The 51,308-nt window shown below is 40.7% G+C and overlaps 1 protein-coding gene across 1 annotated transcript; it reads right to left on the bottom strand.

The window, feature by feature from the left end:
- Positions 1-5,496: 5,496 nt before the first annotated feature.
- MTAP (methylthioadenosine phosphorylase) lies at positions 5,497-38,453 on the bottom strand. The gene is made up of 8 exons (XM_069880577.1): positions 38,404-38,453; positions 32,643-32,729; positions 25,753-25,811; positions 23,216-23,383; positions 16,738-16,840; positions 13,271-13,510; positions 12,612-12,734; positions 5,497-6,474 (listed from the first exon to the last, which is right to left on the bottom strand). Exons 1-8 carry the CDS (start codon positions 38,422-38,424, stop codon positions 6,436-6,438), a joined length of 840 nt encoding a protein of 279 aa, XP_069736678.1. The 5' UTR covers positions 38,425-38,453; the 3' UTR covers positions 5,497-6,435.
- Positions 38,454-51,308: the final 12,855 nt, after the last annotated feature.

Below are 51,308 nucleotides of genomic sequence, written 5' to 3'. Positions count from 1 at the left end.
TCTTCCCTATGTTTCCCCCAATCCTGCAAATGATTGAGATTGTCTTTAGCCGTCCTTTTTGTTGCTAATGTATTTATAGAAACATTTTTTGTTGTCCTTTACTGCAGTGTTGAGATGAAGTTCTAGTTGGGCTTTGGCTGTGCAGCCCCATGTTGCTGAAGCCACTTTTGACCTTCTCATGACCTGCTTTAACTTGGTGCTATGGTGCAAACTCTTCCATTTTGGGGAAGGAATTACACCTGTGTGGTTTTTGTTTTTTTTTTTTCTGGTTCTGTGAACTGATGAAACTTTTTTGAGGAGTTTGACATACATTGGAGCAGGAAAAATAAGCAGCAGGGAGGGGTAGGAGAGATGTGGAATAGCAGTGTTGTCAGTATACAAAATGCACTGTAGGGAGCTGAAAAATCCCACCAGTACCCTTGAACATATTTAGATGGGAATCTTTTGATCTGGGCCTGATACTCAGACAGAAATCATATTTCCAAGCATGCCTAGTTATGCATAGCCTTGCAACACAAAGTGCCTGAGCCAATTTGTAGTAAAGGTGGTGGAGAATTTGACAGTTGTCTAAACAAACAATTGCAAACTTTTGGGAAAAAAGTGATTAAAAATTTCAGTTCTCTTGCACTGTCCTGCTTTATTCAGTACTGCAATGACAGTGGGGAGAGGAAGCAGTGGTTAAAACAGTTAAGCCAGTTTCCATCTTAGAGGGCTGATCCTGCCCAGTGCTGAGCACCTCCGGAATAATTTCTTTCCTTACTGATACTCAGCTGGTTTCGATAAACAAAATACTCCCTTACTGGTTACAGTTCTGGGAACCCCAACTGCTCTTGGGCCTGGTTTGAATAGTAATACAAAAACTAGATTCTGATGTCACATGCCACCTGTGCTGAAGCTGAGAGGTGCTTTGGATGTTGTTAGTGTGAAACAGCATGAAGTGCCAGCTAAGTGAAAACGAGAGATGAATCTCACATTAGCAAGATAGATCATTGTCAGGCTGCACAGAATGGTTCAGAGGAAACAGAAAAGGGAGCAAAAGGGTAAATCTAATGGCCTGGCTCAAGGTCTAGTTTGCACCATATCTGAAGCTGCAACAGTGCAGCACATTACACTGTCAACACATACACTGGAGGATATTGCAAACAAAATAAACAGGTATGTCCTCCAAGAGAAAAGGATGTTACAAGCCCGGGATATCTGGGTGAAACAAAATGCAATATCCAACAAATCAGTTAGAAGCAACGCCGGACATCATAGCAACTCCACAGTCAGAGAGAGCAAATGCTCATGATGGAAATAAGTATGGGGTGCTGGCTTGGAATGTAGACAAGGGCTGTTTGAGTCAGAAAGTGACTGAGTCCGGATCCAGAAGCCTCTTCAGTCAAAGCGGAAGAAGGTCTGTTGCCTGTGACTTGTATGCCAAAATGAAATGTGACTCCTAACAAATGCCACTGGAGGGACAGTCAGACAAAAGCTCCTGTGAGTGGGTGTAAGCCTTCCTCTTGCATTTGCTATTTGCATGTTGAACTTGCACTGCAGTAACACTTCTGCTTGTGGTCTGTGCAGATCTGGACTTTTCATGCACTACCAAGTTCTGGCATTTTCTTTGGAGCTCAGTGGAAAACTTCACAAGGAGTCAGCTGGCTACCAATTCTGTATTTCCCAGTCCTTGGATAATGCTGGCATGCCTCCTGCTTTGTGCACTGGTGCTGTTCAAAATCACTGACATTCATTCAGTCTCCCCTTTATATATAGGGGGGAGAAAAATAGGCTTTCAGGCTTTGTTTCTAATTACCCACTGTTTCCTAGCTGAATTTCTCTATTTCACCAAGGTAAGTCCCACACAGCAGCCTGAGAGACTGACTTGTTCTTCAGCAGCTCCTGCCAGCTCTAGGGCTCTTTCCCTCAAAGCCTTGAAAGCACTCAGGCTACCCAAATCAACACATTAGTTTAGGACAATTGCACTGGAGAATAAGAAGTAGGCCTGAAAAACCTAAGTTTAAATTTCATTAGTTAATAATTCACTAGGCATTCGCAGGAGACATGAAACTTACTCATAGAAAAGCTGCTTTGTTTGCTTCAGTGCTCACTATTTCAGCGCCTGTGTAGAAGTAGTCACTGTTTAAATGTAACTTTTAAATGTAACAGTAGTCACTGTTTCAAGCTAAAGGGTTTGGGAAACATACACATAGAAACCAGTCTGGTCCTGAGAGGTCCTGCTGAAAGTTTTGTTAATTTTAGAAGAAACAATTCTTTGTATAAGAGATGCTAGTGTTAAATTGTAGCAGAAGCCTATAACAAGTTATGCTTAACATACAGTTTCTGTAAGAGGAACAATGATATCAGTCAACCTTGAGAGGCATTAACTTGGAGCCTGAGATGTTTGAGAACCAGGCAACAGCAACAATTTACCATCCTTATCATCCTATATTTTGGTAAGCTGTTACCAGGCCAAGATGTGATTTTCAAAGAACCTCAATCTAGTATTTGTTAAGGCTGATTCTGAAGTTGTGATCCAGAAGCAGCATTAATACTACGCACCAGAAGAAGGCACTCCAGATACATCACAGCAAACAAACTGAATATGGGCTGTAAAAAATAAAACTGTCATAGAGACAGTCAATAAGAAGAGAGGCAATTTCCATCAGTGAAGTCCTCTGTGTCACTGTATCCCTCTTCTCACACTGGAGCCATTTTGAGTCTGAGAACAGCTACTGCTCTCTGCTAAAATGTTTACTTGGTTTTAGTTAACACAGTGCATGACATTTGCATCTTCTTGTCCTATACCATACCTGCAGTATTTCCTACAATAAATTAAATACCTTTCTTAGGACTTTTAGGAAGACAATTAAAACCAGTATTTGGCCTTTCTTACAAAATTAAACATAACCTATGATCTCTTTCCAGTTACTATCTTCATTGTGTAGACAGCTGGATAAATATCTCCCAATATATTTGGAAGAGTATAAAATGTATATCGAACTTTGTGAAAACACACTACGCAGTATCACCGTGTCACTGACCATACAGTAATTCTGCATGGGACACCTTCAGATACCAAGCCTATGTTGACAGAGCAAACTGGTATCACAGAGTGGTTTGGGTTAGAAGGAACCTTCAAAGCTCATTCTAGCCCAATACCCCTGCAGTGGGCAGGGACATCTTTCACTGGAACAGGTTGACCAAAGTCTCACCTAACCTGACTTTGAACCCTTCCAAATGATGGGCAACCCGTCCCATTGCCTCACCACCCTCATTGAAAAAAAAATAATTTTAAGTCCAACCTAAATCCATGCTCTTTCGGTTTAAAACAATTGCCCCTTGTCCTATCACAACAGGCCATGCTAAAAAGTCAGTCCCCATCTTTCTTAAAAGCCTCCTTAAGCACCGGAAAGCTGGTATAAGGTCTCCGTGGACCCTTCTCTTCTCCAGGCTGAATGAGCCAACCTCACTCAGCCTGTCCTCATATGGCAGATGTTCCAGCCCTGTGATCATCTTCATGGCCCTCCTCTGGACTTGCTCTAACAGATCCATGTCCTTCCTGTCCTGAAGACTCCAGAGCTGAACACAGTACTCCAGGTTGGGAGTCACCAGAGCAGAGGAGCAAAATTGCCTCCCTTGACCTGCTAGCCAGACTTCTTTTGTTGTAGGCTGTACTTCTTTTGAGGTAGCTGGTTTTACTTGGCTGCAGGTGCACACTGCCTGGTCACATCCAGCTTCTCATCCACCAGTCCCCCAAATCCTTCTCTGCAGGGCTGCTCTCAATCTCTTCATTCCCCAGTTTGCCCCAGGTGCAGGACTTGGCAATTGGCCTTGTTGAACCTCACGAGGTTCACATGAATCATAGAATAACCAGGTTGGAAGAGACCCACGGGATCATCGAGTCCAACCATTCCTATCAAACACTAAACCATGCCCCTTAGCACCTCGTCCACCCGTGCCTTAAACACCTCCAGGGAAGGGGACTCAACCACCTCCCTGGGCAGCCTGTTCCAGTGCCCAGTGACCCTTTCTGTGAAGAATTTTTTCCTAATGTCCAGCCTAAACCTCCCCTGGTGGAGCTTGAGGCCGTTCCCTCTTGTCCTGTCCCCTGTCACTTGGGAGAAGAGGCCAGCACCCTCCTCTCTACAACCTCTCTTCAGGTAGTTGTAGAGAGCAATGAGGTCTCCCCTCAGCCTCCTCTTCTCCAGGCTAAACAACCCCAGCTCTCTCAGCCGCTCCTCATGAGGCCTGTTCTCCAGCCCCCTCACCAGCTTTGTTGCTCTTTTCTGGACTCGCTCCAGAGCCTCAACATCCTTCTTGTGGTGAGGGGCCCAGGGCCCAGTCCTCAAGACTATCCAAGTCCCTTTGGACGACAATCTGTTCCTTTAGCAAATCAACTGCACCACTCAGCTTGACATCATCAAGGGAGGCAACTGCACTATTTTATGTTGTTGATGAAGACACTGCATGGTACTGGTCCTAGTACAGATCTTTGAAGGGCACCACTTTTTACTGGTTTCCAGTTGGATATTAAGCTGTTGACTGTAACTGTTTTAATGCTGCCATCCCTATACTATACTAACCTAGCACTATCTTCAAGTCCTGCACATGAAGATGAATTTATAACAGAAATGTACCAGAAGAAATACTGCCTATGGACCTGCTCCGTGCCATACTGTCCTGTGACACTGTAAGTACTCAGTATACAAAACAAGAACATTAACACAGCTATCTTTATATGTCACTATGGAATGTAAAAAAACACAAACAAAACAACAACAAACCTAGGGGGACTGAAAATAGAAACCCAGAAACAAGTTTCTCCTGAATAACCAAATATGAACCTTATGGCTCCAGTTCCTTTCACTCAATCTCTCTAGGAGACAAAGATAACAGCAATGAAAACTATTTTTAAGGCAAGCCATCTTATCTGGCAAGATATTAAAGCAGTAAAAGGTATGTTAGATCTGTAGCCTTCTTCCCGCCAAACTTCAAGCTCTGGCTCCTGCAATCCACGTCCTTTAGAAAAATGCCAGGGAATACAGAAAGTTTTTAAGTTAATTTTAGTCGTATCTGAAAAGCACATGAACTGCTTTTGCTAGGGAGAATATGTCCAAATCTGAAGGCTTTCACAGCAGGAGACCATGTCGAACAAAAGAAGACTAGCAAGCTAAAAAGCTTACATACCTACTTTTAATTTTTTCCTTTGGATTACATTTTTTTTTTCAACATTACTGTGATAATTCATACCTTTCATGGTTCTGATCTTTCCCTCACTTGCTTGGACTGCATTCTGATCCACTTCTGTCTCAGCAATCCTTGTTATTTCAGGGACTTAGAACTTTAGGTCGTAAGCAGCACAGTATTTTTCCAAGAGCAGTCTTCCCAAAAGTGTCGTTTACAAGGTATCACCACCAACCTGTCCCATGAATGGCTAAAGCCACTGTCCGACAACCAGAATTCAATTACTAACAACTAGAAGTAAATACTCCCCTCCCACTCCAGTTTCCACACAGTATGGAGAAGCATAGGTTTAATTTGCTTTATTTTCCAGACAAGCAGCAGTAGATTATTTTATTGAAGTTAAATTGTATTTAAAAATGAAATGTAAACATTCAAAGCACTTGAGCACATTCATAACTTAAACCAGAAACTAAACTCAGAGTTGTTCAGATCACTAAAGCAGCAAAAGGCCAGTACAGTGTTCAGGACACTGGCAGTAAAGTACTTTTCTGTACCATTCTGTAAGTCACGTAAGTATATCTTCAGGCACAAATTTGATTTAGGTATTACCTCCATTTTTTTTAAATGAGAGTATTAATTGGTTTTACACCTATGCTGTGGAAGACTCACTACAATTACCGAACCATGTCATCAAGCACACAAACAAAACACACCGTTTTTAAAAAAATAACTGAGATAATAAAAAAAAGATAAGGTAGAAAAATAGTATAGTATTATTTTGAAATTGTCCGTCAGGTTTTCTGATATGTTTCTGCAGTGAATTGTAACCATTTGCCTTGTTGAAGGAAAAGATGGAAGGCAGAAACAGCAAAGCAAACAGTGTTATCTGTGAATCTGCTTTCTTAGATCTAATTTTGCAAAAATGCAGTGGAGTGTTACACAGCCTTTCATTTCTTCCACCAACTAAAAGGTATCACTGAGCAGAGGACAACAACTTGCTACTGACTTTTCTCTTCAGTCACAGTCTGAGCCAGCTTGATAGTAAAGGTATTCCAAGTTTAAAACATACTCAAAATCTAACTTAAGCCATTTTATACATGATTAAGCACGATAAAGATTATAAAAGCTGCCTTATACATTATCATCAGTCAAGCGTTACTCCACTCCCGTATGTTTGCAACAATTTTTGAAGACATTATAACCTCTGGAAGTTCGAAGGTGATCCACTCTTCCTTGTAAGCACCCAAACTTCAAGGTCCATCCAGGTTGTTACTGCTTTGGCAGGATGACCGAACACTGCACTGTTGTCTGAAATACAAAGTCAAAGTAGTTGAATGCTTCCTCTGCCAACGCAGAGCAGAATTAGTTTTTAATGTAAAGGCAGACTACATAGCTTCCATGTGGATTACAGAACAGATGTAATTCTGTCCATATGAACAGTATCTCCAACTTCCTCCAACACGACCAAAGTCAAAAGCATTACAGGGAGGTCACACGTTAAAACCCTTCTACAACTAGTCATTACTTTTTATTTTGGTACCAGGGGGCTACAGGGGTGCCTTCTGTGAGAAACTGCTAGAAGCTTCCCCTGTGTCCAAAAAAGCCAATGCCAGCTGACTTCAAAAGGGTCTCACTACTGGCCAAGGCACAGCCCATCACTGATGCTGATAGTGCCTCTGGGATAACATGTTTAAGAAGGGGGAAAAAACTGCCGTGCCACAGCAATTGCAGCTGGAGAACAGAGTGAGAATATGTGAGAGAAACAATTCTGTAGACACTAAGGTTGGTGAAGGAGGAAAGGTAGGAGGTGGTCCAGGTAGCAGAGCAGAGATAACCCCGCAGCCCGTGGTGAAGGAGGGTGACTCCTGCAGCCCTTAGAGGTAAACAGTGGAGCAGATATCCACCTGCAGCCCATGGAGGCTGTGACCCTGTGTGAAGCCGGCGCTGGAGCAGGCTCCTGGAAGAACCTATAACCCATGGATAGAGGAGCTGATGCTGGAGCACGTTTGCTGGCGGCACTTGTGACCCTGTGGCAGTTCCACTCTAGAGCAGTCACTTCCTGAAGGACTGCACACCCTGGAAAGGACCCACGCTGGAGCAGTTCATGAAGAACTGCAGCCTGTGGGAAGGTCGCACACTGGACAACTTCATGGAGGACTGTCTTCTGTGGGTAGGACCCCATGCTGGAGCAGGAAAAGAGTGTGAAAAGGAAGGAGTGGCAGAGACAATGTGGAGGAGGCAGAGAAAACTGGGAGTGAAGTTAAGTCCAGGAAGAATGGAGAGGTGGAGGGAAGGGTTTTAAGATTTAGTTTTATGTCTCATTATCCTGCTGTTTGTTAGGTAATAAATTTGATTGGTAATAAATTAATTTCTCCAAGCCCAGTCTGTTTGCCTGCAACAGAAAAGGCTGAGTGATCTTTATCTAGATCCATGAGAACTGCATTGTATTCTTCTCCCCTTGTCCAGCTGAGGAGAGGAGTGACAGAACAGCTTGGTGGACACCTGGCATCCAGCCAAGGTCAACCAACCACACAATCATATTGCAGAAACACTACGTTATAGAGTCCAGGTTCACAGGCTACAAATGAAAAATTCTGCAGCTTGCTTTTTATTTTTTAAGGCTAGCATATTACCTTAGATGCCTCACATTCACAGAAAGCTCTTCATAAGAATAAACAGAATGCTCTGAAAACAAAGCTCCCTAAAAATGACCTCTACGTGTTTCCTCATCAATTTTGAGGAACTGCCATCAGGTACAGAGAAACCCTTCTCTAAAGGTGCACTGACGGGGAGTGAAAGAATTATTTATGGTATGCAGGGATGGGAAACTTTGACAGCAGCCACATTCAAGGGTAGGACCTGAGAAACACTTCAATCTCAGCTTTCTTTAGAGGTCCTTAGACTGCAAGGACCTCAGTACATAGACCAATGCAACTACAGTTGAAGTGAAGCCTTGATGATTTTTCCCCCACTACCTTATTCACCTGAGCCAATTCACTCTAGTCACATAAGTATGTTCACCGATTTCATTGAGATATATTTTGAGGAAAAAAATTACTCAAGAATATTCACAAGATCAGAGCTCCAGACATTTAAATTATGAATGCAACTTTCAGTTTATAATAGACTAGAAAAAATTACTAAAAATATTAACCTTTGTGCCCTTCAATTTGTCAGCTACCAAACATATTAAGTCCAGCTCTATCAAGGATGATGTCTGCTGAAACAAGTCTAGAGATAGCTTACCCAATCTAAACTATCCCACAGTATGCACTTACCACAGTTCTCTTAACATGAAGGACAACATTATTCCTTGTATTTGAGGTCTGACAAATATTGTTTCACATAGACTAGTTACAGAAGGTCAAAACAGGCAGGTAATATCAGCAGGTGTCCTCAGAGAGTCCATAAGTTTATCTGGAGAGCATTCACAGAAGCACTGACACCTTACCACAAGCTGATTTTCTTACACCCGTGCTCTAATTAAAAACAGTTCTTATGTGACATTCCTTTTACCATCCCAGTATAGATTCTCTCTGCATTCTCATGGGGTTGAATATTAACGCAATAAAGGTAAAGAGCTAATTTGCCAGTTGTTATGAGCTAAATTGTTTTCAACAAGGCAGTTTTAACTCTCTCACCAATATTTTTCTTAGCAAAGGTCAAGCAAAACTGCTTCCCTTTTGAAACTGTCCACTGTCACTGATTTGCTTACTTCATTCAGCAATGAGTCCACATTTGACTTGATCAGCTTTTGATACCATTGGTATCAAAACCATTGGTACCAAAACCATCAATGTGATCAGCAAAGGCTGCAGCTCTTGCCTTTGATGTCCCTTCCAAGTGTTAACCATGGGCAAGCTTTGGTTTTTCTGCAACCATACCTGCTCTTGCTTCCGGATTCCTTCATTTTTGCACTGGAGCTCTGTTTACTGTTCAGCCAAGTAAGTCTCCTGATTGATGTTTCTGTGGATCACTCCTATGCTTGAAGAATGCTGCCCTTAAAGGCCTGCCAGCTTTCTGGAGCTCCTTGCCCCTTCAGGGTTGCATCCCATAAGATGACACCTACTAATTCACTGGTTAAATGCAAGTACGCTCCCCTGAATTCCAGCAATTATACTGTTACTTGGCTTTCTTGCTCCCCACAGGATGCTGAGTGTTACTATTCCATGAGCATTACTGCCAGTGACTATCATCTCACTAAACAACTCTTTTCAGTGAAAGGAAGATCCAGCTGTACACCAGCCAGGGTTGACCATTCCTATCCTGAAATTTCCCTGACGTTAAGACAGAAAGCACTTAGACAACTGCGATCGATAGCATCACCTGTGTTTCCTGATCCATGACATAAATAGTACATAGTCACACTCTGTTCTGAAAGAGTAAGGGCTTTGTACTTTGGCCATGCTTCAAAATGATGGGCTGTAGGAAGATGCTGTGCCTGTAAAAAAGTTAGCTCCAAACTTCTTTTGAAGTTCATGTAACTCGAGCCTCGAGAACAATCTCTTTTTACAGCAACAGAGCCAGGAAACAGAGGCATAAAGACATCTTAGGCTGTTAGAAAACAGTAACTTTCAAACTACACTTAAACTCACTGTCATATGACACATGAAAAGACACGTGAAAAAGAGCAGATGGCAGGCAGCCTACCCTTCAACAGAAAAACAACCCTTGGACATTTTTGCTTTGACACTCCAGGGTTTCTTAAAGAGTACTGTGAGATCCAGAGGTGACACCACTGCATGTGTATGGGTGGGTGGGATGCATAGCTCTGCAGGAAGAGACAGATAAACACAACTGGGCAAAGATACTAGCAGCATATTTTCTTGCGCCTGGTGAAGTTCCTCCAGTTGTAGCAGCCAGATTACAAAATTCAAAGAAAAAGTTGTGTCCACATAGAGCTTTATGGCTTCATAAATACCAGAAAGACACCAACAAATGCCCACTGGAGGTGCCCACCTGCAGCCTGAATGTAGGCTGGCATGGCTTTACATGGTCACTGATGGCAGAATACCAGCTGAAGTCTGGCTCAGCTTCCTCCTAGTCTGTTTTCCTCACGTTAGCACAGGGCATGCAAGGGGTGCTGCCTCTGAGCTCTAGCAAACAGTGCCTCTGAAAAAGATCAGTTCAATAAAATCCATCATCTGGCCTTCAAAATTCCCATACAGAAGAACACTTCAGACTCAGCAACAAAACAGTCCTTCAATTCTTTACAGTACAACAGTGCACTTGTCAGAGGCATGCATACACGTATCTCTCTTTGCTGTATTGAATAATTGCATTTCTCTCTATTCACTAGCACAGGAGCCTAGGACTAATCCTTCATCTACTTTACCATCATTCAATGCCTCAGAGGCATTTTTAGCCTTTCCTGCCCTTCCTACGTAAAATCAGAGTATTCTTTCAAAGCCTCACACTTTCCAGCCACTTTTCCAGAGTAGTTGGTCGTGTTAAATCAGAAATAATGGTGACTCCTACTCCCCTGACATAAAATCTCATGCCCCACTGCCAACACCTAGGTTCCTGTTTCCAGCTCCTCTAATGCTCCTCTAAACTCCCTTTCTCAGTTTATTATCACTCAAACCAAGCACTATCAAAGAGCATAAAGACACATAAGAACTGCCAAGCTAAACTGAAACTATCTCAATATTCATCACAGATACCAGACAGTGGCAGATGCTTAAGAGAAAAAGTTTAAGAAGCTGCACTAGAATAGAGTGACCGTTCCTCTGGCACACCAGATTTTCTTCTTTCAGCAAATAGTAGTTCAGAGGCTGAGCTGGAGGAAGCCTGTTTGCATTAGTGTTTTAAAAAGCTGACAATGAATTGGAAGAAGGTTTAGCATTCATTAAATGGGAAACTTGTAAACTAAATTCCAGCTTTTTCCAGTCACCTGCTTTTTCACTCCCAATGAAGAATCATGGCAATTGTGCAAGGGAAAGCAATAGGACAGTGCTTACTGAAGTACACCTGCCAGAACTGCTGGCAGATCCCTAAGTACCTAAGCAGCATTATATACTTGGGAAATTTCTTCATCCCAGTATGACCAAAGTAGCTGAGGAATATCTAGCATATTTTTTAGATTACTTGCTCAAACCCTGAGTTTTTTTGTATAGCCAGGCACCAATATAAAACAAGAGGTCTGACTCAGTTCTCTGAAGATGTTTTCTGTGGATTGGGGGGAGGAAAGAAATACTGATTCTGTTGTTTCCCTTCTCCGTCCATGACAAAACTTCCTAAAAACTGCAAGGAAAAAGTCAGTTACCTCTCAAAAATATATACAGGGGGTATTAATATATCTGTTTCATATAATTGTGTGAGGAAGAGTCATAAACACAATCCAAGGCCTCCTAATAAAAACTAGGTTTTCCAGTGAAGACCAATTTTAAGGGTTTGGGCTGGACCTCCACAAACCTGACCTAGTCAAGTCTGCTTAAAAGTGTCTGAATTTTGGGGTGAATTTGCTTAATATATCTTTCCTTTAGGACACTGACTAGAGATGAGAGTGACTGACAAAAGAACCATATTGGAAACGCATGAGACATTTGAAGAAAGAACCTAAGACAGGAGAGTTATCAGACTGGATTTTCTTAAGAGTTTCCTGAATAGGTTTTCTCCTTTTTCAGACTGCTGCTGCTCCCAGTAATGGAGATCTTAGTGGTCCACTTATGTCTGCTCTCTGTTTTTCATATTGCAATTATCTTCCCCTGCTTCCCACACTATCTCAATGTAATTCTCACTTGCTCTTGTGCTTTACACTCTTGGAAGTAGCTATTTGTCACAAAAAGCTCACTGACAATTTGGATAGACATCCAAACTATTTTAACTTTGCTCCTTCCCTCTGCACTATTGCTAGAAATGGATGTCTTCAGAAATGAATCTCAAGCATGCCTGTGAAATAGAAGTGATGCAAAACATGTAAGTAACCTCTTGCCTGAGAAAAGTTGTGCCTAAAAATTCCCTCATCAATATATTTTGAAATGTTTTTTATTTTCCTTATTTTTTCCTATGCATTGTAGAACTGAAACCTGTGGGAGAACACCCTTCTAAGAATTTCAAACTAGTTATTGCCTGCATCTTGTAGCAGATTCCTCTCCTCCTGCATATTAAAGAGCAAAATGTTTTTTGTTTTGTTCAGTCTTCTCTGCTTGGCTTTCCATTGTTCTAAAAGCTAAGCCAAAGCTGAGCATCAGCCATATAAAGATGACCTTAAGTTTTTGCCTTTTGTAATACTTCTTGTAAAACTGAAGCTATATCTTCGCAATAAAGCTTGTGGAGTCTCAATGAATTCGTTTGCCCATCTTGAATGGATTTTGTTAATTGAAACACCTATTACAAGAAGTTATGATTTTAGTAGAAACATCTTGGAACATGTACCTACATTACATGTGTATATAGATGCATGCACTGTCCCCCGTACTCATTAGCCTCATGCGTGTACTTACTTTCAGTGTGTGCAGGGTGTCACTCCATTCCATGGAACCTATCTGAGGTATAGCAGTAAGCAGTATGCTCGTAGCCTTATTTGCATTCTCTTTCAGCGTCTTTAAAACTTTATCCACTGAGACCTAGAAATGCAATAAAACTGAGTGGCGTCTCTCAATTTTGATGGCACACTTTTAAAATACTAAAATTCATCTAACTTGTACAGCTCTAAGTGTAAAGGTGAAGTCTTAAAACACCACAATCATTCTAGCCAGTAAAAACATCTTCCCTCTGTGAGCACGTGTCTGATTGTATACTACATAAAAAACCAGAACTAATGCAGGTACACAATTTTGCACAGAGCTGCAAAAGAACAGCAGACCAATTACAGGAAGACAAGCTCATACACAGAGGTTAGGACTTTCGTACATACAGACCCCTTGATTCAGACAAGAGGAGACAAAAGGTTTGCTAGGAGTGAGGCAAGTTTATGAAAATGAACGAGTTAGCAACAACTTATTCTGATCTTACTTTCAAAAGCGTTCATCAAGAATAACTCACTAGTATTACTGTAAGTAAGAACAGATTTAGTTTAGTATGTGATCTCTTGCCAAAACCTACAGGTTCTCATCCAGATCCCTCAGGACAAGACCCAGAAGAAAAAAAAGGTTTCACTCACTGCTTCTTCATGCTCCTTCCAGCAGTCGTAATCTGTTGCCATGGCAATACTAGCATAACTCATTCCAGCTTCTTTGGCAAGAATCACTTCAGGCACTGTGGTCATGTTGATAACATCAGCTCCCCAGCTGCGAAACATCAAGCTTTCTGCACGAGAACTGAAACGTGGGCCTTCGATTGTGATCATTGTCCCCTTGGAATGACACTGGAGCCCAAGCTTCTTGGCAGTCTCAATAAGAACCTGCAAAACATGTCAATATCAGGAAGTAAATGCCCTGGTGCTTCTGCATCCCATCAGAAAAGTGACATACAAAAGAAATTAGCTTTACACAAAGCAGTCATGCTTCATATGGCTACAGCTGTCCAAAACCACAGATAAGTTTTAATTTTTCCATCCAGAAAGAGAAATTAACAGTTCTCCTAACAGGAATGATCTTGAACTTAACTGATTTTTTAAGTGTCAGTTGGATTATTCTTTTCAATGCAGACCAAGAAGATTGGAAATCAGAGTTTCTTTGCATGATATCTGGACTGTACTTTGAGAACAGAATGGCGAAAATACTCCACTGAGCACTGCATTACTACATGGTGAAGATGAGTTGGTGAGACGAGTAATAGGAAATTCACTTTTTGAAAGTAAAAATTTACAAGCGTATGTTTTGAAGAGTACCCTGGGAATCTGTAGAGAAATTATCACGTTTTCTCATGCCTGTGACTGAGTTCTACACTTCACATATACCATGTACTTCACACTAGCCTCTTCAGTTCCAACTAGAAGCTTGTATATGGAGGAATCTTCATCACTTTCTCTCTTGGTGAATAGACTGGTTATCACCAGTTGACGCAGCAGGAGTGAGAGTGTACCAGCACATGTAAGTGGGACTGGGACACCCTTAAGTTGTCCTGAGTAGCAAGGGGAAAGGAACTATGATGTCATCTGTTTAAAATGACCATCAACAGAAAGGAAAAGCTTGAAACAAATTATGAAAGCAGCTTGAAAAATTGTGACAGGACAAGAAAGACCTTCTTAACACAGCAGCAGTGAAAACCTAGTCTGATACCACTAGAAGCTGTCCTGGCAGTATCATGACCTTCATGTAGGCCAGGTGGGGCAGCCTTTCTATAAAATGCTGTGAGAAGCCTGCACTCCAGCTAGCTGGATGACTCTCCATAGAAAAGTGCTACAAGTACCCTTATCTCCCACTGCAGATGTGTGTGAGCAGGGAAACCTGCACTCCTAGAAGACAGTGGGTGTGCATACAATCCCTATGTGGTGGGAAAGGGTATTTGTGCAGGCAGCTGCATGAATATGCATGTAAGAGTAAAGCTTTGGCAAATTAGCCACAGAAGAACACTTAGAAATTTATAGATGTTTATTAACATGCTGAAAGTTAATCTAATATTAATGACACACCATACTGTGGTTTGTTGCTGGTATTATTCACCAACTGCCAGTTAATTAAACATTGTTAATAATCAATAGACAACAATGTGACTTAAACCAGAGTTGAGCAGGATTTCCCCAAAACTCTTCACAACGTTCCAGCTTTATTCCCTGCAAGATGTTGCAGTGAGCTCCAGTTTCCAAAAGCAGTAGTAACCTACATTATTCAGAAGTCTGCAGTCAGAGAAAAGATGAAATTTCAGATTCTGATTCAATTTACAGTGCATAAACCAAATAAAACGAATATTTTCACGTACTTGCACAAGTGCAATAAAGTTTTCAGATGTTTTCATGCAAACCTCCTTCATTAGTCTACTACATTAATAGTTTTGGCTGTATTATTATCACATTTATCTATGAAATTCCCCTGAACTAAGATAAACTGGGCTGAAATGATCCCAACAATTTTCAGGGATAGTTCCAGGAAAAAAAGTTTAAGTCACTTTTATCTGCTATTTTCAAATACAGTGAAAGTATCCCTTTTCAGCCTCCCTAAGAGCTCAAAGCCACATGTTCTTTAAAACATCTGTTAGGCTGATTAGAACACATAGGCTAATGAGATAATGATCACATGTAAGACTGGGAAGTACCTAAATGTTGTTTTCTCTGTTTGAAAAAGAGCATTTCACTCTTGGCTTCTCAAAAAATGCAATGTGCAAAGAACACTCTTGGCTTTTCAAAAAATGCAATACCCAAAGAACACTATCTCTAGCTACATAACAACTGAATGAAAACTAGCCTTGGCGGATGTTTCCTGCAATCCCAGGAAACAGCTTAGGCATATTTACTTACCTTTTTTAAAAAATGCAAAAGAGACACAGAGTCAAGCACTGTCAATTGCTTCAGTAATGACAGTTTCAAATCCATTTTAGAAAGGATACAGTTAGCTCTCAATAAACTCCTTGTATCTGTTACAACACGACACCAAGCTCAAAGCCAATAAGCAGCCATATAGCAACTAATCTTGGTAAGACATGGCTAGGCTCTTGTTGCATGAAAAATGCAAGGTATTTTGCATAGCTTGCTGCTCAATGGAAGAAGGGCAAAAGCACACACATGTATAATATGCAGTGGTTCACTTCCTTATGAGATTTAAAATATTTTTACTTCACTACAAAACATCTTGATTCCCAGTGCACTGAAGCATTGCTCTCCTAATGGCACTGTGGACCTGCTGGTGGCAAACCTGAATACACAGTGCCTCACTAGTTAACAAAAATAGGCTATAATGACAATGAAGTGAATTGGTGACAAGATCAGAACAGCTCAGTAGTACGAATAATATGTACATGCTCTGGGCACAAACTAAACCACTTGCAAGTCTCATAGATGGATAAGGCTGATTCTGTAGGCATTCTTGTGCTGCTGGAGAACGTACCTCCCTGCATTTTCTGATCACAGCACGCCACAACAGCACAAAACATGCAGGTCAATCTTCACCCTCCCTTTTCCTAAGCTCTAAGAACACACCAACGCAGCATATTTAATCACAGATAATACTCCTCCCAGAAGCTTACAAAGGTGTCAAAAACCAGCAGTGTTTCATATTGCTTAGTCTAAGTGTTTTTGAAGCCTGAAAGTGACAAAACTAAGAGCAGCAGTTAAGGCTACTGTAATTTGGCTTGTTTCTATGATTAACATCCTTTAAATAAAACCATGAGACTTTACAACCATCCACTATAATCCACAAAAAGTACAAATGCAATATTATCTAATAATTTCTGTGAATAATGAAGTATTATTAGTTTTATTCTTTATATTAAACACGTAGAAGAATCTAAATTGCCAGCGGACATCTTCTGCGTATCTACCCCTTAGGAAGACAGCTCCTATAGACATAAGATGTTGCACTTCCCAGGCCTTCCTAACATTACATATTTCCTTAAAACCACAACATAGCTGAGAAATAGGAATAAAGAGGTGCAGATTGCCTCTGTATGCTCAGAATGCATTAACAGACAAATATATCATGAAGAAATGCCATAAAAATAACTTTTCTAAATACTCTTACAGAATTCACTAACCTCTCTGGTTTTGGTGCAGAAAGGCTCTGCCATTGAAATATGACATACTCCTGGAAGAATGGAATGCTGCCCATCATATAAAGTACAATGTCTTTTAGTTGTCCTAGAAAAGAAGAAAACATGCTCAGACAGAAGAACATGGAGAAAACAGAAAACAAGAAATTTACACAAACCCAAAATCACAGCATTCCTGGGAGGGAATAAAAACATCAGTATGATATTTATTAATGACCACTGGTAATCCTGTTTTGACTCTGTACAGACCTTTCAGAATGGTGCTCAAGATTATAAAACTGTTACTCTACTAGTGCGCTGTCAATTAACTGGAGAAAATCCATTGTTAACATGATGCTGAAATGCTGATTTGTTCCTGTATGACACAAATAGCCACATTATCCTGCAATTCTGCTCAAAAGAAATCAGCTAAATTTAATAGTCAGGCAAGTAATCTGAAAAAAGAAAGCAGAGTAAGCTTTCAAATAGGGAACAAATCAAGTCTAAATTGGCACAAAGCTAGTCAAAATAGAGTTTCTTAATATCATTGCATTCCTACATTGAAAGAATGGGAATTTATAGAAACAGCTTCCTGCATGAAAGAGGTGTGAATTCAACCAGAAAAACCCTAGCACAGGATGTCTTCATACTCTCAGAAAGATTGCACACATGCATTGGCAGCTTGCAAACAGATGAACCCTCTTCTCCCTTCTTTCGACAGCCAACTTAAATCACAGTCAAAATGCAAAATTTCTGCTGGTAATACTGCTCACAGTTGTTGCCCACCCAAGCCACCAGCAGATATTGAAAAGAAGGTTTTAAATACAAGTTACATGGTACAGTAGTTTTGGGAAAAAGCCCAACAGGGTAGCCTTAAGGATGAAATTATAAAACAGAAAAAGAGATAAGAAAATTATATGCAAAACAGAGTACTGTTGTTAAAAATTGGTTGAAACATTAATATTAATTTTTCCTTTACGGGATACTGAAGAGCTGCAAATAGACTGTATCTCATTTTACATACTTTTTTTTCAGTATCTGCTAATGAATTATTTAGCACTGGAGGAAATGGAAAAGTCATAATCCATTTCCTGTATTATAGTATTTCAGATGTCAGGCCCTTTCACTCAGAAAAGTCCTGAGGAAAGATCACACATGCACAGACGTTAATCTCTGACTTTTGTATACCCTGTGTTCTTTGGAGAGAATAGCCACATCTCTATCAGGGCAAATAAAGAAGACCCTCTACGCTTAGTGCCACACACAAACTCCATGGGAATAAGTAACTGCAGTTAAGACCTACAACTGCTCTAAGCAATGGACCACATGTTTGTACTCAAGACTGCAACAACAACTCTTCCGCAGGGAGGGCTGCAATTCTGCAAAGGCCACACCTATTGTATATCAGGCCAGCTGATGTATCTGTGACTTGCAAAGAGAATAAAGGCAGATTTGAACTAATCTCTGATTCTTGCTACCTATGAAGTAATGGCTGGCACAGATGCCTTTTTAGCCTTCCTGCAGCCCTGCTACTCAAGTCAGGACTTGGCTGTCCTGGTCTGTTCCACTCACCTGTCTGCAAGGTACAGGGTAGAAGCATATAATTTTCACCGCTGCAACACTGTTTCTGTGTATCCCTTGTAGAGAGAATGAAAGTTACAGAATCACAGATGTTTTCCTTGCCTTATACTCAGAAAGATCTCTTACCAGAGAGCAAAGGAGAGTATCTGCCTAAAGCTCCTCTCACAACAGGAGTTTCAAGATCTTCCCCATGTAGCCTGAGTGACTCCTTGAAGGAGCCAGCAGGAAACAAGAGATAAGGAACTAAACAGCCACTTTTCAATAACCATTTGTTCCACAGGTCTCACAGTTTTAAATGTGAAGTCCCCGTGCCCTTCCCCTGAAGGAGGGTCTGCTTAACAACAAAGTAGACTGCATGTTATATAATTGTGTACAGTGGCACCCATAGTGCACACGAACTATAGCACTGTTGCAATGTTTTGCCATGCCTGCCTTGTCCTTGCTGCTTTTTCAAATTCAAAGCTGCACATACTCCAATTTTGAAGGCGTCCCCAGAGTTTGTATTCTCCACTCTGCAGCAACAGTCACACTTTTAACCAGACAGTAAGGTGTCTTTTGCTCTTGCGTTTCTATTTTCTCACAGTAACACAAAATTTTCTGGTAATGCTGACTATGACTGATGCTAGGAAGCAAAATCCAATTCAAGTAAGTGAATGAACCCATCATTTCCATCTGTAACACACAGTCCTCTACCACTTGCATCACACCTCTCCTTTTCTTCCAGTGGTGTTGAATTACAACCAAACTATTAGTAACTGAAGAACAAAGTGAGAATTAACATTGGCACCTGTTGCTCTGCCTCTTCAGGGATACTGAAAGAAAATTCTCCCATGAAAAAATTTACAGAGTGTAACAATACTGTAATAATTGTAATGGTGCATGTGACATTCAAACAGTATCTATATGAATTCAAACAATAAAGTTGGCAGCTGCTACAGCACTTATCCTATGAAGCTATTTTCTACATCTTCCTGACTGAGCTGAGTCATCTAAGTAAGTAGCTACCTTCTTTTCACAGCAAACATCAGCAGCAAAATAAACAAAGTATTAAAAAGCCCCTAATCAGTCTGATCTAGGCAGGTGGCTAACAGAGCTGTAATACACTAAGAGGAGCCAAAGGCATAAAAAAGTACTTCTTGATTTATTTTAAGTCTCTTTTTTCAAAGAAGAGAACAACTGTTGTAGCCCATAATAGTACCAGCAGTCACTTTTGAATTTGGAAGTAGGGAGAACACCATGGTAATATTTTGGTGCTTATTTAACACAATGTGTCTCTAATTGTTTAAACAAACACAAACAGATAAGCATAAAGAAGGCAGAGACTCTATATACAAAATCACGTGCTTACTACAAGTGCAGAATCAAGCTCTCAAAAGACTGGAAATGCTATATAGTTCTAATTACAACTATTTACTGTTCCCCACTCTAAGTCAAACCTGTGCCCCAAACTAGACAGAAGTCCTACACAGCTCCACGTATTGAGATCCCATCATTAACATCAACAGTGTGAATGTCCAAGGGGGGCAAATCACAACTGCTGATTACCGCTTCCTGCTCAGTTCTCATTATACTCCCATTCCCATTCAGTATTCCCTCTTCTTGCTTCATATCTGAAGGAGAATCATGATGAGCTCCTTATTGAAAACTAGAACCCATATATCAAAAGGCACCTGGAAAACCCTGATTTTAATGGCAGCTGGAGTAAATCCAGCGGGAAGGCAAACAGGACTAGAAAGAAGATCATCATGATGTGATGCCTACAGATTGTAAATGAAATTTTTGTATGCCGAATGAAAAGCATTCTTCACAATGTATAACCACGTTCAAAGATGAGGCTAATGCCTCAGCTCTGGTTAGAATAAGATTTGTGTTCATCTTGAAATCCTTCCCGCCTAGACCCAAGACACTTTCTTATGTAGTTCCTGGCATGGGTTAACTACATAGAACCTAGGGTTATCTTTCAAGAAAAATAGCTAACTGGTTTTGCAGCTTTAGCCAATACCTTCTTTCCAGGACTGCTGACAGTTTGTTTCTAGCACCCCGATTTTTCATTAGAAGGTATTTCATGAAAATTACACCTTTTTAGAGTTTGCTGGACAATTAATCTATTTTGTCCTATGAAAACATCTTCCAATCAGTAGCACTGTTTTCATAATGATATACATTATGTTGTCAATCTAATAGACAACACGCCCCTGTGAAAAGCAAAAATGCAGACCTTGCCTCCAAAGAACCAGCAGTCTAACACTCACTGGCAAAAAACATAAGAAAAAAGATTTACTACAGCAATCAAACTGTCAAATGAAACAGATTGTTATGAATTGACAGCTTTCTGAAATAAAGGGCAAGCTAGTAATGATTTTAGAATTCATATTACATATATTGTTTTCCATACTGAAATATTTTCATGTGCATTTCTTGGAAGCTTACTGATTTTCCAAAGCCACAAAATAAGTCTCCACAAGTTCCCACTCTTCTACATTGAAATGAATACTTACTGTCTGGATGAAACACTGTTCATACATGGGCTATGCCACTACTACTGACAACCATCTGAATAAACTTTAAATGAAAACACAGACCACAGAATGGTTGAGGTTGTAAGGGACCTCTAGAAGTCATGTGGTCCAATCCCTGCTCAAGTAGGGCCACCTACAGCTGGTTGCCCAGGACCACATCCAGGCATTTTTTCAGTATCTCCAACATTTGAGACTCCAAAACCTCTCTGGACAACCTGCGCTAGTGCTAGGTCACCCTCACAACAATAAATGTACCCTGATTCAGAGGGAACCTCCTTTGTTTCAGCTTGTGCCCACTCCCTCTTGTCCTGTCACTGGACACCGTTGGAAAGAGCCTGGTTCTGTCTCTTTGCACCGTTCCTTCAGGTATTTATACACATCAATGAGATCCTCCTTTAGCCTTCTGCAGTCTGAGCAGTCCCAGCTCTCTCAGCCCTTCCTCACAAGGAGAGATGTTCCAGTCCCTTCATCACCTTTGTAGCTTTTGCTGGACTCTCCCCAGGAAATCCATCTCCCTGTACTGGTGAGCCCAGCACTGGATACAATATTCCAGGTATGGCCTCACGAGTGTAGAGAGAGGAAGCACATTGCTTTCCTCGACCTCCTGGTAACACCCCTACTAATACAGCCCAAGACACTATTTGCTTTGTTTGCTGCAAAGTAAATGATCCCTGGCCTTATACACATCTTCACATCAGATAAATAGATATAATTTGTTTTATAACCCTTTTTTTTCTACTTGAAAAGGACATGTTCTTAAAACTGACTTAACCAATCTGATTATTTCCTTTCCAGCTCAGAAGCTATGATGCAGACTGTCAAGTACTGGGAAATTTAAGGCTGTGGGAGGAGATTGGGCTAGCTTCAAAATGAATTGTTAATTTTGACAATGACATTTTGGGTGGAGGACAGTCTCAGATTTCATATCTGTGTTCATTTCCTGGCTCTGTTAATGTTTTTCTGCCTGACCTCTGCAAGAGTAAGTTACTCCATACTTCCAACTCTCATATGTAGCAGATAATAACTCTGCAATCATTCCAACTGTTCTTGTTTGAAACTGCAGGCTCTCTGGGCCAGAAGCTACTTCTTACTATGCATCCAAGTCACAGCTTAGTACACTTAGGCTCCCCTCACCTACCTAGGAGTCTGACGGATGATAATGCTGTCAAAATAACTGGTGCTTTACCAGCACAATCATGCAAATCGTGTGACCAAGTATGTTTAGTACTTTTCCTACATAAATCAATATTGATACTAAAACTACTCATTTGCAAGTACTAATGGCAGAATCAGGATTATTATGATTTAATCTGTATAAACAAAGCAACTACTCTAAATATGTCTAGACCTGAAAAACAAACAAACAAAAAAAGACCATTGTCAGCAATACAGCTGCTCTCCACCAAAAAAATCAACTCTAGTGTAACAGGAAGCAGTTTATAGGGGCTTCCTCCTGCAGGGTACTTAGTCATTAACATACATTCTACAAGAGAAAGCACTTCAGTTACACACATGAAAAAAAAGTCACTAAGTTAAAACTTGAACAGCATGGCACTGCCAAGAACAAGCTTAGGTATTAGATGTTGAATTGGCAATGAAATCTGGACAGCAGCATCACAAAAGCACAAAGCTCTCCATCCTAAACACTTACAACTGGGTAGAATATCAAAGTAAGACTTTCAGATACAGAACACTTGTAAGTATTAACAGTATATTTACCTTTTAAAATGTGCAACTATATTTTTGAAATATCTTGTGGAGTCAGTGATGTTTAAATGTAGCCTCCTCCCTCACCCTCTTTGTTCGAATTCTTCTAGACATCAGATAATCAGAGAGGACTGACTAGAGTACACAGACTTTGGAAAAAAATTACTTCCTTATGATTCCTTGCACATAAAAAATGTTAGCATCTCTCCTTGCTTTAAGACAACCTCCTCTCTTTTCCCACTGTGCTGAATTTGACCCCTTTTCTGTAGAGTCTCATTATTACTGCACATATTTCCCTACCTCGATCCCACAAGGCTTTCTTGCACTTCTCCATCTCATTTCAGATTCTTCTTAAATCTCAGAGCGGTCTGTGCTTTTATCCACGTTCCTCCCCCACATCTGAAAATAGTATATCTCTTCTCTTCAGACTCTTCCCAAGGAGCTATACTTTGCTCCTTGGCCATTCTTCAAAGCCTGGCATTTCTTCCATATCAGTTAAAGCTGAACTTTGTTATCCCATACCTGTTCCCTATCATGTCTTCTTGTAAGAATCTCACTTTTTGCCATTCCACAAAAACTTGTTAACATTAGCAAGTTATTATATGGTTTAACCCCATTTGTCTCCTTTTTTTTCTCCTGCAAAACTAGGGACACAATTTAACACAGATGTTACTCACCTGTCAATGAATTGGTCAATTATGACAAGATCACCAGGTTGTATTTCCTCTCGTAATGAACCACAGGCAGTGGTCACTAAAACATGTGAACAATTTTCTTCTTTCAATGCCCAGATATTGGCACGGTAGTTGACGTTTGATGGCATAATTGTATGATGCCTTCCATGCCTGCAAAGATATGTGTTGCAAGACAGTAAAATAAATCAAGCTGCAATTGCTTTCCTTCTTTCAGATAAAGAGAATTCCAGGAAATGCAGTTTCCCTAACAATACTGGAAGTGGAACTGAGCTTTTCAGCAACCCCCTGTATAATTTGTTTTTCTAACTGTATTAAGGTTCTCTCAGTATATGATTTAAGCAGCAGTGGTGTTTTTAAACGTAAATTTTTTATGTTCAAGACCGTAATGAAAGAACTTTTAAAACATAATCCAAATATACCTTAGTAGCTTTAAAAGTACAAAAAGTTTCTTTTTCTTTGAATTTCTAAGTCAGTTCCATAGATTCTGAAAACCTAGGTGTAGCAAGTCAAATATTCCACACACCACAACAAATTTTTAAGATTTATATATATCTCTACAAATTTTCAGCTTAGAAGTGCTGTTTGTATTCTCCCACGCAGAAAAGAGTGGCACATCACAGGAAATGCAATCCAGAAAGAACATACTGTTCTAATCTGTCACCTTTCCAAAAAAACCAGCTGAATCATGACATTTTTCTCTTCACTCTTAATGTGATCTGACAGCCTTCATAACCAGAAGAATGACTTCACACTGATGCAGTATATTTTTTCACCAAGACCTTACAAGTCTTGGTGAAATACTTAGCCTCATATGCACAAGCTTTTGTGTTATCTCCGTTACGACTACAGAGATACATCAGTCACATACTGATTAAACACATTTGAAAATTATTTTCAACCATGTAGACGAAAGAACCTAATTTCCCAAATGACTCTTTCACAGAGATCAAATGGTCTTACGAGCTTGATCAATTGGGATCTGGGATTTGCACAAAAGATGACTAAGCACTGTCAGGCAGGATTCCCATATTGTCATTAGCATTTCTGATAAGCTACTAGGAGCGCAGATTGTACTGTTTAATGTTGCAGTTATAGTCATAATCCTCTTTTGAAAAAATCTGGCATTCATGAGTAAGCCCTTCATTTTTCCCAAAACACAAAGTGAAGTTCCAGGTACCTGAGCCCCAAAAGCAAACTCAGAGGGGTGGTAATATGAATGGTCATAAACCCCAGTGAGGATGTAATCACAGCTCAGTTGTTCAGCCACCTGTAGGCCAAGACCTATATTGACACAGCATAGCTGCAGAATCTTAGCTTAGCATTTCATTTGAGAAAATGAGAAAGATGTTGTCCAGGTGTAATAAAACACATGAGCAAAGTCCATGAAAGATAAGAAAAGTAAAACTACAGACAGAAGTGTAGTTGCAGAGAAGGTAACACTCCTCAGCTTAATGGAAAAATACTGACATGAAAACTATTGTGGCCCTGAATGCTCTACTGGGTTGAAATTTCCCTGAAGAGGCTCACTCTGGATCTCTACTCACACACTGTGTCTGTGATCATAAGTGCTCCCACTTCCACGCTCAGGCCCCAGCCCCAGTCCTTGCCTGAGCTATGTCACAGGTGTGCTTGTTCCCAGCCCTGTCTCCCAGATGACCTTCAGACCTGTGCTGGAGTTTAACTCCAGACCTGTTTTCTGGATTGACTTCGGATAAAAAACTGCAGCCTTGCCTCTGGCTTTGGCCCTGGCCCCATCTCCCACTGCTTCTGCCTGGACTCCCTAGATGAATCCTGGACTTGATTTATCACCTCATTTTGTCCAGGACTGCTGATGAACCCTGTTATGAGTGCTTGGCTCTGCCCACGCTGTCCAGATGCTGAGAATTGTGCATTCTTCTATTTAGTCTAACAGCACATTGGTCCAAGACATCCACTGTTACATTAGTGTGAAATTTCCATGCACTCATCTGCGGATCCTGCTTCCAGAGTATTTTCTGAGTACAGAAAGAGATGTCTTAATAAAAATTACCCATGGAAGAAAAACTATGTGGGATGCAGCCTCCTGTGCAATAAAGATAACGGCTAGAGGACTCAGTCTCAACGAGAATGATTTGGAAGAGTCCACAGTGGTACCAAAAGTACAGTTCATCTGTAAACAGGCAATTTCTCAGTTTCACAAAGGATATTTACCAACATAGGGAGCAGACAGATTACTAAGGTTAGCAGGCATCAACTACTTACCACCAGAGCAGGAAGCCTGGCATGTATTAGCTCTTACTAGGGCAGCACTCCCGACTGGAATTCTCTTTCCTAACCTAGATGGTATTTTACCTATAAATGCTCTCAAGTCCCTGCAGCATCAAATTTCTTCAAGAAAACAACAGACTCCTGCTAGACTTCGCTAGCAACTACACAAAGCAAGATGAAGTCAGAGTGAAAATTTGGTTAACCTCATGTAAAAAGAAAAATCTTTTGAGAAAACTTGAAGATACAGAATTCTTCTTAAAATGCTCATTTACCTTGCCAACAGCACACAGTCCACATTTTTTATCTTTCCCAATATCAAAGCATCTGATGGCTGCAAAACAAGCAAAGAAGAATAAGTTGCAGTCTGGTAATCACATTAGAAATCTTAACTGCTCCTTGAAAATAAGGATAGCTATGATAGGAAATTATGGTTATCACTGCAGTCTCACAATTTCTTCAGCTTGGAATGAACCTGCAATTTGACATGGCAGGTTAGCAAACCAGTATGGAATAGGAAGATCAAACTTGACGCTACAAGATTTATCACAATTTTTCTGTCTTCATATTAACATTAATATTGCAACTTATTTTAGGGTTTGAAACAGCAATACTTTCAAATACTTTGAAACAATATTTCAAACAGTGCTTGACAAGCATGAAAAAACCACATACATGTTGCCTTTAAATTGGATAGCATTTCACACTCTCTTGTAAACTTTGGTTGTAAACTTTTTGCTAAGTAGGTGCCACTCCCTACTGAAAGCCCCCTCCCAACAGAAATCATATTTAACCTGTCCCTCTCCATAACACTCTCCATTCACTTCTGTCCCCTTTCTACCACAGCCCCCTAGCTCACACTCACGTTCTAGACTCCCCCAGAGCTCCTTGCTAAAGTCCTTCTTCCCTGCTGCTGGGACTCTCACTCGTGGGAAATGAACCGTAATATGACAGGGAACTTTCGGTACCCAACAGCAGAAGTAGCGTTGGACTTGGTCTGCCCTGGAACCAGGACAAAGCACGTGCTCTCCTCTCACAGCTACATGACAAGAATGTGCATTCCTCCTTACTGACCAACCGTTCGGAATCTAGAGAATTTTGGTTTTAGATACCCAGCTGGGACATGTGCCCTGCCCTGGAGATGGTTATATTGACCACGTGTGACAGGCCCAAGTCATCAGCTACCACTACAATAAATTAACTGTTCTGTGGGCTGTGTTCTTCTCCTGGGCTACACGCATCAGGGATCCAAAATACATTATTTAATAAAAAGGGAAGCTAGAAACACTATGTAAAGCTTTTGTTTAATTAGATGCTAAATTGCATTTGTGCTGGAGTGGTGCAGTTGGAGGTGCTGCTTGTCCGGCCCAACTCAGAACTGCATGCTTTTCACTGCTTTTACTGCAGTGCAGAAGAAACTCTAAATAAGCTGGAAGCCACTATGTGCGCCAATCTCTCCGTCCATGCCCGGGGATTTCAGGCTGAAACAGCAGTTAACGAAGTTATGACTTATCTACTGATCACGAGTTTGCAAGTGTCTGGAAAGACTCGCACATTTGCTTTTAGAAATGGTCTGTTGCCTGCCACTTGATGTAATCTTATTTGTAGTTTAATGTTACCTGCAAGATTTCACTTAGTGTTTAGATTTAGAGCTGTTAATTCTGTTCCACACTTGAAAATGTGCAGAGATCTAGAATAATGTGAGTCCCACCTATTATAGCTGCATTTTAAAGATATATAAATATGGAGATATATATATGTATCTCCATATATATTTGTATATAAAAATATATAAATATGTCTGCACTTCCTACTGCAGACATATTTTTGGTCATTTTCAAAGTGAAACCTCTTCAAAGCACCTACGTTTAAATTCTGCCACACACAGATTTACCACTTTTTCTTTTTTAAATAAAAAAAGTTCCAGAAAATTTATTTTTAGAACTGTAGTATATTCTGACTTATTTTTTAAAGTCTCCACTTAATACTAACCTACTGACATTTATACGTTTCATCTATTTACCTTACTTTACGCATATCTTTCTGAATTAGACATAGCTTTATAAGTGACATTTCACACAGGGCAAAAGTCTTGCTGTCTAGTTGCCAAGGTATTTGATGTTGCAACATCCAGAACAATGAAGATTCACATTTAGGAGTTTGTTTCTAGAATCCGTTTGTCTCATTTAGACAGCACACATCTGCTGTGTGAAGAAATAAGCATGCAACTTAGCTCAAAGCAGGAGACAAAAATACTCTTAAAAAAGAGGACTTCTGCCAAAATCCTTGCCTCCTATCAAAATGAAAAAATGAAAAGTAAAGATCTGTAAGTTGAAGACTGGACTGTTTGCTTTACAAGTGACAGAGTCAGGTTTATGGCAAGTGACAGATTCAAGTTTGTATCAATTTCCAAAAGATTTGGGGTAGAAAGGTGCGGGGCAATTTAACTGCTATTTGATATTTATCCATACCACAGAATTTCCACTGAACTCAGGTATTCACTGCTGATGCAGCAAGAATGCAACAGCTTTGAAATCCAACAGGCTTCAAAATACAGTTGCAGCAGCTAGAGTTTCCTTCCCTATCTGCTGCCATCCCCGTCACTTCAAAAGCCTTCAGGGTGGCCATGTAACACAACTGGTTGTCATCTTTACAGATTTTCACAGAGCACACTCAGTGCACCTTCCAGGTGACTGCCTTAATATCTTTCTTGCACATGATTGCTAGAAACGTAGCAGAGAAAAAGAAAGATTTGGAACAAAGAAATTGCTGCTAAATGATGAGCTGGCAATTTAAGAAAAGAACTTGCAGTTACTGCATCATGGGTCATTAAAAGAGAGGAAATAAGGATAAATCAGCACATTAAAGTTACAAGAAAGTGAAAGATACAGAAATTTCAAACTATGTATTAACCACTTAACAAAGCCAGGGTATGCTGCTGTGCTGCTCTCTTTCTCCCACAAGTTCTTTCCAGCACTGTACCTCCCTATTATTATCTCAGTTGTAGTCAGGAGCTTTGAAATTTTGATTAAATAACAAAAACTCCCAATGAAACAATCTGAATTTAAAGCTCCAATACAGCATTTTAAAGAAGGATTTAATAAAAAAAGTTCTAAAAACTTCCCAATAAAGTTCTCAAACATTGCTAATTCATATACATATTTAAGTACTTCCCCTTCCACAAATTCCAAGTCAGATATATATTACTCAATGTTGCAAAACAGAAAAGGAAGCAAAGAACCCTGGGTAGTTAACCCTAAATTATGACATTAGCAAACAATTGATATAAATCCCCTTTCTCTGCAAGATAAATATGCATAAAATAATGTTCATATGGTGCTTAGAAAATTAATTTTTCCTTAGTCTCACCTCAGAAGCAAGCTGGAACAGAAAGTAGAATGAACAAGTAAAATAAAAATCTGGGTAAAAGCTGAGATGGAAAAGCATCTCGTAGGTTCTCCAAGCCCTCATTTAACCTGTAATCTAGTTTAGGAACCAAACAATGTACATTATTTTGAGAGGGCAGAAGAGGAGCTTAAATATTATGTTGCCTGATTTTCCTGATGCAAGCATATACAGTTCATTTGTGAGGTGGAACCACCCCCACTCCACACTTTTTTTGCCAGATACACCTATGACCAAAAAAACAGGGAGGCATATAAAGCAATTATCTAGAACAGGAAGATATTTTGCTTACTTGGAGAAAGGTGATTCAGAACCAAGTACTGTCATCTAGAATGTAAAACAATCTAACTAAAAGTATTTTCTGGACAGTTTTATTAGTGCCTTCAAAATTCAATGACGGAGATAAACACTGTTGCAAGCAACTTTTTATCATATAAGAGACAGATTTTTTTCCAGTATCTGGAGGTGGAATGTCAAAAGGTTTTAAGTTATTTCCCATAGAATACCAAAATTTTGATGCTATGAAAAAGGTGGGAGTGTACAAGGGAGAAAAGAAATCTTGAATATTAACCACTGCAAGCATATTTATTTTTTAAAAATCTCATGTATCACATTTTCATAGTACTACTAATGTAACTTGAAAGATCATGGCAGTACCATGCCAATATAGAGGATTGCAAAAATTCTCATACTAGTTTTCTTTCAACTTTTCCATATTTCACCTGACGAAAAAAAATCCCACACTCCCTAATAACATGTATTTTTTACTAAATGATTCTAACCCTTCGAGATGAGCAAAGCAGAAGACAATTTAAGGACTCTATATGAACAAAATATAAGCTATTAATTTGGCTGTAAAAGTAAACAGCTGTCAAATGTTAAACGTGCCAACGAACGTTACCACCAGAAAGGTTTTCAGCTAGAAGTCTTTTGGCTATGTCCTTGCCAAGAAATCTAAGAATTAAAAAAAATTAAGAATTTAAGGAAAGTAGAATTGTATACTTCTCATTTTTACAGGATAGAATGAAATTATTTACATTTTTTAACTACAACTTGCATTTTCCTTTTGGCATTCAGGCATTCATGTTCATTCTTCATAGTTTCGCTTGAACTAAAGAGGCTAAATATTGCACCTCTAATTCTCTCAGCAACTAAAAGGCCACAAAATTTGGAACAGTTTATTTAGATTAAGCCTATTAAAATCTCAGGAAGATTCTGTCTCCACTGATGTCACAGCTCTATGAAAAAGCATCTTTACGGCAGAAAAATCCCAATTTGGTTTTATTTCCCTAACATTCAAGAACAAGACACATCTTTAGAAAAAGAATACTAACACAAATCATAAATTACTAAACTTTTCCAGGCACGCTTACAAAACCTTATTTGCCCTTTCATATTTGGCCTTAGCTACTTCTCTCATATCTGTTGTTCCAAAATAAGAGAGGCAGGTAGTGTAATACCTCCTTCCTGAATGCTATAAAGTCTCAGCAGAAAAATAAGCAAACATTGATCCTCCTAGTGATACCAGCTAAATTTGTGAGGGTTTTTTCTGTTTCAATTCAAGCCCATCAACTTGACACACTCAATGTACTTTATGCCACAGTAAATTTTGGTCTAAGCCCTTTACACCTCACACTAAGGCAAATCCACCAGCTGCTCCACGAGGATGAAAACTGCATTCCAACACTGATGTGAATGTGAGTCTATGCAGGTGTGAATCTACATGACGTGACCATCAGACCTGTGGCCTGAGTTCTTCACAGTTCAGCTCTACATGCAGAGAGAAGAAACAGAGGACAACAGGGGTAAGGACAAAAGCTTGCTGGTTGGCAGTGCTCCCTTTCACATGTAAGAGAATCCTCACAAAGTTGCGGTTTTCCATCCAGGTCAGCTTAACAGCCTCAGTTCAGCTCACTACAGTACCTAGAATCCATGCTTAGGTTCCTACCAAGACATCTCAGTTACACCTCTGGCCCCAGCCATACATAGTGACAGAATATTCACAAGCTTTTCTTTAAGCTGAGACTCTGCTATATGTATAACACACAAGCTTAGACATAGCCAGTCCATTGATCAAGGTTTCACACAAACCAAAACCGGCAACCAAGACTTATTTTCCCCTATTCATGTTGAATTCTGTGAAGAACACAGTAAAAAAGACAGTAGCTAACCTGTTCCCTAAATGAAATTAGAAAAGCCTTCCATACTGACCAAGGGTGCAAGACTGAGGAAGCTTTTCCCACTTTCTTGTGCAGAAGCAGGTACTCTACTCTTCTCTGTAATACTAAACCTTGCTGTAGGGCACCACACTGCAGAATTCGGCAACCCAAGTACCGCTGCATCCCAGCACTGTGACAAAACAGCCCTCCAAACGCTGTGCTACCACTGTGCCCTTAACTATTTATCTGAACATACCCTGTGAAGGAGAAGAAGTGTTTCACCCTTCCTGGATAGGAAGGCTTCAGTTAATATCTGCTAAAAGCACAGCACTACTTTTGCGTTGTTAGCAGCCTTCAGACACAGCCATGCTCTTGATCATCCATGACTCTCAAGGAACTAGAGAATGAAGTGCTAACTGTTTTGGTTTAGCCAGTGAATGCTACTACAGACCAATGCTGGCTGCTGTTCAGAGAACAGGGTACAGAAAACAGAGGAGGTAAATTCCCTTAATTCTCTTTCAGTTTCTTAGCAGATTCTGAAGGATGGTGGAAAAATCCAGTGCATTTTTCTGATTATGTTTTCTCCTCCCTTAACCTTCTTGAACGCTGTGCACACAAACTCTACTTGCTCTTTATCATCCTGCCTCCCTCTCAAACAAATTTTGAATGGAGGCACACATTTAGATTTTCAATCATGTTCCACCTCACTGAGCTTTCAAGCAAGGTTCTACCCGTAAAACGGCTCTTGCTGCCACATGTCAGGTGTTTTATTGCATGTATACTAGCTCACAATGGTAGATTTCATACAATATAATTCCGATGGCAATTCTAAAGCACACAGACTCCCCTGGCCTTATGACATTATTGAATATTTGAGACCTATTTCTTCTATCAGCCTCCTATGTCTATGAAGGCCTCTTTTCCCTGTAATTTCCTGCCTGCAAAACCATAATCCTTTGTCTTGCCAGTTTCTACTATATGGGCTTTGGGGCAGGGATTGCTCTTCACAAAACACTTTGCACTGTGTGTGAGAGAGCAACAGTAGTCTCCACTCTCTTTGCTGAGGAAAAGGGCTGAAGCAGTGTGAGGAAGGATTGGTCAAGAATTCCTGCGCCACAAGAAGTTTCAGAACTTCATTTTCAAATCGGTTTTAAATTGTTATAGGCATGACTGTATGGAAAACACTGGTACATAAAGCATGATTCAGTGGTTACATGGAAAACGGTGGCCCACACACCTCAAAGGATTGTTTTCTGCAATTCAGAAAGGTTCCTGGAGCAATCTGACATATGTTACAAGTCACACAACAGCACAAAACTGAAAGACATGGTTTATCCCTCTTGACTGCAAATTCGGGATCCAGTTTCTAGATTCATCCAACCCACAAATGAGAAGAGGTACAGTCTCCTTTGCACATCACCTTTCTAACACCTAGTTTCTACAAACTAAGAATCACACAACACATAGCAACTTAAAGGAAATAATCTTGTGACAGTACCTCCTTTATGCATTCATTTAACAGTCTGAAAACTCTTAAAGTACTGAAACATCTTTAAAAAACGCAAAAAGCTCAGTAATAAAAAGAAAAAGGTTATACAGACCTTGCCAAAAGGAGTATCAACATATTTTTCTGTTCTGCCTTCTAAGATATCTGGATCATCCAGGCCAGTTCCACCAATAATGCCAATCTGACACAGAAAAGTACATATTAGTCTTCTTGAGATTACAATTAATTTAACAGCATGTCTGAAAAACTAACTAGGTGGCCAGAAAATTTATTTTCTGCTTGAGATGGGGCTAGACTACAGATCAACAAAACATAAAATGCCCAGCAGTTTCCCTGAATGGAAATTTCAAATGACTGATTTTAAACAACTGTATTTAGCTTGCCAATTTCTTACACTATGATTTTCCACTTCAAAGACCCCAAACTTAAGAAGTTATGGAAAATGCACAAAGATGTGCCAATTCATCATTTATTCCCAAAACAAAAATGAAGTGTGTTATTTGGGAATGCCTCCAATGAGTGAGAAATAAAGCATATTATAACAAGGGCTTCTGGTTTACATGGGAAAAAAAGGTTCTGTAGATAACTGCCATGCTGAATACTACAATGCATACAGTATTATACACAAAACAAAAAAAAAGAAGAAAAAAGAAAACATTTATCAGAAAATTAGAAGGTTTTGTATTGACTTGCTGAGAACTTCCCTATTTCTGTAAGTGGTATTTGTACAGCTTCTGAAAAGGGGGACAGCTCAACAGCATCACTACAAGTGAAATTAAAATAATCTGCAGATAACTTCACCTGCCATGGGCAGTGCTCGGTTTCTTCACATATTTACAATTAGGCTGTTAGGCATCTTAGAAGGTGTAAGGACTCATTCAAATGCTGTGTCACTAATTGTCTGCTACATAGACACATTAGCATCAGCTTTTGTTCAACTAACCACCCCTCCCTAAGCTGAAACTGAACAGACTCTTGCTCCTTCTACTTTTTTTTAATTAAGTCTTTTCAAGTACTTTTTCCCCAATTTTTTATGAAATTGACTTACAGTTTCAGAGCATAATGGGAAGGGAAAAGAGAGGGCAAAGCAAAAGGCCACTTAAAGAAAATATATTTTATTTTTTTAGAAAATCAGGCTAAAAGTCCTATGTTGTGTTTTCATATAACTCCTAGCGAAGAAGCATGAAGTGACTCACAATTACCACCTGTCATGCTTCAGTAACCACCAATTTCTTGCTCTTGCTCATTGCTCATCTGGTCTAGTTCTTTTGTAAAAAAAAAAGGAAAGAAAAAAATGGCAATTTGAAACATGTATGTTCACTGAGACTAACCCCACCTGGGATTTCATACTACAGCTAAAGAAAAATGCATCATAGCTTTCTTGGTTTTAGTTCATCATTGGAAAGTTGGGGTTTTTTTTCTTTTCAGGGATAATTCCATTTTCGGTCATGTTTTATCTTGAGTCCAGGACACTTATAGCTCTCTGGATCAAATGGATACTGTCAGGGCCCCCACAACCTCAAGTTTAGTAATGGCATTTAAAAATTATGTCATCACTTATCACACACAGGGAAAATGCTACTGCATTTTTTTTTCTTTTCTCCTCCAATGCAACCAGTTTTTTCAAAGTTTGTCTCACTTTTAAGTTGAAGAATCATATCATATCATAGCTGAGTTGCTTACTATAGGAAAAAGAAAACTTGTAACCATTCTGGCATGACTCATTACTGCATGGTCCCATATTTAAAGACAGAAATTACTCAAAGCCTCCAGACTTGAACACACAACATGGCCCTTACACAACACACCAACACATGCAACCTGGACGTTTTCTTAACTTTCTCATTAACATAGACCTCATATGTTCAACCACGCTGCTAGCTGACTCCGATAAGCAGAGGCTTTAAGGTCTCTGTTACACATATACTTCTCTGAGAAAGCTTGGCACACCAGATGGTGTAGACGCTGAAACTAACAGACCTCCTGTTTCCTTTTGCTACCCCCTTGTGGAGTGCGGGGTGTAGTGCAAAGAAAAATACCAGTAAAAACCGCACAAACTCCAACCCGGAATGTACTCAAACATTAGGAAAGACCCGTGTCATTGTTGGCAGCGGTACTGATGGGTCTGTTCCCATGTTATTCATCTTGCTTGTTTATCATAAATGTTCAAATTGTGAGACTGCCCAAGAAAACCCTGAAAACTATATAAATTTTAGGATGAATAATTTTTCACCTTAAGAATTATGTAAGAAGTGTGTGACACGAGTAATCGCTCAAAACCAACCAAAAAGCACCTTAGACATTGTTCAGGCATGCATTCTGTAAACACAGAAGATTACTACATTAGCAGAAGCTAGGATAAAAAAACAGTCTAGAAAAAAAAATGGTTCCTTCAGTAACTTATCTAGCTTTAGTTTTGTATAAGGCTTGTTTTATCAGAGCCTTATGACTTAAGATTGAGAACATTCAAAAGGGAATGTTCACCTGCCTCAATTTTAGTGACTGCTGAAGTGAAAGTTGTTTGGGTTGAGGAAGAGCACAATGCTGGGAATAAATTTTATGGCATGTTATAGAATCATAGAATAACCAGGTTGGAAGAGACCCACTGGATCATCAGGTCCAACCATTTCCATCAAACACTAAACCATGTCCCTCATCACCTCATCCACCCGTCCCTTAAACATCTCCAGGGAAGGTGACTCAACCACCTCCCTGGGCAGCCTGTTCCAGTGCACAATGACCCTTTCTATGAAATCTTTTTCCTAATGTCCAGCCTAAACCTCCCCTGGTGGAGCTTGAGGCCATTCCCTCTTGTCTTGTCCCCTGTCACTTGGGAGAAGAGGCCAGCTCCCTCCTCTCTACAACCTCCTTTCAGGTGGTTGTAGAGAGCAAGGAGGTCTCCCCTCAGCCTCCTCTTCTCCAGGCTAAACAACCCCAGCTCTCTCAGCCATTCCTAATACGGCCTGTTCTCCAGCCCCTTCACCAGCTTTGTTGCTCTTCTCTGGACTCGCTCCAGAGCCTCAACATCCTTCTTGTGGTGAGGGGCCCAGAACTGAACACAGGATTCGAGCAGCGGTCTCACCAGTGCTGAGTACAGAGGGAGAATAACCTCCCTGGACCTGCTGGTCACGCCGTTTCTGATACAAGCCAAGATGCCATTGGCCTTCTTGGCCACCTGGCACACTGCTGGCTCATGTTCAGTCACTGTCAACCAACACCTCCAGGTCCTTCTCCTCCAGGCAGCTTTCCAGCCAGACTTCTCCTAGTCTGTAGCACTGTTGCTGGTATTTTTGGGATGCAATGCTTTAAGGTTGGTATGAACACACAGATCCAGCACTGTAACAGACCGTTGCTGTACCAGAAAGCAGCACAGAGTTCAGTCTGCTCATGGCAGCATAGGCTGGGGGAAACTGCTTTCAGATTTGCTCATGGGGTACCTACTCTTCTGCTGTCATGGCATCAATGAGTTCTTGTGCTGCCTAGTTCTGTCCCAGAGCAGGCTTTTACACCAGCAGCCACACTGTCAGAAATGGCAGCAGTGCAATAAGCTGACAAGGAGAACTGAGAGCATGGAAGAGCCAGACTACTAAGAACTTGCTTTTGCCTTCTTCCTCCCTGTAGACCACCTCAGCAGTGGTTTGGTCAACCTTCAAGCTACCTTAGGCAACACTGGCTAGAAAAATGCTAGGCTCACAATAGTTCACAGGTGAGCTACTATAGGGGAAGGAAAGTTAAGCCAGCAGAAACTTCTTGAAGGTACTGCTTTTTCAGCCATGTAACACCAATTTAGAGCTGGCAGCTTCAGCCCTAAAATTCACTTTACCTCTCTGCAAGAGATTTGCTTTTCCTCCAGTTCACATAATCTCTAGGAGTATCAGTTGTGTCTAGGGGCTGACAATTCTAAAATGTAATTCTATATTAAATTCTATTTTATGGTCTTCCTAATAAATCATCAAATGGAATGCAGCTGCTGTAGGCTCTGTGCAGAGATACTCTGCCAAGGGACCTGAGGTCTACTTCCACCTAGGAGGCCAGGCACTGAAAGCAAGGAATGGCAGAGGAGTTGATTCAGGGAGAAAAGTCTCACCTCTCCTCAAAAGACAGAGTGTCACTTCTAGGAGTGAAGTCAAGAACAGAAAGATGCAAGACTGCCTGCTCCATTCCAGACTTTGCATCCTAGAAATGGACATAAAGGACATAATCTGTAAAAATTAACAGAAGCTGGGGCTAATGTGTATGGTAGTCAACCCAAACTAAAATGGCATTGCAATGTAACGAAACATGAAGTATTTTACTATGCTATAGTCCATCTCGAACACAAGGACAAAGAACATCAAAAGTGAAACCTAACAAAAAGTTACCACACCAGTAACTACAAAATCAAAAGAGCTTCTCCAGGGGATTCCAAATATTAATCACAGTTAAATGTACGCCCTTCTTCACCTGCTGCTCAGTGAAATTCTTCAAACAGGTTCAAGCACAATACACACAAGCATCAATGCATTTACAGTCCATGCTTGTGCATCTGAGGGCCTTTTAAGTATTGCCATAACCAACTGTGAACCTTTATGACAAAGAACAACCAACAAATACATCTGAATTCCTGTCCTCTAGTTTGGGGACCATTAGAATAGGAAGAAGATGGCATTAAAGAGACTTTCATTTAACAGGAGATAAACAGCAAGCAGTTCACAGCTGAGAGGATAAATTTGCTGTCTCTGTAAAACGAAGGCAGCTTATAATAGATTTTGATGCACAAAACCAACAGCAAGAGTCAGTTCTCCTCAGAAAGCAGAACTGTTTGGGTCAAAAATGCAAACTCAGAGTTTCAGACCCACTAGCCTGCGCATCCCTGGCGCAGGTGATACCGAAAACGCCTGCAAATAAATTTTCTCAAGACTTGTTTTGGAGTTTTCGAAAGCAAGCATCCTTTTTATGCTGGGCTGGGCAACACAAGGCAGTGATCTCCATCGATCCTGTGCAGCAAGACAAGAGCTGTGGACAGGGTGTATTTCCTACTTATATGCAGATTGTATAAATTTTCCCAGAAATCTTATACACTTTATTACTTTCCAAGGACTACTTTAATGTTGTTTTGAACTTTGCAGCAGTCAAATCCCTGGCTAATTTAGAGCTGGCTCCAGCTCTGCTTGACCTTGCCTTTGAGATGGGGAAAGGCTTGAAAACAACAGGTGCTCATAGAAGACGCAACTGTTCAGGACAGACCATACTTCACACGAGATCACCTCCAAAAGAACGAACAGCACCTGGAAAAACACTATGTGAAAAAGAAAATGCCATAACAAACCTCCATGGTATCAGAGGGACATTCTAACTTTCAAAAAATACAGTTACTTAGATGAACTCAATTGTAGCTTGTATGCAAATATTCCACTTCGCATAATAATAAATGATATAAGCAGTTGATATTATAAACAGTGGGATGTTTTTTATTTGAGATCAAGTAGAGCTTTGTCTAAGTAACTGTTTTCTTTGAGGGTTAGACACAACGTGGCGCTGATGCCAGGCTTTCCTTCAGACAGAGTTTTCTGGGACGCTGCTCATCCCTTGCAGACAACACCGCCTGGTGCTCAGCGCGGTCTGTGCCGGGCAGGACGCCGCAAGAGGCTCCGCAGGCCGCGTTCCCGCCCCGCGTCCCGGAAGGCCGGAAGGGAGCCGGGGACCGGGAGGCGGTGGAGGGGGGGGGAAGGCGTGGAGGGGCAGCGCCTACGCGCTCCCGCTCCCGCTCCACGCGCGAGTTATCCCGGCGCCGGGCGCCGCCTCCTCCGCCTCTTCCTCCTCCTCCTCTTCTTCCTCCTCCCCGAGCCGCCGAAGCGAGCGGGACCAGCGCTTACCTTCACGGCCGCGGCGGCCATGTTGGCGGGGAAAGCGGGACGGCGCTGGCGGGCGGTGCTGGCGGGCGGCCAGCCCGCCGCGCGCTTCCAGGGGCCCCCGCCCCGCCCCGTCCCGACCTGCCGCGCGTGCCGCCGGCCGCCAGGGGGCAGCGCGCGCCCGCGCGCGCGGGGTTGGGTGTGCTCGGCACTTCCGGTGCGTGGAGGGGCTCCAGGTGGGTATTGGGAGGCGGGGGTGGGGGTGGTGGAGGAGTGCGCTTTTTAGAAGAAGATGGAGTGATACACAATGGAAGGTTTAGGTTAGACAGTAGGAAGAAATTCTTCACCGTGAGCGTGGTGAAGCACTGGCACAGGTTGCCCAGGGAAGCTGTGGCTGCCCCGTCCCTTGAGGTGTTCAGGGCCAGGTTGGACGGGGCTTTGAACAACCTGATCCAGTGGGATCCCATGGCAGGGGGGTTGGAACTAGTTGATCTTTAAGGTCCTTTACAACCCAAACCGTTCTGTGATTCTGTGGTTAACGTAGGATGCAGAACAGCACCTTGGAGTAAAATCTGGTTTGTTGTGATTTTGTGTCACAGCATACGACAAAACTTTTTTTCCTCAGAGTATCTCCTCTTCAGTAGCTGATGTAGCCAGGCTGTTGTTCCTCAGTACTTCTGTGGCTATGCTTGTCCTACACCTCACCTCACTAGGTCATAGAAGAGTTTGGGTAGGATGGGACCTTAAAGATCACCCAGTTCCAACTCCCCTGCCATGGGCAGGGACACCTCCCACTAGATCAGGCTGCCCAAAGCCCCGTCCAACCTGGCCCTGAACACCTCCAGGGATGGGGCAGCCACAGCTTCCCTGGGCAACCTCTTCCAGTGCGTCACCGCTCTCATAGTGAAGAAATTCCTCCTTATGTCTAGTCTAAATTCTCTCTCCAGTTTATACCCATTGCCCTTTGTCCTATCACTACAATTGTTTGTGAACAGCCCTTCCCCCGTGTTTCTGTAGCCCCTGTATGGCAGGTCGCTATAGGGTCTTCATGGAGCCTTCTGCAGGCTGAACAAGACCAACTCTCTCAGCCTGTACTTGTATGGGAGGTGCTCCAGCCTTCTGATCATCTTTGTAGCCGTCCTCTGGACCCATTCTAACAGCTCCATATCCGTCTTATGTTGAGGATTTCAGAACTGGACGCACCTGACATCTCCTGCATGCTTTTGGAAAATCACTCTCATTTGGTCTGTAAGCCCTGAGGTATTATTGCATCCTTAAAATACATCCTCAGTGAAGGCTTTAATATGTTTTGAAAAGCTCTCCTCTTGGAAATACCTTTAGAAAGTCAATGAGAATACTGCTGTGTTTGAGTACCGCCTGATACCACAGCCAGGGTACCCTGTCTTGTCAATGCTTCCTTATGTTCATACTCAGCTTTCTAGGAGTCTTCTCTGACTGCATGTAAATGGAGCGGTACCGCAGCTGGTGGCATGTAAATAAATTATGCTGCAGTTCCAGAAAACAATATTCTACAAATGTTGTGGTACAACAGAAATAATTTATCTACTTAAATGTGTAATCATGTGCATTGGCTCAGTCTCTCTGAAAACTAACTTTCAGATGGTGCCACCTGCCATATTCCTGGAGACACTGTGGTTTGTTTGACTTCCCCCAAGAATTCCTCAGTTTACTAACAGAGAGTGGAACTAAACAGCACCACAAAATACCAGGAGCACACTAAAAAACAGTGACATGAAGCAAAAAGTGCTGATTTGTCCTGGTTTGCCAGAAACGGCAGAACAAAACCAAAGTTCTGGTTCTAACCTATTTGAAAATTTCTGATTTATAGTATGTGTAACTTAGTAGAAGAGGTTTGATTTCCATTAAAACCCAGTTCATTTAGTTTAAAAAGGTTTAAATTAAGGGTGGTCTTTTCAATGTCTATTTGCTGTTTGTGAAGCTTTAAACACTCATCCTCTTGTCTTCAGTGTATGTTACAAATATTCATACATGGCTGGTATATTTGTCTGCTGAGGACTTCTTACTGCAGTTCAAGATGTGAGGCTACACTGATGAGAAATGGACTTTGTAAAATCAGTTTAATACAGGGGAAAAAGAAGGACATGATTGAAGTTACTTGTTAACTTCCTCACTGCCGTGCAGTACAGTCATAATACCATATTAAGATTGAAATGTATCAATTTTTCTCATTCTATTTTGGACTTTCTGTTGAAGGCACAAGTTCTATTTTCAGTGCTCAGAATCCTTTACTGAATAATTTTTAGCAATTCCTTCTGTTTAATTCTACTGTTTTCCTCCCCTGAATTGCTTTTAAAAAGCTGCGTCCGTTGTGTTCAAGTATTGATTTTATACAACTACGTGCGGTCAAACGTTTTATTTTCTGGCTCTACTTTTTTTCTTTTTGAATATGAGAGCTCACTGTGTTTAAAGAGTATGAAAATAACTATTTGAACTCTGGCGGACAAGAAGTTAAACAGTTACTTCCATTTAAAACTTGCACGTGCTGTTCCTACACTGGCTGTATCCCATGGGAGTTTGTTACTGTAGCTGTCCAGAGAGGGAGCAGCTTTGCAACTTGATGCTTATGGACTTACTTTACTATGTGTATTTTGTCAGTGTTACTCTCTGTATCCTGGGTAAGTCTGAACGCAGAACAGCAAGCAGAAAAGCCTACTCGTAGTTAATGACATACGTACTGAAAGAAGTATTGAGCTGGAAGCTCAAAAGAAGCTTAATTAGGTGGGGTTTCTGAAGATTCTGAGCCACTATTTTGGAACATTTCAGACAGTAGGTGGACAGCGTATATTCAGAATAAGAAAAAGGAGCTGAAAAATGTATGCCTACAGACAAACTAAGTACCTTTTCAGATTGAATACCATGCTAATTTTACTTTAGCAGTTAACTAGTAAGGAAAACCTGTATCAATGTGAAATTTTGCACACTCTTCAAGTGAGCTTGCTGTTTATCAACAGCTAGTGAATTTCTGTTCTTTACACCAGCTTATAACCTACATAGAGCCAGACATGCATTTAAGCTTTCAAAATTATTTAACTGTGCAATAACAGGTAAGAAATAGTGCTTTGTGAAATAAATATTTTTAAATGCTTTCATTTCTGTAGACAACATGCTTTTTGTAACAGAGTTTTGAATTGCTTGAAATTAAAATCCTGTTGTTGGATTGAGAGACAGAATCCAGTTCAGTACTGACTGTTCATCAGTAAACTGTAATTTAGAAATTTTTAACACTGCCTCTATAATTGTGAGCGGTCAGCTTTCTACAGCAGCCATTTGAAATTGGAAGCAGGTAATCAAACAGCATCCCACCAAAACCACCACCATTCAGGAAAACATTGTAAGCATGGATGCTCAGGATGAACATAAACTATTAAGAAGACACTGGTTACAGGATTATTAGAAAAGCTGCAATTTCAGTTCACAATCCCATTTATGACATTACAGAAAACCTTGAAATGAGACAATACGTTTGTATTTCCCCAGAGGGTGCACTTTGTACTTCATATTCTAAATGATGGAATGTAAATCCATTTATCTGAATAAAATGAGTCATTTAGGTTCATTTCACTTTTTCAAAAATAAAATAAATGCAATAATAACTTGGAGTCTCTGTGCTTTGATTTCTCAGTATTTCAGGTGGCTGTGTGTCATGGGCAGTGTTTCCTTGGCTTAATTTAAAATAATGCATAAGAACAAATTCTCATTTACACCTTGCCTATTCAAAAAATGAAAAAGAACTTTTAGATGTAAGTAATTAATTTATACGCCAGATTAATTCCCTTCAAACGTAATTGTAAAGTGTCATTTTTCACACCTTGAGAGAACCGTGGTCTAAGTCTACCTGTCATCAATACCTGAAGCCCCTGTCCTCCTTGAAAGTACTGATGAGAAAGTCTGACAGTTTAAGGTCCCTGCAACTGTAACAGTTCTGGCCATATGCCTGACAGAGTTATGAAATCTTGGCCAAATGGACTGAAACATTCTTGTTTGTGTAAGAAGCACTTTAATTACACAAATAGTATACTATTTAGTTAAATATAGAAAATAGTGTATGTATAGGAAGATAATTGTTCACAATGCAAACCAAGGTTGTGACAAGGGGGTCTGATGTTGTGGTCAGGTAATTAGGACACAGTGACCCTTGAGTTTTAATCCTTCGTACACAAAACGCTTTTGTGCATTTAAATAATTTAAACTGTCTCTCCTGTAAAGTTATAGTCATGATGATAATCAACCTTAACTGCATTAAAGAGTTACTCATGTTAGCTAGAATGTATTTGTGAAAAAGCGTTGAAGATGAAAAGCTCCATATCAGGGTAAAAGGTCTTAGTATTTTTTATTACAACAAAAGTTGCTGTGAAGAAATAACAGTGCTGTGTACATATAGCTGCACTTTGAATTGCTTTTGCTGATGTTACTTCAAAGAAACAACATTCACATTGAAGAGAGGGGAAAATAAAGGCTCAGTCAAGTCAAGTTTACCTTTTGCATTCAGCCATGCAGATCTCAGCCTCAAGAGTCCCTATCATGCTGTACTGCTTGTAGACCTTGTTGTTTCTGTCCTGCAAATTCACAAAACTTATTTCAATAGTGATGGAATATTGCACACGTTAAAATGTATCCTTCTATATCAGCCAAGACCTGCCCCAAAGAGAAAGCCCATATTTACTATCTGCTTTTACTATGAAACACACTTTCTCTTGCATGTTCCATGTAAATTTTGTGTTTTCTCCTGTATACTGCAAACAATTTGTTGGAACCTGTCACCAAAGTAATAATTTAAGATTTCAACTGACTTCAAAGAAGAATTCATGTCTATATTTGGTATAAAGACAAGTAATTTTTAAGCATAAATAAACTTCACGGCCATTGTGTGGAAACATCCAAGCACAATGTTCAGGAATATTTGAAAACATAAATTTCCAGCTGCTTATTATGATCCACTACCTAAAGTTTATTGTTTCTACAGTTCTCTTGTGGAGAAGAAAGGTCTGTGAACCATCAAAAGCAAGCCAGCAAAAAGCTAATTGGGGAAGTTCAAGCAAGCTAAATCAACAGCTGAAGTGATGATGGGTGTCTTTACATTGACTCTGCTATGGGACTGGAACACTTTACATTGGTATGTCCATTTACAAAATAAAAAGTTGTTTTTTCCCTAAACTGCAACAAGTGTATGTGTCTTCAAGGGACCATTTTAGCAACATAGAAGCATTAGAAAATTCCTACCGTAGCATTACCTTTTTCTCAAGGAGGAACCATCAGGAAGCTGACCTCATCAGTTTCAAAGCTGTCATGTGCTTCTTGAGCACTAAATAACCTAAATGAGGTGAAGATTGCAAAATTCACAAACAGAGCAAGACTGCAGGTGAAAGGATGAGATTTTTTCATCTTGTGGGTGATTTGCTAATGTATTTTGGAAAGCTTTCACACAAAGAAACATACGTGTGAGGTCAGGTATATAAAATCTACTACAAGATAAGATAGTCAGGTCCAGAACATTGACATTTGACAGTACTGACACAAGTTATTTCAGAAAATAAAATCCATACTGCACTTAAGCAGTCATACTTTCCTTCCCAGTTGTGATGTACAGCTTCAAAGCCGCCATTATAGCAGATCCTCCTGGAAATTCTGCTGAGGAACATGGAAAATGAAAAGTTATCAGTGGCAGCCAGTATGTCTTCACCAAGGGCAAATTTTGCCTGATGAATTTAATGGCCTTCTATGATGGTCCTACAGTGTTGGTGGACGAGGGAAGAGTAACTGACGTAATCTATCCAGGTGTTCAGTGCCAGGTTAGATGGGGCTTTGAGCAGCCTGGTCTAGTGGGAGGTGCCCCTGCCCCTGGCAGGGGGTTTGGAGCTGGATGATCATTATGGCCCCTTCCAACCCAAACCATTCTATGATTCTATGATTATCTTCAATGATGGCACAGAGAAAAGGAAGGCCAGATCATGAAGGAAATGATTACAAGAGATGAACTTTAGTTTGATTAATAACTATACTGGTCTGTTAGAATTAGAGGTGTGTGCTTCTCCTTAATACTGCCTCTATACCAGTTAATTAGTTTTTGTGCATGAAGTACACAAGTACTCCTCATCACCTGTGCATAGAAGTGCTTATAAAGTTACATTGCTCTAGTTTGAGCTGCCTCTCTATGTGGTTCTGCTGGAATTTACTTATCTACCACATGCTTCTTCTAGTACCACTTTTTTAGCATACACATTAGCTTAGCTCTACATCCGCCGCAAATAATAAAAAGGAAGAATGAAAAAGACTGGTAAAAATTTTCCATTGGTTTATGCTGAGGTGTAGCTATTTGAACCACAGTTGGATTTCATTTACCCACAACTCCGCTTTGACTGCATCTTGACTTCTGCTGCCTTCCTTGGCTTTGCTCAGGCATTGCTTCTGTGTGACTTTGATGACTAAAAGTTAGGTAGGGGTGATTGTAAACTGCACTGAAGGGGGCTGCCCCAGGAGATATCTGACTCAGAGGTGTGTGACGCAGACTGCCTCCCCGCTTCCTCCTGGCTGCGGGCATGCAGGTATTCACTGCTGGCCTTGTACATCCTCCAGTTATTACATGCCCATGCCACACAGCTTTGCTGTGGATGGTGATAGTGGGAATGGGGCCAGATCTTCACCTCATGCGTGCCTCTACCTGCTTCAGTTAAGCAGTCTCACAGTCCAATTTCTTTATGGTTAGACCCCTGGTCCAGCAGCATTTCTGTGGAGGCGAATAGATAAATGGGCATTTAGTGCTTCGTTCTGAGGTTTGCTGGTGCTTCTAGCCAACATCTGGATATGCTATACTGACTAAAACCCACATCATTCTTTTATGTGAGTCCATTGCAGGCACAGCTTATGTCCATCAGCAATGTGATTTTAATCCAGCAGCACAATAGCTCCTTTTCCTTGTATGAGTGGCTTCTTTACTAATGTAGCCTGTGTGGCAACACTGCCTAAACCTTGATGTGTATATAATCTTCTAGCTCATCATTTATCTTTAAATAGCAATTAAAAATTGTCCTTGCATTTTACCTGAAAAAGAGGGGTTTGTATCTCTTCTTTATATTTCCAAAATAATAGAAGAGGCTTGAGTTAAAAAGGTGACAATTTTCAGTAATTATTGTAAAATATTTGGTGCGAAGCTGAAGAAGTATTCATAACTTTATACATAATACTTCAGTTGGTCTCATTAGAGTAACTAGCACATTGTAGTAAGAAGAGTAAAATTAAGCCCCTAAATCAAAGGGAACATTACCTTCCAGTTTAGCAAAGGGACAGTGCTTTGAACAAAGAGTTCATGTCTGTATCCATCATGTGTATGGCATTCATCCTACTGTAATTGAGGAAAATGCAATATTTTAGAAGTATTTCTCCTAATAACATCCAAATGAGATGAGAAAACTACTTAGAGATGACACTCTAAAGGCTCGATGAAGAAAGAGGTCAGGGTGTTGAAAGAATGAAGACCTTAACTGTTGCTCAGGTCTCTGAGCTGCACACCTTGTAATGAGATCAAAGTATCCCAAATGCCAAGAGAGGTATCACCCAGAGCTCATGGCATAGCTTCTGTGTTGTCTCTGCTACAGGTTGAGGTTTTTGGCAAACCCAAGCAGAAGGGCAGCGCAATCATAGCAAGTAGTTCTACCACTGTCAGCAAAGAGAAGGGAAAGAATTTTCCCAGAAGGCTCTTCCAGGAGAATTCTCTGGATCTCAGGTAAACAGAGTTTCATCCTGAGACTTTACTGCCCAGGCATCTGAATCTCACCCAGACCCAGGCACAAGGAAAACAACTGTTTGATTGTGACAAGGAATCTCCGTCACATACTCATGTGACAGAAAGGGTTTTCAGAAGCTGAGATTTTGTCTATGAAGAAAGTCTATCTAATTTGCACTGTTTGCCCATGAGTAAGATTTAAGAGATAGCTATGAGGTAAAAATCACTGTTTTCTAGAGCAACAGCCTTTATTGCCATTTTTTAGTGATTATAGGAAGTAGAACATGATTAACAGGAGTATTATTGGGCAGGGTGTCTCTCTCCTGAAACTATGTCTTGCTGTAGCCACTGGTGAGGAAAAATCTTTAGTGTAGACAAGCAAAAGTACTATTAATTGTGAGGATAATGCTTTGCAATGGCATAGCGTGTATTGAGATGGTCTCTCCGCTTTAAAGAGCTTACTGTTTACACACATCCAAACAGGCAGAGAGTATATGAGACAGAAACTGAAGCTACCTGAGCAATGAAAATACAGAAACAGAATCTGGGGCTCCTGAGTCCCAACACCATCATTCTTCCAGTGAGACAGACTTAAGTTATAGCCACCAGTCTTCCTCAAGCAATGACAAGTTGTAGTCATTCAAATTCTCTCAAAAACTTCAGTTCACCTACATTAAGAATTCATCCTGATGCTGCTGTGCACTCATTGTGCCTCTAACCTCCTAACAGCTCAACCAACTGCACCCCTCCCTGCTTAAGGAAAGGATTTTGCCAAAGCTTCCTCAGCTTTCCTTGAGACGATGCATAAGAGAAGATTTAAATTTTAATGACTTCTGAGAATCCTCAAACAGCAGTGGAAAGCAGGGGAATACCATGACTGTCTCTAGAGTTAATCAGCCTGAAGTAAAAGAAATGGGAGTAGTTTTAGAAGCCTAAAAAAACAACGGATGGAATGAGTTGTTTACGGGTTTGTGAGCCCTGTAGAATCACCACTGTGCTTCTAAGTATGTTTTTTTTTCTATTTTCTTATTTAATAGGATTATATTTATTTAACAAGATCATTTTCTATTACTAAGCAATTAAGATAAGTCTTTGGATGAAGAACAGGGAAGGGTTATGCTGGGGTAACTGATCTGTCTTGTTACTATAATGCATTATCAAAATAATTTGAGTTTGACAAGTTTTAGCAAACTGTCAAAAGCTGTTAGCAGTGTAAAACCCTGCAGCATAGAGAAGATCTGTGTGTTGATATTCCTGCCGTGAAAAAAGAGTAGAGGACTGTGGATGTGGTCTTCCTGGACTTCAGCAAAGCCTTTGACACAGTTTCTCACAGCGTTCTGCTTGAGAAACTGTCAGCCTCTGGGCTGGACAGGCACACACTCTCCTGGGTGGAAAACTGGTTGGATGGCCGGGCCCAGAGAGTGGTGGTAAATGGTGTGAAATCCAGCTGGAGGCCAGTGACAAGTGGGGTTCCCCAGGGCTCAGTGCTGGGTCCAGCCCTGTTCAATGTCTTCATCAATGATCTGGATGAAGGCATCGAGTGCACCCTGAGCAAGTTTGCGGACGACACTAAGCTGGGTGGAAGTGTCGATCTGCTGGAGGGTCGGGAGGCTCTGCAAAGGGATCTGAACAGGCTGGACCGCTGGGCAGAGTCCAACGGCATGAGGTTTAACAAGGCCAAATGCCGGGTCCTGCACTTGGGGCACAACAACCCTGTGCAGTGCTACAGACTGGGAGAAGTCTGTCTAGAAAGCTGCCTGGAGGAGAGGGACCTGGGTGTGTTGGTTGACAGCCGACTGAATATGAGCCAGCAGTGTGCCCAGGTGGCCAAGAAGGCCAATGGCATCTTGGCTTGTATCAGAAACGGCGTGACCAGCAGGTCCAGGGAGGTTATCCTCCCTCTGTACTCGGCACTGGTGAGACCGCTCCTCGAATACTGTGTTCAGTTCTGGGCCCCTCACCACAAGAAGGATGTTGAGGCTCTGGAGAGAGTCCAGAGAAGAGCAACAAAGCTGGTGAAAGGGCTGGAGAACAGGCCTTATGAGGAGCGGCTGAGAGAGCTGGGGTTGTTTAGCCTGGAGAAGAGGAGGCTGAGGGGTGACCTCATTGCTCTCTACAACTACTTGAAAGGACGTTGTAGAGAGGAGGGTGCTGGCCTCTTCTCCCAAGTGACAGGGGACAGGACAAGAGGGAATGGCTTCAAGCTCCGCCAGGGGAGGTTTAGGCTAGACGTTAGGAAAAAATTCTTTACAGAAAGGGTCATTGGGCACTGGAACAGGCTGCCCAGGGAGGTGGTTGAGTCACCTTCCCTGGAGGTGTTTAAGGCACGGGTGGACGAGGTGCTGAGGGATATGGTTTAGTGTTTGGTAGGAACGGTTGGACTCGGTGATCCGGTGGGTCTCTTCCAACCTGGTTATTCTGTGATTCTGTGACTAGGGAAAACAATGCACTGCATGGACATACTGTGGACTCCTGTAAGGACATTTGCCATTGGGCCTGTGACTGGGATTCATGCAAAATTAAAATCTGTACAGTCTGAGAGACCACAGGGTTGAAAGGCACTGCTTGGCAGTCCTGAACAGGATATATCATATTTTATGATTTTAGGTAGAAGCTAAAAGACAAAAATGTTGCTGGAGGATGCATTATGGAGCTGGAGTATTTCAGTTGCTAAATGAAGAGACACCTAAAGAAGTAACTCTCAGTGCCCTGTTTGGAAAGTACTTAAAGTCACTGTATTTGGTAAGCCTCTAAGCAAACCATTTTCAACAGGTATGTAGGAAATCTGCTTACACTACAACAGATTGCGTGATCCCATGACTCATTTGATTTGCAGAAAGGAAGGTTCACTGGGAGAATAAAGAAAGATTGGCAAAATAACAAAATAAACATAATTGATGTGTGAGCAGGCAAGACGGTGCTATCCTGTGTGGGTGTACATACTCATGGTCTGAATGTGCTGCTTACTATTGTTGTGAAAAAGGCGCTTGTTAAAAATGACAGGAGAGAAGTGGAGGATTTCAAAATCTCTTGGCTAAGAGCTACTGACTCTGTGGGAACAGAAAAACTTAAAATCCATCTGAAAGCCAGCAGTAAGTGCTCCTTTATCTTTGGTATTTTTAACAGCTGTGTCATAGACTTTTGAGTGAAGTTAGCCTCATGGAAATAGCTTTTCTATACAAGACACAGAAAATAATGACTATGGAGGGGGAAAAAACCCAAGCAACAAACTAGAATATCTAGCTACTTTGGCCTGATTATTTAATCTGTTTTTCAGTTTATATTCTTCTTAGGGGAAATGTCTATTTAATTATCTCTCTAAGTCAGTCAGGAACTGAAAAGAAGGCAAATAAAGTATTCTTGCCATGAGATTACTCTCTGCATTGTATGTGCTCTCATGTCCTGGATGATAGTAGAAGATGAGTTGTCCTGAGGAAACAGAAACATGCCGATTCCCTATGAAAGGATCTTTGCACCATGCACAAAGGGAGAAAAGAAAGAAACCTGCGATCTTTATGGACAAATACAGCTATTTAATAGCTTTCAGCCTTTACGCTCCTCTACAGAGAAGGTCAAGGAAAGAGATGAGGATAGAAACACCTTAAATAATGCTTAAAATTCACATAGTTATTTCAGAGGATGTTCGTAGGGAGAATTGGACATATTGGACCATTCTGCTTCTGTGTATATCTGCATCCTCTTTTCTCACCCCCTTCCATTAATTTTTGACATTACTGCCCAATGTCAATCCAATCAAAGAGGGAAATAAATTTCAAAGTTACTGGTTCCTTTAAGATATGTGAAAACACGTGGCTGGCTAGAAGAGGGAAAGCCAGTTAATAACCCCCTTTCCCACTTCTTCTTCCAAAGGAAAAGGATAAAAACCTGTCCTTTTTTTGGCACACAGGAAATCCTTCTGAAATGTACTTGGAAACCAGGCCTCAGTATTTCTGATATTCAGATGACTACTTTTGATTTTAGTTATTTACTTTCTGGCCAAAGAAGCAAAATTCACCTAGAAGTGTGCAACTGAGTTAAAACACATTAAGCTGAAGTCAGCAGCAATATATGCATGCTCATCATTAAGAACAGGGATAACTGGTTTGAGACGATGGGCCTGTTGGGTCATGTTCAGTTTTAGAGAGATAGTTCCAGTCCAAATTCTTTTTAACTTTTCTCAACAGTGGTAATCTTTTTTATATGCAGGATGTAATGACTGGGCAACATGAAAGGAGATGGAAAGTATGGAAATTTGTTTTCTTATTGATTTAAACCACAAGCTAACAGGCACTTGGAGAAAAAACATATCTTTGGGATACAATGACTAAATCTGCACAAGGAGTGCAGATTTATCTCATTACTTTTTTTTTACTGGCATATTTTATTCTTTTTTGTACTTTTTTCCATTTCTTTCATTGTAAAGCTGAGAACATGTATTCCTATATTGTTTTCATTCTCCTTTGTTTCTAGGTTTCTGCCTTACTTGTCTCATTCTATTTTCCCAATTTGCCTAATGAATTCACACACCTTTATATTAAGGTTTCTGGAAAAAAAAAAAAGAAAAAAAAAAGAAAGTAAAAGACCAAGAATCTCAGAAAAAAGCCCCAAGACTTCTTGTAACAATGTGATGTCACTGTCCCTCATTCTGCTTCAACTACAATGGCAAATAAGTGTGCAGCAAGCTTTCTCCAAGAAATTATGTATTGAAATGAGTTTTAGTTTGGATTGTTCATTGGAACAACTTCCTGTAACTTAGTCATTGTGTGTTAATACTGTGTTGATATTTGGTGATATTGAATTTAAATAAACAACTCACTACCTGACAAGCTTTCAGCAAACTTACCTGGCATCTTTTGACTGGCTCTTCCAGCCTGAGAAATTCTTCTTGTTATTACACAACACCTTTTCTGACTAGGGCAAAGAAATTAAGTTGACATGCCATTTAAATACATTCTCTTTCTCTCCAGTCTGTCAGCAGTGTACGACTAATGCGCTAAACAGAATGTGTAGATTCTGTATTAGTATTGCTGAAAAAAGTATGTACAATGCAAGAAATTATTATTCCTAAGTGTGCATAACAAGTTACTTAGTGAGTGAGCAGAAAAACATTTTAAAGGTAAATCTTTTTAAGGAAAGCTGGTCCTTAAAAGGAAATCAACTTATATAT

This window comes from Phaenicophaeus curvirostris, chromosome Z (assembly GCF_032191515.1).
Source record: "Phaenicophaeus curvirostris isolate KB17595 chromosome Z, BPBGC_Pcur_1.0, whole genome shotgun sequence".
Lineage (NCBI taxonomy): Eukaryota > Metazoa > Chordata > Aves > Cuculiformes > Cuculidae > Phaenicophaeus > Phaenicophaeus curvirostris.
This window is presented reverse-complemented; position numbering and strand designations above follow the sequence as displayed.

What these genes read in the sequence shown, in the direction of transcription:
- MTAP (XM_069880577.1), bottom strand. Translation starts at nt 38,424, where the DNA reads ATGGCCGCCGCGGCCGTGAAG. An exon ending in TGGCCGCCGCGGCCGTGAAG is followed by an intron (nt 32,730 to 38,403) that starts GTAAGCGCTGGT and finishes TTTCTGTGTCAG; the next exon opens with ATTGGCATTATTGGTGGAAC. An exon ending in ACACCCTGCACACACTGAAA is followed by an intron (nt 6,475 to 12,611) that starts GTAAGTACACGC and finishes TTTGTATTTCAG; the next exon opens with ACAACAGTGCAGTGTTCGGT.